The following is a 72,089-nucleotide window of genomic DNA, read 5'->3' as shown; positions in this document are numbered from 1 at the left end:
GACATATATATATATATATATATATATATATATATATATATATATATATATATATATATATATATATATATATATATATATGTCGTACCTAGTAGCCAGAACTCACTTCTCAGCCTACTATTCAAGGCCCGATTTGCCTAATAAGCCAAGTTTTCCTGAATTAATAGATTTACTATAATTTTTTTCTTATGAAATGATAAAGCTACCCTTTTCAGTATGTTTGAGGTCAATTTTTTTTTATTGGAGTTAAAATTAACGTAGATATATGACCGAACCTAACCAACCCTACCTAACCTAACCTAACCTATATATATAGGTAAGGTTAGGTTAGGTAGCCAAAAAAAGCTAGGTTAGGTTAGGTTAGGTAGACGAAAAAACATTAATTCATGAAAACTTGGCTTATTAGGCAAATCGGGCCTTGCATAGTAGGCTGAGAAGTGAGTTCTGGCTACTAGGTACGACATATATATATATATATATATATATATATATGTCGTACCTAGTAGCCAGAACGCACTTCTCAGCCTACTATACAAGGCCCGATTTGCCTAATAAGTCAAGTTTTCATGAATTTATTGTTTTTCGGCTACCTAACCTACCTAACCTAACCTAACCTAACTTTTTCGGCCACCTAACCTAACCTAACCTATAGAGATAGGTTAGGTTAGGTTAGGTTGGGTTGGTTAGGTTCGGTCATATATCTACGTTAATTTTTTCTCAAATAAAAACAAATTGACCTCATACATAATGAAATGGGTAGCTTTATCATTTCACAAGAAAAAAATTTGAGAAAATATATTAATTCAGGAAATCTTGGCTTATTAGGCAAATCGGGCCTTGTATAGTAGGCTGAGAAGTGCGTTCTGGCTACTAGGTACGACATATATATATATATATATATATATATATATATGTCGTACCTAGTAGCCAGAACGCACTTCTCTGCCTACTATGCAAGGCCCGATTTGCTTAATAAGCCAAGTTTTCATGAATTAATTGTTTTTCGACTACCTAACCTACCTAACCTAACCTAACCTAACTTTTTCGGCTACCTAACCTAACCTAACCTATAAAGATAGGTTAGGTTAGGTTAGGTAGGGTTGGTTAGGTTCGGTCATATATCTACGTTAATTTTAACTCCAATAAAAAAAAAATTGACCTCATACATAATGAAATGGGTAGCTTTATCATTTCATAAGAAAAAATTAAAGAAAATATATTAATTCAGGAAAACTTGGCTTATTAGGTAAATCGGGCCTTGCATAGTAGGCCGAGAAGTGCGTTCTGGCTACTAGGTACGACATATATATATATATATATATATATATATATATATATATATATATATATACATAACTGAAAACTCACACCCCAGAAGTGACTCGAACCAATACTCCCACAAGCAACGCAACTGGTATGTACAAGACGCCTTAATCCACTTGACCATCACGACCGGACAAAATGAGGTGATAGCCGAGGCTATTTGAACCACCCCACCGCCGGCACTCGGATAGTAATCTTGGGCATAGCATTTTACCAAATCACCTCATTCTTTGGGGCACACGTGAGGAACACAAATGCGAACAATTTTGTTCGCATTTGTGTTCCTCACGTGTGCCCCAAAGAATGAGGTGATTTGGTAAAATGCTATGCCCAAGATTACTATCCGAGTGCCGGCGGTAGGGTGGTTCAAATAGCCTCGGCTATCACCTCATTTTGTCCGGTCGTGATGGTCAAGTGGATTAAGGCGTCTTGTACATACCAGTTGCGTTGCTTCTGGGAGTATGGGTTCGAGTCACTTCTGGGGTGTGAGTTTTCAGTTGCATATTGTCCTGGGGACCATTCAGGCTTGTTCGCATATATATACACATATATATATATATATATATATATATATATATATATATATATATATATATATATATATATATATATATATATATATATATATATATATATATATATATATATATATATATATATATATATATATATATATATATATATATATATATATGTCGTACCTAGTAGCCAGAACGCACTTTTCATCCTACTATGCAAGGCCTGATTTGCCTAATAAGCCAGGTTTTCATGAATTAATATATTTTCTCTAATTTTTTTCTTATGAAATGATAAAGCTACCCATTTCATTATGTATGAGGTCAATTTTTTTTATTGGAGTTAAAAATAACGTAGATATATGACCGAACCTATCCAACCCTACCTAACCTAACCTAACCTATCTTTATAGGTTAGGTTAGGTTAGGTAGCCGAAATAGTTAGGTTAGGTTAGGTTAGGTAGGTTAGGTAGTCGAAAAACAATTAATTCATGAAAACTTGGCTTATTAGGCAAATCGGGCCTTGAATAGTAGGCATAGAAGTGCGTTCTGGCTATTAGGCACGACATATATATATATATATATATATATATATATATATATATATATATAATATATATATATATATATATATATATATATATATATAATATATATATATATATATATATATATATATATATATATATATATATATATATATATATATATATATATATATATATAAAATATATATATATATATATATATATATAATTATATATATATATATATATATATATATATATAATATATATATATATATATATATATATATATATATATATATATATAATTATATATATATATATATATATATATATATATATATATATATATATATATATATGTCGTACCTAGTAGCCAGAACTCACTTCTCAGCCTACTATTCAAGGCCCGATTTGCCTAATAAGCCAAGTTTTCCTGAATTAATATATTTACTATAATTTTTTTCTTATGAAATGATAAAGCAACCCTTTTCTCTATGTATGAGGTCAATTATTTTTTATTGGAGTTAAAATTAACGTAGATATATGACCGAACCTAACCAACCCTACCTAACCTAACCTAACCTATATTTATAGGTAAGGTTAGGTTAGATAGCCAAAAAAAGCTAGGTTAGGTTAGGTTAGGTAGGTTAGGTAGACGAAAAAACATTAATTCATGAAAACTTGGCTTATTAGGGAAATCGGGCCTTGAATAGTAGGCTGAGAAGTGCGTTCTGGCTATTAGGTACGACATATATATATATATGTCGTACCTAGTAGCCAGAATGCACTTTTTGGCCTACTATGCAAGGCCCAATTTGCCTAATAAGCCAAGTTTTCCTGAATTAATATATTTTCTCTAATTTTTTTCTTATGAAATGATAAAGCTACCCATTTCATTATGTATGAGGTCAATTTTTTTTTATTGGAGTTAAAATTAACGTAGATATATGACTGAACCTAACCAACCCTACCTAACCTAACCTAACCTATCTTTATAGGTTAGGTTAGGTTAGGTAGCAGAAGAAGTTAGGTTAGGTTAGGTTAGGTAGTCGAAAAAACATTAATTCATGAAAACTTGGCTTATTAGGCAAATCGGGCCTTGCATAGTAGGCTGAGAAGTGCGTTCTGGCTATTAGGTACGACATATATATATATATATATATATATATATATATATATATATATATATATATATATATATATATATATATATATATATATATATATATATATATATATATGTTAATTGTACCAGTGACATATTATGTAGGTCTTCATCAGGGGAATGGGTTATATTTTGAAAATGCAAAGATGAGAAGTATTGCCATTTATTTGAATAATAACGCAATTTATCGAATTTTAGACGACTTCGACAATCATTATTCGCATCTTTATTACAAACCTTGAAATCATTAGGCTAAGAGCGTGACTCAATACTTGCTTATGACACCTTTGATAAGGAAAGATCGATATTTGCCTCTGACTTATCTACCATTCAAACAAAAGGCTCCCTTCCCATGGAGCAACTTATGTATGAAGCTTGAATTTGACTCTGGCGTTGTATATAATAGGTTGGTTTTACTGTTTGCTGACAAAACTGGGGTTTTATCCATTGACGGACACAGAAACGTCCTATGTGATGTGCAAGCTAAAACGTAATGAGTTGTCGTGATAATAATATAAACTTAAAACAAACTATTTGCTCAGGTGCATTACCTAGGGTGTTCTAATGCGGAAGAGATTGTACATTTCAATATTTTAACAATGAGGCCTATAATCTTTACAAATAATATTCTACCAACTCACAGTAGGGAGTCTATGGGTCACTGTGTGTGTATATATATATATATTGATGTAGTTAAATATCGAATGTTTTTTTTAACAGTTATGACATGACCCCGGATACATATGGTCATTATTTCGTGGAGTTTATTAAAAAGAACAATATATCAGAAGTGTATAGCATGCGTCACAGACTCCAGAGTGCTTTTAGTCTCGTCTGCTGGCTATATTGCATCATGTTTGTTCACAGAATAAGCCATCTGGGCTTATCTTCTGCCTAGTATTATTTACATAATGTATTTTCTAGAGTAACTTTATAATTAAATGATAAACGGGTCCTTGCCTATGTACGACGATATTTCTTTATGAAACAGCTTTGTATGAAAACATTTCGTAGAGGTCTGACTATTGGTTCTTATCGATGGTGTAGGGAATATTTTTGTTACTTACTTAACCTGAATAACTGACTAAAAAGTGGATCAGGAGGGGTAGGAGAAGGGTGAATATCCTATAAAACCCCAGACAGGTGCCAACCCTCTCCATTACTGCCCTATGTTACCTACAAAATGGAAGGTACCACTCAAAGACAATATCATAGATTGATGTCCATGAAGGACCGGGTGAGTATTGATTGTAGTTCTTGGCATATATTATTTATACTTTTGTAATAATAGTTTTTTATTTGTTAATTTCGTTCTTTTCTTTAGAACAGTCAAGTCCACATTTGCCAAGTTATAATTCTACGAGGGAGTTCTATCGTGAACGAACTGCTGTTTCGTAGTCTAATTGATGACACATCTTGTAGAGGTCACAAGTCTGTGGTTTCAGGGGGCTGAGACAAGTAGTATTTTTACTTTGTGAATTAGTATACTTATTCTAATTCCAGATATAAATAAATATACTTTTTATTTAATCATCATACAATTTAAATCGTACTTACAGAGTATACATTTCACCCCCTCTCTGCAAACGGCCCCCCAGCATAGAAAAGGACCTACCCCCAGCAGATAAGCAGCCTCCACCTCCACCACTTGCCAGTGAGGAGGAAGAGGAGTCAGCTGCCTCTAAAAAAAATAGGGTAGAGGACAATGAAGGACATCTTCTCATCATGGTGGAGACTCCAGCAACTGATATGGTGAGTGTAAAAGGCTTAGAATTCTACTCAGAGGAGGAGGAGGAAGAACTACTTTTATGAACATTTTATGTTATTTTGTAGCCTTTACCTAATAAATATATTAACAAAAATGTTTTTTATTCCTCAAATGGGCCATATTATAGACTGTACTCTTGGGTGATTGTGGTTCCCTTTAACTCTTTTAAAGAGAGGAACGAGTGATCACTCACCCTTATATGGGAGGCAGTTGACTTAAGTGTTTTTTCCCCTGAGACACGACCGGTTGAGCCGGAAGAGATTGACCACACCTGAACAAATACTAGAATGAATTTATATAATATCCACCAACTATGTCATTTTACCACTACAGGCACAGTCTTGGGGAGTACATGAAGCTGTAATTGTTGGTTTAACCAACCATAAAAGCCTTTCTTCCTATATTTATTGGAAGAAAGACTATACATTAATAATAGACTATTATTTCTGCTTTCTCCCCCTATAATAGACTATTATTTCTGAAAAATTATAACGCACCCTTATTAAGTACTATTTTCACATAACTTCAACTGTGGCCATTAAGTGTCAGAGTTCTCACCCCAGGGTGTCGTTCTCCTTGGACAAGGACCCGCCGCCGATCACCTCCACCACATATTGGAGCCATTTGATGGTACATTTTCCTGGGAGCTACAGGCAAACCAATCTCCAAATGCTGGGTGCTACCGGCTGACTCTTCTTCGATTGTAGTGTCAATAACCTCTATCCCACTATTAACACACTTATCACCTACTTAAAAGTTCATTTTGCTGGGGTCTACAGGTAGGACTCCCTCTACTAGAATTGCTTCACAATTATTAGTATTGTTACAATATTATAAAATAAAATAATAAAATAAAATGTTTATTTAGGTAAGGTACATACATACAATAAATTTTTACAAAGATTGGTTGACTTATAGGTAGAGCTAGTACATACAATGCCTAAAGCCACTATTACGCAAAGCGTTTCGGGCATGATAAACTTAAATGACAAGCTTAATACTAATTGAGCATAATGAGTAGAATGAAAACAAGAAATGAAAACATAGCTGAAAAAGCAGCACAAATACAATTATGTCGACAAACAGCGCTCTTTAAAAAAAAAAACAGACATTGGTTGACAATAGAAGGGTAAGGTAGGTTACAGGGAATTTATTAGGTATAGCTTCGTTTTTAGCTTAAACTGGTTGAGAGAGGTACAGTCTTTAACATGGTTGGGAAGGTCATTCCACATTCTGGGCCCCTTGATTTGTAGAGCATTTCTAGTTTGATTAAGTCGTACTCTAGGAATATCAAAACTGTATTTATTTCTGGTGTGGTGCTCATGGGTTCTGTTACAACCTTCTATGAATCTTTTGAGATCAGGATTGGCATTATTGTTTAGCGTTTTATATATGTATAATACACATGAGAGAATGTGCAGTGACTTAATGTCTAACATATTCAGAGATTTGAGTAGGGGTACCGAGTGATGTCTGGGGCCAGAGTTGGAGATTGTCCTAATAGCAGCTTTGTGTTGAGTAATTAGAGGACGTAAGTGATTTTGGGTAGTAGAGCCCCAAGCACAAATACCATAGTTGAGATATGGATAGATAAGGGAGTAATAGAGAGTCACCAGGGCAGGGCGTGGTACATAATATCTGATCTTAGAAAGAATGCCCACAGTTTTTGAAACTTTTTTGGATATATTTAGAATGTGTCCCTGGAAATTCAGCTTGTGGTCAATGAGAATGCCAAGGAATTTGCCATCTAATTTGTTACAAATTTGGGTATTGTTTATTTTGAGATTTATTTGATTGGAGGATTTATTGCCAAACAGAATATAGAAAGTTTTTTCAATGTTAAGGGTGAGTTTGTTGGCAGTTAGCCAAAGATGGACTTTATTTAGCTCAGTATTTACTGTGGCATTTAGAGCAAGTGGGTCAGGACTGGAGTAAATGAAGGTTGTGTCGTCAGCAAACAGAATTGGTTTGAGGTGTTGGGAGGCATTTGGAAGGTCATTAATGTAGATGAGAAAGAGGAAAGGGCCAAGTATGCTGCCCTGAGGAACACCAATGTTGATGGGTAGGGTGGGAAAAATTGTATTATTCACAGAAACATATTGGAGCCTGTCAGTAAGGTAGGATTTGAGGTATTGTAGGGAGTGTCCTCTGACTCCATAATGATGTAATTTAAGAAGAAGGTTTTGGTGGTTGACAGTATCAAAAGCTTTAGCAAGGTCCACAAATAACCCAACAGGGAACTCATTTTTATCAAGAGCTGTATGAATCGAGTTAAGCATACTAACAAGTGCATCGTTAGTGCTTTTTTTGGGTCTGAAGCCATATTGGCAAGGGCTAAGTATATTGAGTTTGGCTAGATATGAGTAAAGCTGCTTGTAGATTAGTTTTTAAAAAATTTTTGACAAGTTTGGCAGGATTGATATAGGTCTGTAGTTGTTAACATCTGTGAGATCACCACATTTGTGGACAGTCGTTACTCTCGCTTTTTCTTAGAATATCTGGAAAGGTTTGGAGTTCAAGTGACTTGTTGAAGAGCAAAGCAATAGCAGGGACTAAAGATCTGGAGGCTTTTTTGTAAATTAAAGTTGGTATCTCCTCAAGGGCACCAGACTTGGTTTTAAGGGAAAGGATTATCTCATTGACGTCAGTGGAATTAATAGGCTTTAGGTACAGAGACTGTGGATAGTTACCTGTAAGATAGTCCTTAATCTAGTCCTTATCATAGTTTCTGTATTATTAGCAGTGTTTCAGCAATATTAGGTCTATTTTTGAATAATGAGCATTGTATCAGAATCATTCGCAGCTGTTTAAAAATTATTTGTTCTTTTTCAGACTTATCAGCACTATTTCACAATTATCAGCAATGTTTGAGGCTTAAGGTATTGTTACAGTAAGTAATATGTATTGTTTCAGAATTTCAGTATTATTTCCAACACTTTCATAATTATTTGTTTTGTTTCTTAATTTTCATCAATGTATCAAAATTATTTGCATTGCCTCAGCATTATTTCAGATTGATTAGCAATATTCCAGAATTATTCGCAATGTTTCCAAATTATTATATATATCAATCAGTATTATAAGCATTGACTTAGAATTACTGGCATTGTTTCAGCATTATTAGCATACTTGAGAATTATTAGCATTGTTTCAATACCATATAAACTGATTAAATATTATTAGCATTGCTTCAGAATCATTATAATTGCTTCATTATAATAAGGATTGTTTTAGTATTATTAGCATTGTTTATGTATTGTTAGCATTCTCTCAGCAATATATGGAGTGTGTACTTAACACCAAGCTGACTACTGATACCGGACCTAACGCCACATTAACTACTGGTGCCTGACCTAACACCACATTGACTACTGGTACCGGACCTAACGCCAAGGTGACTACTGGTACCTGACCTAACGCCAAGGTGACTACTGGTGCCGGACCTAACACCACATTGACTACTGGTACCGGACCTAACGCCAAGGTGACTACTGGTACCTGACCTAACGCCACATTGACTACTGGTACCGGACCTAACGCCAAGGTGACTACTGGTACCTGACCTAACACCAAGGTGACTACTGGTACCTGACCTAACACCACATTGACTACTGGTACCGGACCTAATGCCACATTGACTACTGGTGCCGGACCTAACACCAAGGTGACTACTGGTGCCGGACCTAACGCCACATTGACTACTGGTGCCAGACCTAACGCCACATTGACTACTGGTGCCGGACCTGACACCAAGGTGACTACTGGTACCGGACATAACACCACATTGACTACTGGTACCGGACCTAACACCACATTGACTACTGGTACCTGACCTAACACCACATTGACTACTGGTACCGGACCTAACACCACATTGACTACTGGTGCCGGACCTAACACCACATTGACTACTGGTACCGGACCTGACACCAAGGTGACTACTGGTACCGGACATAACACCACATTGACTACTGGTACCGGACCTAACACCACATTGACTACTGGTACCTGACCTAACACCACATTGACTACTGGTACCGGACCTAACACCACATTGACTACTGGTGCCGGACCTAACACCACATTGACTACTGGTACCGGACCTAACACCACATTGACTACTGGTGCCGGACCTAACACCACATTGACTACTGGTACCGGACCTAACACCACATTGACTACTGGTGCCGGACCTAACACCACATTGACTACTGGTACCGGACCTAACACCACATTGACTACTGGTGCCGGACCTAACACCACATTGACTACTGGTGCCGGACCTAACACCAAGGTAACTACTGGTGCCGGACCTAACGCTACATTGGCTACTGGTACCGGACCTAACGCCACATTGGCTACTGGTACCGGACCTAACACCAAGGTGACTACTGGTACCTGACCTAACACCACATTGACTACTGGTACCGGACCTAACACCAAGGTGACTACTGGTACCGGACCTAACGCTACATTGACTACTGGTACCTGACCTAACACTAAGGTGACTACTGGTACCGGACCTAACGCCACATTGACTACTGGTACCGGACCTAACGCCACATTGACTACTGGTACCGGACCTAACACCACATTGACTACTGGTACTGGACCTAACACCAAGGTGACTACTGGTACCGGACCTAACACCACATTGACTACTGGTGCCGGACCTAACACCAAGGTGACTACTGGTACCGGACCTAACACCACATTGACTACTGGTACTGGACCTAACGCCACATTGACTACTGGTACCGGACCTAACACTAAGGTGACTACTGGTACCGGACCTAACACCACATTGACTACTGGTGCCGGACCTAACACCACATTGACTACTGGTACCGGACCTAACGCCACATTGACTACTGGTACCGGACCTAACGCCACATTGACTACTGGTACCGGACCTAACGCCACATTGACTACTGGTACCGGACCTAACACCACATTGACTACTGGTACCGGACCTAACGCCACATTGACTACTGGTACCGGACCTAACGCCACATTGACTACTGGTACCGGACCTAACGCCACATTGACTACTGGTACCGGACCTAACGCCACATTGACTACTGGTACCGGACCTAACACCAAGGTGACTACTGGTACCTGACATAACACCAAGCTGACTACTGGTACCTGACCTAACACCAAGGTGACAGGACACCACGTGCGGCCAGTGTGAGGTGAAGGTAATGCCGCCAGGGCATGGACGCATTCATTAGACTGGTGGTGCATCAGTGATATGCTCATGACTGTCACACCACAGTTAACCAAGAGTGAAATAATTTACTGGGATGTGAGTGTGGCCGACCAATTATGTTAGTGTTATAACTTATAACTTATAGTGTTCGTACTTGTCACCCGGCCATTGACTCTACGAGTCAGTCGCCAGGCTTAGCAGGACTATTCAGACACCTGCTACGGGTGTAGAGTGGAGAAGGTGAGGCCTGCAGTGGTGCCTTGTTATGACGATACCCTGTGTGGTGACGTCGCCACATGTGTCATATGGGTCGGGATTATAGTAATCACACATTTAGCGTTGTAGTTACCGATGTTTTCAGTGTTTCATTATTCATTTGGTTATTTCAGTAATTTACATGTGAACGGAGTCTGCGTGACTCGTACAAATTTTTCATGTAGACCTGAGTATTTTTTATACTCAGTGTGTAGTCAAGTGATTTCGTGTGTGTGATGACTTCACTGTGTTGTCTTTCACTGCCATAAAACTCGCTGTTGTGTACTTTTGTTACATACGTTTTCTTTAAGAGATCATTACTGGCTATCAGTTCTTGCAATATTATTTGACAAAGTGTTGTGATACTGATTGACAAAGTGTTGTGATACTGATTGACAAAGTGACGATGACTGGTGTGCAGCTGTACACCAGTCATCGTCACATGAAACTGTCGTGTGATAAGAAGGTATTACTGGAGTTATCACGAGTGTTTAGGTTAGTTCATTCTGTGCCTCACCGGTGGTGGGGACAGGTGATCTTAAAGCATACTAACTCTCCTGGAGTCATTCCCACCTGGATTATGCTGATTGTTTAGCTTTGCTAGCGTGATGCTCTCATTTAACGTGTAAACCCTGCTAGTGTAATAGTGTTAAGCTTGGTCAGTAAACCTATGTTAGTATTACGAAAGATTTCCTTTTAACTCCTTCCTAAGTTCTGCCACACGCGTAGATATGTTAGTCTACTTAAGTCCCCTTTGGCATACCTGGGTAGTGCTGCTTCACAGCTCTACACCTTATTTATCATAACATTAGGTGGGAACCCCTTAGTTACTTACGCCCTATAATGTCTTTTATGATTACGATTTACTTTTACTAGATTACGTCCTAGTGACGAGAGATGACGATATTCTGGTGGTGGATATTACCACCTTGTGTAATACTCTCAAATATCGCAACATCGGAGTCGTGACTGTTGTTCTCGCCACGATGCACCACATGCATTGATGGCCTGCAGATCCTGAACCCTTGCTCAGTGTTGCAGGCTGTTGAAATCGTTTCAAGTGTGAAAATCCATTTCATCTCATTCAGTATTATTAGCAATGAATCAGCATGATTAGCATTGATTCAATATTATTAGAATTGCTTAAATATTATTAGCATTCTTTCAGTGCGAGCAATAAGTGAAATCCTCACTAGACTTCTCTTGAAGTCTCAGGATCGCCAAAGGTTTCAATTGAATCACAGGTTAATTGTTTTTCAGCATGTTCTGGTTAAGTGGTTTAGATGTGCGCTTGGAAGTTCCAAGTGAGCAGGTTGGAATCCTCATCACAGCTCCAACTAATTTTCTCATTTTTCTTTAGCATTTTTTAATTGTTTTAATATTATTATCATTCCTTCAGTATTATTAGCATTGTTCCAGTATTATTTGCACTGTTGCAGAACTATTAGCATGGTTTCTGAATTATTGGCATTGTTTTCAGCATTTGTTCCACGTTATCAGTTATTTTTTCATTATTTCATTATCATTATCATTTTTAAGCATTATTAGCGTTGATGCAATATTATTATTATCATTATTTCATTACTCTGATTCAGAAATATTAACATTATTTCAGAATTATCATTATTTTTTATCTTCCATTTTTTCTGAAACTGTTTCATGGTTTCAGTATTACTTGCATTGCTCCAGAATTATTAGTATTGTTTCTACATAACTAAAAATTTATCAGTATATTATAATTTCTTCAGGATTATCAGAGTTTCAGTATAAGTAGTATATTTTCAAAATTATTGTCATTGTTTCTATGTTATCATTATTTCAGTTTTTCCGAACAGTTATTTTTGTTTTAAATTTTTAATATTGTTCCAGAATTATCAGCACTGCTATAGAACTATTAGACAAATTTCTGAATTATTTTTATAGTTCAAATACTATAATTGTTATTAGCATATAGTCAACAAATTTTGCATTGCACCAGTTTCATTTGAGTTTATTTATAATCAACATTGCTTCGGTGTTTTTGAATTGTTTAAGTGTTATTGGAATAGTTTCAGTATTACTTTGATTTTAAATATTCATAAAAGCAGTAAACAGCTAGTATTAAGCACTACAACCCCAAAGAATGAGGTTATTTGATAAAATACCATATTCAAGATTACCAACAGAGTGCCGTCGGGATGGTGGGGAAAATAGCCTCGGCTACCATCATCTTTTGAACGGTCGTGATGGTCGAGAGGTTAAGGTGTCCTGTACACCTTACACCTGTACACCTGGAGGCCTGGTCGACGACCGGGCCGCGGGGACGCTAAGCCCCGGAAGCACCTCAAGATATACACCAGTTGCATAGTGATCCTGGCAGTATGGGTTCGAGTCACTTCTGGGATGTGAGTTTTTGGTTGCATATATGCCTTAGGACCATTCAGGCTTGTTCATATATATACATATATATATATATATATATATATATATATATATATATATATATATATATATATATACATATATATATACATATATTTTGGTAGCAGTCTTTCCTGTAGACATATATTATTAAATATGACCGAAAAAGTAAGGTTAATAATTCTAACACGAATTTTCTCAATCTTTCGTACATTTCGTTTCACTGTTGGAGGTAAATAAAAAATCAATTCTCCAAAATTCATTTTTATTTCTAGTCAGACGCGACACGAGCGCGTTTCGTAAAACTTATTACATTTTCAAAGACTTTAGTTCACAAATACACAACTGAATAGAACTTACGCATCTCCGATTTTATATCTACATTTGAGTGAGGTGGAAGGGGTGATGTGGCATTAACACAAGACAGAACAAGATGTGGTATTAATAGGGTATTAATTTCATCAACACAAGACAGAACAAGAGTATTAATAGGGTATTAATTTCATCAACACAAGACAGAACACGAAACAATGGATATTGAATAGAAGTGTTTGTAGAAAGCCTATTGGTCCATATTTCTTGATGCCTCTATATTGGAGCGGAGTCTTGAGGTGGGTAGAATATAGTTGTGCAATAATTGGCTGTTGATTGCTGGTGTTGACTTCTTGATGTGTAGTGCCTCGCAAACGTCAAGCCGCCTGCTATCGCTGTATCTATCGATGATTTCTGTGTTGTTTACTAGGATTTCTCTAGCGATGGTTTGGTTGTGGGAAGAGATTATATGTTCCCTAATGGAGCCCTGTTGCTTATGCATCGTTAAACGCCTAGAAAGAGATGTTGTTGTCTTGCCTATATACTGGGTTTTTTGGAGCTTACAGTCCCCAAGAGGGCATTTGAAGGCATAGACGACGTTAGTCTCTTTTAAAGCGTTGTGTTTTGTGTCTGGAGAGTTTCCCATGAGTAGGCTGGCCGTTTTTCTGGTTTTATAGTAAATCGTCCGTTGTATCCTCTGATTTTTGTCTGTAGGGATAACGTTTCTATTAACAATATCTTTTAGGACCCTTTCCTCTGTTTTATGAGCTGTGGAAAAGAAGTTCCTGTAAAATAGTCTAATAGGGGGTATAGGTGTTGTGTTAGTTGTCTCTTCAGAGGTTGCATGGCGTTTCACTTTCCTTCTTATGATGTCTTCGACGAAACCATTGGAGAAGCCGTTGTTGACTCTGTAGGGTAAGGCAGGTCCTAGTCAACAGAACTCTGTAGGGTAAGGCAGGTCCTAGTCAACTGAACTCTGTAGGGTAAGGCAGGTCCTAGTCAACAGAACTCTGTAGGGTAAGGCAGGTCCTAGTCAACAACGGCTTCTCCAATGGTTTCGTCAAAGACATCATAAGAGGGAAAGTGAAACGCCATGCAACCTCTGAAGAGACAACTAACACAACACCTATGCCCCCTATTAGACTATTTTACTATTTATATATGTATATATATATATATATATATATATATATATATATATATATATATATATATATATATATATATATATATATATATATATATATATATATATATATATATATGTATACATATATACATATATATATATATATGTCGTACCTAGTAGCCAGGACGCACTTTTTGGCCTACTATGCAATCTATTACCTACTATTGTGACGATAATCTCCTTCAAGAGATTGAGCCTGCTCTTCCCTCCAAAATACGTCGCTACAAATCTATATACAACTACTATGGAAGAAATATCCAACAACGACAACAACATCTCCAAGGTTTGCCAGAGAGCAAAACGTATGCAGCCAGGAACACCTGCTCCGCCTCGAACCACCAAACTACCTGTCTTGTCGCCTGCTCATCGCTGATTGGCTGCAGGTCCAGCTGCAACTGCACTCCACCCACCATACTACTTGATGTCTGGGGCCGCCACGACCTCAGTCCTCAGAATATCCCGTGCTTTCGACAAGTTAACACGTCTCGTTGGTAGACTAAGCCCCAGGCTTACGTGTACTAAGAGAAGTGATAGCTTGAAGCCAATATTCCTGCACCTATTTACTTTGTTTGCCATACACTTGTTATTTGCTCACTTGTCTTAACGTAACTTTTCATTTTGCCATTTGATTATTCTTATTATTTTGATTCATTTTATTATACAAATTTGTATGTCCATTTTATTCATGTTTTGCTTTCTTTAACGTAATTAAAATTTCATTGTTAAAATTTACTTGTATTTTGTGTGTCTTCTCCTTACCTTACCACAGACGAAGTTCCAGATTTTCTATTTTTTTTGGTTAATATGTGACGAGGCCATACCCCTAGCTTTTGAACAGCCGAACACCAACGCGTTACCGTCACAATATATATATATATATATATATATATATATATATATATATATATATATATATATATATATATATATATATATATATATATATATATATATATATATATATATATATATATATATATATATATATATATATATATATATATATATATATATATATATATATATATATATATATATATATATATTGGTGTATACTGGCAGCAGGTTTTCTTTCAAACATGTTTCATTGAATATGACCGCATATTCTGTATTTATTATTTTCTGGTTTAGGGCTTCTATCCCTCTAACTATTTTCTTAGCATCAGGGCTTAATTGAAATAGGAGTTCTCCAAAACTCATTTTCGTACATCTAAGGTGAAGAAAAGAAGTGATTTACTATAGAGTGTATTACACTTATTTGTATAATTTGCACGACGTTTCGAACCTCCATCGTTCATTCTCAAGTGAACAGATCTTAAAATACTAGTTGATTTTATACCCGCATTAGGTCAGGTGATAATACAATGAAGGTGAAAACATGGGGGGATACATAAGGGATAAATGTGAGGTGAAACATAGAGGCTGCATAAGGCTTATTGGCCCATACGAGGCATCTCCTATCTAAATACAAAGATTAATCCAGTGTAATTGGCCTGTTATGTTGGACATTGTCTTCTGTGTTGGCATCGATATGTTCTTGTCTTGTCCCTACTCTCATGGTGGGTAGAGTAAATAGTTCCGTGATTTGGGTGTTCATGGTAGGTCGCTCTATTCTTATGTGAATTGCCTCAAGAATTTGTAATCTTCTTGAATCTTGGGTTTTGTCTATTATGCAAGTATTCTTGTTCAACATTTCTCTTGTTAGAGTAATGTCATGGGCTTGTCTCATGTGATTCCTAGGGGCACCAGATTGAAGATGGCATGTCAAACGCCTCGTCAGCTTGGTCGACGTCATACCTATGTACTTACATTGAAGGTTACATCCTTCGTGGGGGCAAGTGTACATGTATACAACGCTTGACTGCTGTAGAGGGTTCTCCGTCGGCTTCGGGCTGTTTTTGAGAAGGAGTTCGGAAGTCTTCTTGGTTTTGTAGAATATTATCAGGTTTATGTTTTGGTTAGGAGTAGTGCTTTTTACTCCTTTACGGATTATTTCTTTCATTATTCTTTCCTCTTTTATATGTTCACTGTGCATGGTTGATTTGTAATATAATTTTATTGGGGGTGTTGTGGTTTCTGTTCTAGGTTCTGAATTATACCAACGGTCCAAGTGTCTTCTTATAGCAGCGTTTATTTCCGCGTTGCTATATCCGTTGTTCACCAATACCTGAGTTACTCTTTCAAACTCTCTACTCACGTTGCTCCGAACTCCTTCTCAAAAACAGCCCGAAGCCGACGGAGAACCCTCTACAGCAGTCAAGCGTTGTATACATGTACACTTGCCCCCACGAAGGATGTAACCTTCAATGTAAGTACATAGGTATGACGTCGACCAAGCTGACGAGGCGTTTGACATGCCATCTTCAATCTGGTGCCCCTAGGAATCACATGAGACAAGCCCATGACATTACTCTAACAAGAGAAATGTTGAACAAGAATACTTGCATAATAGACAAAACCCAAGACTCAAGAAGATTACAAATTCTTGAGGCAATTCACATAAGAATAGAGCGACCTACCATGAACACCCAAATCACGGAACTATTTACTCTACCCACCATGAGAGTAAGGACAAGACAAGAACATATCGATGCCAACACAGAAGACAATGTCCAACATAACAGGCCAATTACACTGGATTAATCTTTGTGTTTAGATAGGAGATGCCTCGTATGGGCCAATAAGCCTTATGCAGCCTCTATGTTTCACCTCACATTTATCCCTTATGTATCCCCCCATGTTTTCACCTTCATTGTATTATCACCTGACCTAATGCGGGTATAAAATCAACTAGTATTGTAAGATCTGTTCACATGAGAATGAACGATGGAGGTTCGAAACGTCGTGCAAATTATACAAATAAGTGTAATACACTCTATAGTAAATCACTTCTTTTCTTCACCTTAAAAGTACGAAAATGAGTTTTGGAGAACTCCTATTTCAATTAAGCCCTGATGCTAAGAAAATAGTTAGAGGGATAGAAGCCCTAAACCAGAAAATAATAATTACAGAATATGCGGTCATATTCAATGAAACATATATATATATGTATACATATATACATATATATACATATATATGTCGTACCTAGTAGCCAGAACGCACTTTTTGGCCTACTATGCAAGTCCCGATTTGCCTAATAAGCCAAGTTTTCCTGAATTAATATATTTTCTCTAATTTTTTTCTTTTGAAATGATAAAGCTACCCATTTCATTATGTATGAGGTCAACTTTTTTTTATTGGAGTTAAAATTAACATAGATATATTACCGAACCTAACCAACCCTACCTAACCTAACCTAACCTATCTTTATAGGTTAGGTAGCCGAAAAAGTTAGGTTAGGTTAGGTTAGGTAGGTTAGGTAGCCGAAAAACAATTAATTCATGAAAACTTGGCTTATTAGGCAAATCGGGCCTTGCATAGTAGGCTGAGAAGTGCGTTCTGGCTATTAGGTACGACATATATATATATATATATATATATATATATATATATATATATATATATATATATATATATATGCAAACAAGCCTGAATGGTCCCCAGGACTATATACAACTGAAAACTCACACCCCAGAAGTGACTCGAACCCATACTCCCACAACTGGTATGTACAGGGACGCCTTAATCCGCTTGACCATCACGACCGGACATAAGGAAGTGATAGCCGAGGCTATATGAACCACTTCCCCGCCGGCACTCGGATGGTAATCTTGGGCATAGCATTTTATCAAATCACCTCATTCTTTGGGGCACACGTGAGGAACACAAATGCAAACAAGCCTGAATGGTCCCCAGGACTATATACAACTGAAAACTCACACCCCAGAAGTGACTCGAACCCATACTCCCACAACTGGTATGTACAGGGACGCCTTAATCCGCTTGACCATCACGACCGGACATAAGGAAGTGATAGCCGAGGCTATATGAACCACTTCCCCGCCGGCACTCGGATGGTAATCTTGGGCATAGCATTTTATCAAATCACCTCATTCTTTGGGGCACACGTGAGGAACACAAATGCAAACAAGCCTGAATGGTCCCCAGGACTATATACAACTGAAAACTCACACCCCAGAAGTGACTCGAACCCATACTCCCACAACTGGTATGTACAGGGACGCCTTAATCCGCTTGACCATCACGACCGGACATAAGGAAGTGATAGCCGAGGCTATATGAACCACTTCCCCGCCGGCACTCGGATGGTAATCTTGGGCATAGCATTTTATCAAATCACCTCATTCTTTGGGGCACACGTGAGGAACACAAATGCAAACAAGCCTGAATGGTCCCCAGGACTATATACAACTGAAAACTCACACCCCAGAAGTGACTCGAACCCATACTCCCACAACTGGTATGTACAGGGACGCCTTAATCCGCTTGACCATCACGACCGGACATAAGGAAGTGATAGCCGAGGCTATACCCAGCAAACAATTTTAGGTTGCCACAACATATCTGGAAAGTATTTGAAAGTATTGGAAACGTTTGTTTTATCGTATCAGATACGATATTGTGTGTGGACTTAAATAGGTTTCCAAAACTTATAACCAAGACATATGTATCTAACACTAATTTGAGATGTTGTGGCAACTTTACACTCCTAACATGAGTCATTCATAATCCATTCATATACCAATATGAATCTCTTATGAAAGGTTTGAGCCAATAATCTGAACTCTTTTCACATCTTTGTGTTTAAAGTTAAATTTCTTGAAATTAAATTATATTTTATATTATATTATTTTTATTATATTTTATATTATATTATTATTTTCAATTTAAATATTAAAACCAATTTAAGGGTAAAAAAAATCTTATAATTTATATTTCTTTTATTATTTACTAACAATTATAATTATTTACTAACGGAAAGAGGGGAGGCTGTACGGCGGAGAGTGGCGGCTGTGGCGGACAGTGGCGGCGGTGGCGGATAGTGGCGGCGGGCGGACAGTGGCGGCGGCGGGCGGACAGTGGCGGCGGCGGGCGGACAGTGGCGGCGGTGGCGGATAGTAGCGGCGGGCGGACAGTGGCGGCGGCGGGCGGACAGTGGCGGCGGCGGGCGGACAGTGGCGGCGGGCGGACAGTGGCGGCGGTGGCGGATAGTGGCGGCGGGCGGACAGTGGTGGCGGTGGCGGATAGTGGCGGCGGGCGGACAGTGGCGGCGGCCGGACAGTGGCGGCTGTGGCGGATAGTGGCGGCGGGCGGACCGTGGCGGCTTTGGCGGCGGTGGTGGACAGTGGCAGCGGGCGGACAGTGGCGGCGGCGGGCGGACAGTGGCGGGCGGACAGTGGCGGCGGCGGGCGGACAGTGGCGGCGGCGGGCGGACAGTGGAGGCGGCGGGCGGACAATGGTGGCGGCGGGCGGACAGTGGTGGCGGTGGCAGACAGTGGTGGCGGTGGCGGACAGTGGCGGCGGTGGCGGACAGTGACGGCGGTGGCGGACACTGGCGGCTGTGTCTGGCGGTGGTGGCGGGCGGTGGCGGGTGGCGGCGTCTGTGATGAGTGGTGGCGGCTGGCGGTGGTGGGTGGTGGTGGCGGCGGTGGTGGTGGTGGGTGGTGGTGGCGGCGGCGGCTGGTGGTGGTGGGTGGTGGCGGCGGTGGTGGTGGCGGCGGTGGTGGTGGGTGGTGGTGGCGGCGGCGGCTGGTGGTGGTGGGTGGTGGCGGTGGTGGGTGGTGGTGGCGGCGGCGGCTGGTGGTGGTGGGTGGTGGTGGGTGGTGGTGGCGGCGGCGGCTGGTGGTGGTGGGTGGTGGCGGTGGGTGGCGGCGGCGGCTGGTGGTGGTGGGTGGTGGCGGCGGGTGGTGGGTGGTGGCGGCTGTGGTGGGTGGTGGCGGGCGGTGGCGGGCGGTGGCGGGCGGTGGCGGGCGGCGGCGGCTGGTGGTGGTGGGTGGTGGCGGCGGTGGTGGTGGGTGGTGGTGGCGGCGGCGGCTGGTGGTGGTGGGTGGTGGCGGCGGGTGGTGGGTGGCGGCGGCGGCTGGTGGTGGTGGGTGGTGGCGGCGGGTGGTGGGTGGTGGCGGCGGGTGGTGGGTGGTGGCGGCTGTGGTGGGTGGTGGCGGGCGGTGGCGGGCGGTGGCGGGCGGCGGCGGCTGTGGTGGGTGGTGACGATCGGCGGTGGGGGGGGGGCCGGTGGCGGCTGGCGGTGGCGGCTTGTGGTGGCGACTGTGGCAACGGGCGGTGACGGCTGATAGCGGGCGGTGGTGGCGGCTGGTGGCAGGTGGTGGTGGCGGTGGTGGCGGCTGGTGGTAGTGGCAGCTGGTGGCGGTGATGGCGGCTGGTGGTGGTGGCGGCTGGTGGTGGTGGCAGCTGGTGGCGGTGATGGCGGCTGGTGGTGGTGGTGGTGGCGGCTGGTGGTGGTGGCAGCTGGTGGCGGTGGCAGCTGGTGGCGGCTGGTGGTGGTGGTGATCGCGGCTGGTGGCGGGCGGTGGCGGGCGGTGGCGGCTTGTGGCGGCTGGTGGTGGCGGCGGTGGTGGGTGGTGCATGGTGGCGGCTGTGGTGGGTGGTGGCGGCGGGTGGTGAGTGGCGGTGGTGGGTGGCGGTGGCTGGTGGCGGCTGGTGGTGGGTGGTGGCGGCGGGTGGTGAGTGGCGGTGGTGGGTGGCGGTGGCGGGTGGCGGCTGGTGGCGGGTGGTGGCGGGTGGTGGAGGGTGGTGGCGGGTGGCGGCTGGTGGTGGGTGGTGGCGGGTGGCGGCTGGTGGTGGGTGGCGAGTGGCGGCGGGTGGTGGGTGGTGGCGGCGTGTGGTGAGTGGCGGTGGTGGGTGGCGGTGGGTGGTGGTGGGTGGTGGCGGGTGGCGGCTGGTGGTGGGTGGTGGCGGGTGGCGGCTGGTGGTGGGTGGCGGCTGGTGGTGGGTGGCGGGTGGCGGCGGGTGGCGGCTGGTGGTGGGTGGCGGGTGGCGGCGGGTGGTGGGTGGCGGGTGGCGGCGGGTGGCGGGTGGCGGCGGGTGGCGGCTGGCGGCGGGTGGCGGCTGGTGGTGGGTGGCGGCTGGTGGTGGGTGGCGGCTGGTGGTGGGTGGTGGCAGGTGGCGGCTGGTGGCTGGTGGTGGGTGGTGGCGGGTGGCGGCTGGTGGTGGGTGGCGGCGGGTGGCGGCTGGTGGTGGGTGGTGGCGGGTGGCGGCGGGTGGCGGCTGGTGGTGGGTGGCGGGTGGCGGCGGGTGGCGGCTGGTGGCGGCCAGCTGGGACACACCCTTCACCACTGAAGGTCTGAGCTCAACTAACCATATGTCTCTCTCTCCCACCAGAACAGTGTTGCCAGCTCGCGCTCTCAAAATGTTTCCTTCAAAGATTGTATATTATCTTTGAACAACAAGTTTGATTATCAAGGAAATAATGCATATATTATTGTCACATTAATACTGTGCAATATCTTATTACATTCCTGCTAAATAATTATAATTTGAAACAGGACAAAAAATCCAACATATATATAAAAACCAACATTAGAGATCACGAGGCCTAGGCCTCGCCTGTGACCACACATCCTGCCTCCCTGGCCTGCTACACTCACACACCTCACACTCTTAACTCTCTCATAATCACTCTCACTCTCTTACTCTGTCACTCTTACTCTCTGTCACTCTTACTCTCTGTCACTCTTACTCTGTCACTCTTACTCTCTGTCACTCTTACTCTCTGTCACTCTTACTCTGTCACTCTTACTCTCTGTCACTCTTACTCTGTCACTCTTACTCTCTGTCACTCTTACTCTCTGTCACTCTTACTCTGTCACTCTTACTCTCTGTCACTCTTACTCTCTGTCACTCTTACTCTGTCACTCTTACTCTCTGTCACTCTTACTCTCTGTCACTCTTACTCTCTGTCACTCTTACTCTGTCACTCTTACTCTCTGTCACTCTTACTCTCTGTCACTCTTACTCTCTGTCACTCTTACTCTGTCACTCTTACTCTGTCACTCTTACTCTGTCACTCTTACTCTCTGTCACTCTTACTCTCTGTCACTCTTACTCTCTGTCACTCTTACTCTCTGTCACTCTTACTCTGTCACTCTTACTCTGTCACTCTTACACTCTGTCACTCTTACTCTGTCACTCTTACTCTGTCACTCTTACTCTCTGTCACTCTTACTCTGTCACTCTTACTCTCTGTCACTCTTACTCTGTCACTCTTACTCTGTCACTCTTACTCTCTGTCACTCTTACTCTGTCACTCTTACTCTGTCACTCTTACTCTCTGTCACTCTTACTCTCTGTCACTCTTACTCTGTCACTCTTACTCTCTGTCACTCTTACTCTGTCACTCTTACTCTGTCACTCTTACTCTCTGTCACTCTTACTCTCTGTCACTCTTACTCTGTCACTCTTACTCTGTCATTCTTACTCACTCTCTCACTCTTACTCTCAAACTCTTACTCTCAATTACTCTTACTCTCAATCACTCTTACTCCCAATCACTCTTACTCTCAATCACTCTTACTCTCAATCACTCTTACTCTCATTCTTACTCTTACTCACTCTTACTCTCAATCACTCTTATTCTCATTCTTACTCCTACTCCCAATCACTCTTACTCCCAATCACTCTTACTCTCAATCACTCTTACTCCCAATCTTACTCTCAATCACACTTACTCTCAATCACTCTTACTCTCAATCACTCTTACTCTCATTCTTACTCTTACTCTTACTCTCAATCACTCTTATTCTCATTCTTACTCCTACTCCCAATCACTCTTACTCCCAATCACTCTTACTCTCAATCACTCTTACTCCCAATCACTCTTACTCTCAATCACTCTTACTCTCAATCACTTTTACTCTCAATCACTCTTACTCTCAATCACTCTTACTCTCACTAACTCTCAATCACTCTTACTCTCACTCTAACTCTCAATCACTCTTACGCACTATTACTCACTCTTTCTCTCAGTCATCCTTACTCACTCTCATACTCACTCTTACTCTGTCACTCTTACTCTCTGTCACTCTTACTCTGCCACTCTTACTCTCTGTCACTCTTACTCTCTGTCACTCTTACTCTGTCACTCTTACTCTCTGTCACTCTTACTCTGTCACTCTTACTCTCTATCACTCTTACTCTGTCATTCTTACTCTGTCACTCTTACTCACTCTCAGTCACCCTTACCCATTCATACTCACTCTCACTCTTACTCTCATACTCTTACTCTCAATTACTCTTACTCTCAATCACTCTTACTCCCAATCACTCCTACTCCCAATCACTCCTACTCTCAATCACTCCTACTCTCATTCTTACTCTTACTCCCAATCACTCTTACTCTCAATCACTCTTATTCTCATTCTTACTCTTACTCTCACTCTTACTTTTACTCCCAATCACTCTTACTCCCAATCACTCTTACTCTCAATCACTCTTACTCTCAATCACTCTTACTCTCAATCACTCTTACTTTCACTAACTCTCAATCACTCTTACTCTCACTCTAACTCTCAATCACTCTTACTCTCATACTCACCCTTACTCTCAATCACTTTACTCTCACTCTTACTCATTCTGTCACCCTTACTCTCACTTTGTCACTCTTACTCACTCTCAGTCACTCTTACTTATACTCACTCTTACTCACACTTACACACTCTCTGGCACTCTCACTCACCTTCAGTCACTCTTACTCTTACCCACTCTCGCTCACTCTTACTCACTCTAGTTAATAAGAACACGCCAATATAAGACAACAAAACGTTTTCAGATTCTTTCTCACCACTTTCCAGCAACTTTTATAATTTATATAAATTATCTTAGGGAATAATACATAAATTATATATTTAAACATGATATTAGTGTTTAGTGGAATGCATAAGGAGTCAAATTGTGTTAAAAAGAGCGATTTTTAGAAAATTTGAAAAACTACTTTTTTCTGTTCATATTATAACTAAATGGATTTTAAAGGTTTCACTCAGCCAATATATATCATTCACAATTTATTAATGAATTTTACAAAAAAACACCATAAATTTTATATTTAAACATGTAAAAACTATTTGTTTTACATTTGGAAGAAAATAATTGTAGAAAAACAATTTATAATTAAACCTTTGTGTTTGGATTTTTTGAGTAAAAGTTTCTCAAAGGCTCTCCTGCACCATTCTCAATGCAAATCATTCCTACACCTATGGGAAGAGATAGGCGAACGTTGTGTAGATGATTTGTGTTTGCTGGGTATGAACCACTTCCCCGCCGGCACTCGGATGGTAATCTTGGGCATAGCATTTTATCAAATCACCTCATTCTTTGGGGCACACGTGAGGAACACAAATGCAAACAAGCCTGAATGGTCCCCAGGACTATATACAACTGAAAACTCACACCCCAGAAGTGACTCGAACCCATACTCCCACAACTGGTATGTACAGGGACGCCTTAATCCGCTTGACCATCACGACCGGACATAAGGAAGTGATAGCCGAGGCTATATGAACCACTTCCCCGCCGGCACTCGGATGGTAATCTTGGGCATAGCATTTTATCAAATCACCTCATTCTTTGGGGCACACGTGAGGAACACAAATGCAAACAAGCCTGAATGGTCCCCATTCGAGTTTGAGTCACTTCTGGGGTGTGAGTTTTCAGTTATATATATATATATATATATATATATATATATATATATATATATATATATATATATATATATATATATATATATATGTATGTATACATATATATATATATATATATATATATATATATATAAATATATATATATATATATATATATATATATATATATATATATATAAATATATATATATATATATATATATATATATATATATATATATATATATATATATATATATATTCAACTTTAGAACACTTTCCCACTAGGAGATTCGAACCCTAGCCAGCAAAGAAGCCTTACAACAACTGGCATAACTGGTACGCCTTTAACCCACTGCACCAAACTCAGACCCCTAAAAGAGATGGTAATTTCGGGGTATTTAAATCCCCTAAAGATCACCACCTCCCAAGGGTAACTAGAGCTAGTGAGGGGTTACTCCCGTTCTTTCATCAAATTCCTGTTAATATGTGAGAACTCTGTGTCTATGCTTATAGACACATCATAGACATATATATATATATATATATATATATATATATATATATATATATATATATATATATATATATATATATATATATATATATATATATATATATATATATATATATATATATATATATATGTCGTACCTAATAGCCAGAACGCACTTCTCAGCCTACTATTCAAGGCCCGATTTGCCTAATAAGCCAAGTTTTCATGAATTAATGTTTTTTCGTCTACCTAACCTACCTAACCTAACCTAACCTAGCTTTTTTTGGCTACCTAACCTAACCTTACCTATATATATAGGTTAGGTTAGGTTAGGTAGGGTTGGTTAGGTTCGGTCATAAATCTACGTTAATTTTAACTCCAATAAAAAAAAATTGACCTCATACATAGAGAAAAGGGCTGCTTTATCATTTCATAAGAAAAAAATTTTAGTAAATATATTAATTCAGGAAAACTTGGCTTATTAGGCAAATCGGGCCTTGAATAGTAGGCTGAGAAGTGAGTTCTGGCTACTAGGTACGACATATATATATATATATATATATATATATATATATATATATATATATATATATATATATATATATATATATATATATATATATATTGAAGGTGAAAAACATGGGGGGATACATAAGGGATAAACATATGGCTGCAGAAGGCTTATTGGCCCATACGAGGCATCTCCTATCTAAACACAAAGATTAATCCAGTGTAAGTGGCCTGTTATGTTGGACATTGTCTTCTGTGTTGGCATCGATATTTTCTTGTCTTGTCCTTACTCTCATGGTGGGTAGAGTAAATAGTTCCGTGATTTGGGTGTTCATGGTAGGTCGCTCTATTCTTATGTGAATCTATTCACAGCATAAGAATAGAGCGACCTACCATGAACACCCAAATCACGGAACTATTTACTCTACCCACCATGAGAGTAAGGACAAGACAAGAAAACATATATATATATATGTATATATATATATATATATATATATATATATATATATATATATATATATATATATATATATATATATATATATATATATATATATATATATATATCATGCAATTTTAAACTTTCTAGTTATTCTATCAATTAATAATTAGGTCAGTGTTATTTTCTTGTTTCAATAAGGGATCATTAAAAAAAATGTGGAATAATTATTTATTATTTCTGACATGTATTTCGCAAATATATATAATGAAAACCGTGCCAAAGTAACATCTCAAAATCAGAAATAACATTATAAATCATAATTTTGTATTTTTTTGGGTATTTTTATAATGAATGGAGATGTGTGAGACAAATATAGCAAATTTCCCAAATTAGTTAGAACTGTGATAACTAGTTAAGGAAATTCCTCAAATTCCATTGGTGAACAGAATGTTTGTTTATTATTTTATTTCCTGTTCAGCTTACAAAAGAGTAAACTAGAGTTTTTAAGAATTTTGTTCATTATATTCTAAAGTAATATATGTGATAATTTAAGAAAAAACTCACACAGCAACATTATATATATAGTTACACATAACTCCACGACTGGTAACAGTACCACCATCTGGAGAGTTACACATAACTCCACCACTGGTAACAGTGTGACCATCTGGAGAGTTACACATAACGCCACCACTGGTAACAGTGTGACCATCTGGAGAGTTACACATAACTCCACCACTGGTAACAGTGTGACCATCTGGAGAGTTACACATAACTCCACCACTGGTAACAGTGTGACCATCTGGAGAGTTACACATAACTCCACCACTGGTAACAGTGTGACCATCTGGAGAGTTACACATAACTCCACCACTGGTAACAGTGCCACCATCTGGAGTTACACATAACTCTACCACTGGTAACTGTCATAATCTGGAGAGTTACACATAACTCCACCACTGGTAACAGTGCCACCATCTGGAGAGTTACACCTAACTCTACCACTGGTAACTGTCATAATCTGGAGAGTTACACATAACTCCACCACTGGTAACAGTGCCACCATCTGGAGAGTTACACCTAACTCTACCACTGGTAACTGTCACCATCTGGAGAGTTACACATAACTCCACCACTGGTAACAGTGCCACCATCTGGAGAGTTACACATAACTCCACCACTGGTAACAGTGTGATCATCTGGAGAGTTACACATAACTCCACCACTGGTAACAGTGCCACCATCTGGAGAGTTACACATAACTCCACCACTGGTAACAGTGTCACCATCTGGAGAGTTACACATAACTCCACCACTGGTAACAGTGCCACCATCTGGAGAGTTACACATAACTCCACCACTGGTAACAGTGCCACCATCTGGCAAGATATATATGTTCATAACTCTACTTATATATAAGTTTACATCAAATATAATCAAACAGTCAAGTGATAAGCAAACAAGCAAAATATTACCAGATTCTATAATAGGTCCGTTGTATCCAGCACCACCATGTAATACAATGATGGAAAGTTTCACATTACAGACAGTTTTGCCTAAATATTTCTTTGGTGAAATTTATATTTAACATATTCAAAACCTAAGGTAAACCTACTTATCACTTGATGGTTGTTGATGATCCAGATTAATCCTGGTTTATTGAATAATATAACTGCGTTCAATTAATCTAACTACCCTACGAGAGGATCTACAACATCTCTTGCCTAAACTGAGGGCAGGTTGTCATGTTGCTAATACTCTTTAAATAATACATATAAATGATTGATAATGTACAAGCCTGCGTCATAATTACTGTCAAGTTTTTGTAGACAGATTCTGTAAATTTTCAAGGAGTTGAATTCAAATCTGTATTTGGTTACCTATGATCAGCTCAAGTTTTCTCGTAATCTAATTTTATTCAGATAAAAGCCTACCTGTTCAGTTTTGTTTATGTCTGTAATAATATGAATGCAGGAAGGCTAGTCCAATTACCCGGGTTGTCTTTGTGGGGGAGTGGAGCAGCTGACAAACACTATGAGTGTAGTGGAGGCCATCTCCAGGAGCCCTTCAACCTGCCTCACATAATGTGGCTGCTCAACCTCTAGTCTGTCCTCCTCAAATTTTGCTGCCACCTCTTTATGTGAAACGTGAATTGATGAAAAAGAATCAAGATCATGAATAAAGAAAGTCTAGCTTTTGTTTTCATAGAACATAAATGTTCATGTTAAAGTGATGCTAAATTGTATGCAGGAATTTATGATGGTTCTGAGAAAGGACGACCAGTAGGAAAGAGTAATGAGTGAGACGGAGAGGAATGCAAGGCAAGCCTTCAAATCAGAAGTGAATAAATTTCCTGGAACCGCCGAATTTCAGAATTCGTCCACTTTGTTGAAGAACTGATAAAGAGTATTAAGTCTGGAACATGGATATTGAGGAACTGATAAAGAGTATTAAGTCTGGAACATGGATATTGAGGAACTGATAAAGAGTACTAAGTCTGGAACATGGATGTTGAAGAACTGATAAAGAGTATTAAGTCTGGAACATGGATGTTGAAGAACTGATAAAGAGTATTAAGTCTGGAACATGGATGTTGAAGAACTGATAAAGAGTATTAAGTCTGGAACATGGATGTTGAAGAACTGATAAAGAGTACTAAGTCTGGAACATGGATGTTGAAGAACTGATAAAGAGTATTAAGTCTAGAACATGGATGTTGAAGAACTGATAAAGAGTATTAAGTCTGGAACATGGATGTTGAAGAACTGATAAATAGTACTAAGTCTAGAACATGGATGTTGAAGAACTGATAAAGAGTATTAAGTCTGGAACATGGATGTTGAAGAACTGATAAAGAGTACTAAGTCTGGAACATGGATGTTGAAGAACTGATAAAAAGTATTAAGTCTGGAACATGGATGTTGAAGAACTGATAAAAAGTATTAAGTCTGGAACATGGATGTTGAAGAACTGATAAAGAGTATTAAGTCTGGAACATGGATGTTGAAGAACTGATAAAGAATATCAAGTCTGGGAGCATTGATGTCAGTATAATTGTATATTCTCAGATCGCATCTGAATTATTTCCCTGAGAACTGTTGTTGACTAGAGTGAGGAACAAGGGGCCAGGTTCCACCAAGATATTCCTACTATGTAAGGAAGGTACCAGAGACGACGGAACACTAACATGTTAGCCCGCTGACCTTACCACTACAAAACACAAACCAAAATCATTGAAGACAACTTTTCTTACACATTAATGTATATTGCTGTTGAGAATTTTAACCTAAAGACAAGGTTTTATCAGATACTGGAATAGGTGAAAAATCTAAGCTGATTGAGCGAAATCTTTGCAATATTTTAGTTCAGCGCAGCGATGTAATTTAGATTCAGAGCAGAAAAATAAACTCTGACAATAAAAAACATATTTCAAAATGCAGGCTTGTGCAATTTCATAAATGCAACAGGAACTATATTAAGTCATTTCTTGAATTATATGTGTCATTATAATAAGTTAACTAAAACATGATCAATATTAACATTTTAAATTGGGTCGGGAAACATATTGACCAAAATATATTGGCTGATATTACTAATCTTTTTTGACCCATATAAATAATATATAGAAATCAGATCCTGTGAAAAATAAAAAAAAGGTATATTGAATAACATGTTAAACACATTGTTAAATATCAGTGATAAACACATTGTTAAATATCAGTGATAAACACATTGTTTAATATCAGTGATAAACACATTGTTAAATATCAGTGATAAACACATTGTTAAATATCAGTGATAAACACATTGTTAAATATTAGTGATAAACACATTGTTAAATATCAGTGATAAACACATATCGTCCTTAGCTCTATAATCACCAGCAGATTACAGAGATAACTGATGTCAAGTGGCCATGGACCACACAACTCATTAACTGTAGATATCTGATGCTAACTGGCCATGAACACACAACAGATCAACCAGGGCTAGCTGATACCAACTGACCATGACAGCCTATCCTCCTGTTTTGGTTGTACTTATAATAACGATTAGGACCATATATTTTTTTTTTGCAAGGATATTCCTTCGCGGGCCCTAAGCCTTTGGCTGGCCCACTAAATGTTGCTTGTTTCTGTGTTACTTGGGCGGAGTATGAGTATTTATGACTCATATGGTTGCTTCAGTAAGATTTTGCCATATGTGTTTAACAACTTCTTCTGCTCTGTTGAATTAAGTTGAAATCTTAATGGGTTTGTAACTGTGCACTGTGTTAGATAATGTTCCAGTGGTCTGTTGGGCATTTCTCCACAGTGCATTAGGCCAACATGGATTTCGAGCGGGAAGATCGTGCCTCTCACAGCTACTTGAGCACTACGACAAAGTCACTGAGGCATTAGAAGAGAAACAGAATGCTGATGTGATATACACGGACTTCGCAAAGGCTTTCGATAAATGTGACCATGGCGTGATAGCACACAAAATGAAGTCAATGGGAATAACCGGTAAAGTAGGTCGCTGGATACTCAGTTTTCTGTCAAACAGGACTCAGCGAGTAACTGTCAACCATATAAAATCTAGTCCAAGTGCAGTGAAAAGCTCTGTACCTCAGGGTACAGTCCTTGCACCGCTGCTTTTCCTTATTCTCATATCAGATATAGACAAAAATACAAGTCACAGCTTCGTATCATCCTTTGCAGATGACACAAAAATCAGTATGAAAATTACCTCGGCTGAGGACATTGAAAAACTTCAAGCTGATATTAACAAAGTTTTCGACTGGGCATCAGAAAATAACATGATGTTTAACAGTGATAAATTCCAGGTACTCAGGTACGGTAAAAATGAGGACCTTAAACATAATACAGAGTACAAAACACAATCAAATGTACCCATAGTAGGAAAACAGCATGTAAAGGATTTGGGAATAATAATGTCTGACGACCTAACGTTTAAGGAGCATAACTAAGCAAATATTGCGACAGCCAGAAAAATGATAGGATGGATTACGAGAACTTTCAAATCCAGGGATCCCATCACAATGGTTGTACTCTTCAAGTCACTTGTGTTGTCCCGTCTTGAGTACTGCTCAGTACTCACTTCCCCCTTCAGAGCAGGAGAGATTGCTGAAATAGAGGGAATACAGAGAACATATACGGCACGCATAGATGCAATAAAGCACCTAAATTATTGGGATCGTCTCAAAGCCCTCCAAATGTACTCACTAGAAAGAAGACGAGAGAGATATCAAATAATATACACCTGGAAGATACTGGAGGGCCAAGTACCAAATCTACACAGTAAAATAACAACGTACTGGAGTGAACGACATGGAAGAAAATGTAGAATAGAACCAATGAAGAGCAGAGGTGCCATAGGCACAATCAGAGAACACTGTATAAACATCAGAGGTCCGCGGTTGTTCAACGTCCTCCCAGCAAGCATAAGAAATATTGCCGGAACAACCGTGGACATTTTCAAGAGGAAACTAGATTTATTCCTCCAAGGAGTGCCGGACCAACCGGGCTGTGGTGGGTATGTGGGCCTGCGGGCCGCTCCAAGCAACAGCCTGGTGGACCAAACTCTCACAAGTCGAGCCTGGCCTCGGGCCGGGCTTGGGGAGTAGAAGAACTCCCAGAACCCCATCAACCAGGTATCAACCAGGTATACAAACGAACAACGCAATTATAAAGTGGAAATTTCTACTAATTTGGCCAAACCGGAATAGGTTTTCTATTTATGTTGCAAAGACAAGCTAAGCTACCCTAACCTAACCTACACAGGCCTAATACACGCTACCTGAGGCATAATATAGTACATATGTGTTCTATACTAGGCCTTGGAATATTTAAGTTTGTTTTTCAGCGTCATTTTTTTCGGAATATATAGAGTGAATAGTACCAAATTCTATTGTCCAATTGCTTAGTACGTCAGTATTTGTACTATTTCGCACATAGTTACACCCACTACTATCTAAACAGGAGGATGGGTTGACCATGAACACACAGCTCAACAACCAGGACTAGCTGAGGCCAACTAACCTCGCACACACAGCTCAACAACCAGGGCAAGCTGAGGCCAACTTACCATGAACACAGCTCAACAATCATGTTTAGCTGAGGCAAGCTAACCATGAACACAGCTCAACAATCATGGTTAGCTGAGGCCAGCTAATCTGGCCTCAGCTAACCATGGCTATCTGAGCTAAAGTTGCTATCTGAGCTAAAGTTGGCTATCTGAGGCCAACTGATTTCAATCATTTGGCCTCAGATAGCCCTGGTTGTTGAGCTGTGTGTTCATGGTTAGCTGGTCTCAGCTAACCATGATTGTTGAGCTGTGTTCATGGTAAATTGGCCTCAGATAGCCCTGGTTGTTAAGCTGTGTGTTTATGGTTAGCTGAGGCCAGCTAACCATGAACACAGCTCAACAATCATGGTTAGCTGAGACCAGCTAACCATGAACACACAGCTCAACAACCAGGGCTATCTGAGGCCAACTTACCATGAACACAGCTCTACAATCATGGTTAGCTGAGGCAAGCTAACCATGTACACACAGCTTAATAACCATGGCTAGCTGAGGCCAACTAACCGTGACCACACAGCTCAACAAGTAGAGAGCTCAGATGACAATATTTACATTACTCGTCAACAAGTAATGACTTTTCAAATAAGGACAGACCATACAGCTCTTTCTTTTAACCAATTTACAATACTGAGAACAGTTCATATTATGTTACAAGATCATGGGAATTCATTCACGGCAATGTTAAAACAGAATATTTACTCACAAGAACAAGTTAAGTTGCATCTTAGTAATCACAGGGGAACAACCTAATCATGCTAATATCAAGACATACAAACACAAAATATTATTTAAGTTATAAATATGCTAACTATGATACTCAAGCTACAGTGAAAAATTACTCTAAGTAAACCATTTATTACATTAAATTAAAAGCACTCTAGTGCTAAGTCGAAGTCCATATATACCAATAAAAAACCTTCCAAGTGTTAAGACTTGGTACAAGTATAGTTATACACAAGCACACCAGTGTTAAGACTCGTACAGGAATAGTTATACACAAGCACACCAGTGTTAAGACTGGTACAGGAATAGTTATACACAAGCACACCAGTGATAAGACTGGTACAGGTATAGTTATACACAAGCACACCAGTGATAAGACTGGTACAGGTATAGTTATACACAAGCACACCAGTGTTAAGACTGGTGCAGGAATAGTTATACACAAGCACACCAGTGATAAGACTGGTACAGGAATAGTTATACACAAGCACACCAGTGTTAAGACTCGTACAGGAATAGTTATACACAAGCACACCAGTGATAAGACTGGTACAGGTATAGTTATACACAAGCACACCAGTGTTAAGACTGGTACAGGTATAGTTATACACAAGCACACCAGTGATAAGACTGGTACAGGAATAGTTATACACAAGCACACCAGTGATAAGACTGGTACAGGAATAGTTATACACAAGCACACCAGTGATAAGACTGGTACAGGAATAGTTATACACAAGCACACCAGTGATAAGACTGGTACAGGTATAGTTATACACAAGCACACCAGTGATAAAACTGGTACAGGAATAGTTATACACAAACACACCAGTGATAAGACTGGTACAGGAATAGTTATACACAAGCACACCAGTGATAAGACTGGTACAGGAATAGTTATACACTAGAACACCAGTGTTAAGACTGGTACATGAATAGTTATACACAAGCACACTAGTGGGGGGGGGGGGCATATTACGGAAAAATGTGATAAATGAAAAATGATTCGATTTCAATCAAACTTTTTTGACTAGTTATATATAAAATTTGGTTCAACTTGCTCATCTCTCAGCATTATAGCATAAATAGGAAGGGAGAAAAAATATTCAATTTTGTGTCAAAAAATTTCCAAAATGGTCAAAAATTAACATCAAGTGTCAAATGCCAGCTAGTGTGAGTCAGGGGATATGGTGTCAAGTTCCAGCTACTGTGAGTCAGGGGATATGGTGTCAAGTGCCAGCTACTGTAAGTCAGGGGATATGGTGTCAAGTGCCAGCTACTGTGAGTCAGGGGATATGGTGTCAAGTGCCAGCTACTGTGAGTCAGAGGATATGGTGTCAAGTGCCAGCTACTGTGAGTCAGAGGATATGGTGTCAAGTGCCAGCTACTGTGAGTCAGGGGATATAGTGTCAAGTGCCAGCTACTGTGAGTCAGGGGATATGGTGTCAAGTGCCAGCTACTGTGAGTCAGGGGCTATGGTGACAAGTGCCAGCTACTATGAGTCAGGGGATATGGTGACAAGTGCCAGCTACTGTGAGTCAAGGGGATATGGTGTCAAGTGCCAGCTACTGTGAGTCAAGGGGATATGGTGTCAAGTGCCAGCTACTGTGAGTCAGGGGATATGGTGTCAAGTGCCAGCTACTGTGAGTCAGGGGATATGGTGTCAAGTGCCAGCTACTGTGAGTCAGGGGATATGGTGTCAAGTGCCAGCTACTGTGAGTCAGGGGATATGGTGTCAAGTGCCAGCTATTGTGAGTCAGGGGATATGGTGTCAAGTGCCAGCTACTGTGAGTCAATTGATATGGTGACAAGTGCCAGCTACTGTGAGTCAGGGGATATGGTGTCAAGTGCCAGCTACTGTGAGTCCGGGGATATAGTAACAAGTGCCAGCTACTGTAAGTCAGGGGATATGGTGTCAAGTGCCTGCTACTGTGAGTCAGGGGATATGGTGTCAAGTGCTAGCTACTGTGAGTCAGGGAATATGGTGACAAGTGCCAGCTACTGTGAGTCAGAGGACATGGTGTCAAGTGCCCGATCCTCTGAGTCAGAGGACAGGGTGTCAAGTGCCCGGTCCTCTGAGTGAGAGGGCAGGGTGTCAAGTGTCAGGTCCTCTGAGTGAGAGGGCAGGGTGTCAAGTGCCCGGTCCTCTGAGTGAGAGGGCAGGGTGTCAAGTGCCCGGTCCTCTGAGTGAGAGGGCAGGGTGTCAAGTGTCAGGTCCTCTGAGTGAGAGGGCAGGGTGTCAAGTGCTGCTGGCAGAGAGACAGCATACCGGAGAGGATAAGCCAAGGGGTTGTGGGCCAAGACAGGAGGGTGAGACAGGTGTGGACAGGAGCCCACCAAGTGATGGTCTGGGAGAGGTGAGGGTGTGGCCAGGTGGCGGAAGTAGTCAGACACTGTGCGGCGCCACATGGAAGGTGTTCCTTGTCGACGGTGGTGAGACAGTTGACTGAGGCGCCCAGGCCGACGGCGTATGTCACCAACATGGACGCCCCACATGGCGTATGCTGCAGCCTGGGCTCTGGCCACACTGTCCACGGAGGAGTAGATGCTGCTCTGGGTGAACGGGTGGCGGTACCGGGCAGGTACGCGGCCAGCATGTAGACCAAGGTAAGCGGCCATGAGACCCAGGTCCTGAAGGCATATTGCTGTGGAGGTCACTACATGTGTGGGTCCCTCCTTGTCAGAGTCACGCTCAGCCGAGTGGTGTTGTGTTTGTTGGTCATCGCCGTCATCCAGCACAGCATAGTTCATGTCGTCCTCCAACTCCTCCAGCGCCTTCCTCAGTGCGGCCACTTCCTCCTCTCCTTCACAATACTGACAAGAGAGAGAAAAGCCTGTTAGAAGACAGTAAGCAAAAGGATTATTATTAGTGTGTGTGTGTGTGTGTGTGTGTACTCACCTAGTTGTGCTTGCGGGGGTTGAGCTTTAGCTCTTTGGTCCCGCCTCTCAACCGTCAATCAACAGGTGTACAGATTCCTGAGCCTATTGGGCTCTATCATATCTACACTTGAATCTGTGTATGGAGTCAGCCTCCACCCCATCACTCCCTAATGTATTCCATTTGTCAACCACTCTGACACTAAAAAAGTTCTTTCTAATATCTCTGTGGCTCATTTGGGCACTCAGTTTCCACCTATGTCCCTTAGTGCATGTGCCCCTTGTGTTAAATAGACTGTCTTTATCTACCCTATCAATTCCCTTGAGAATCTTGAATGAGGTGATCATGTCCCTCCCCTAACTCTTCTTTCTTCCAGCGAAGTGAGGTTTAATTCCCATAGTCTCTCTTCGTAGCTCATACCTCTTAGCTTGGGTACTAGTCTGGTGGCAAACCTTTGAACCTTTTCCAATTTAGTCTTATCCTTGACTAGATATGGACTCCATGCTGAGGCTGCATACTCCAAGATTAGCCTAACATATGTGATATACAAAGTTCTGAATGATTTCTTACACAAGTTTCTGAATGCCGTTCTTATGTTGGCCAGCCTGGCATATGCCGCTGATGTTATCCTCTTGATATGGGCTGCAGGAGACAGGTCTGGCGTGATATCAACCCCCAAGTCTTTTTCTTTCTCTGACTCTTGAAGTATTTCATCTCCCAGATGGTACCTTGTATCTGGCCTCCTTCTCCCTAAATCTATCTTCATTACATTACATTTGCTTGGGTTAAACACTAACAACCATTTGCTTGACCATTCCTTCAGCTTGTCTAGGTCTTCTTGAAGCCTCAAGCAGTCCTCCACTGTCTTAATCCTTCTCATAATTTTGGCATCGTCCGCAAACATTGAGAGAAATGAATCTATACCCTCCGGGAGATCATTTACATATATCCGAAACAAGATAGGACCGAGTACAGAGCCCTGTAGGACTCCACTGGTGACTTCACGCCAATCTTAGGTCTCACCCTTCACCGTAACTCTCTGCTTCCTATTGCTCAGGTACTCCCTTATCCACTGGAGCACCTTACCAGCTACACCTGCCTGTCTCTCCAGCTTATGTACCAGCCTCTTATGCGGTACTGTGTCAAAGGCTTTCCGACAATCCAAGAAAATGCAGTCCGCCCAGCCTTCTCTTTCTTGCTTAATCTTTGCCACCTGGTCGTAGAATTCTATTAAGCCAGTCAGGCAAGATTTATCCTCCCTGAATCCATGTTGGCGATTTGTCACGAAGTCCCTTCTCTCCAGATGTGTTACCAGGTTTTTTCTCACGATCTTCTCCATCACCTTGCATGGTATACAAGTCAAGGACACTGGCCTGTAGTTCAGTGCCTCTTGCCTGTCGCTCTTTTTTTACATTGGGACCACGTTAGCCGTCTTCCATATTTCTGGTAGGTCTCCTGTCTCCAGTGACTTACTATACACTATGGAGAGTGGCAAGCAAAGTGCCTCTGCACACTCTTTCAGTACCCATGGCGAGATCCCGTCTGGACCAACAGCCTTTCTAACATCCAGGTCCAGCAGGTGTCTCTTGACCTCCTTTCTCGTAATTTCGAACTCTTCCAACACCGCCTGGTTTACCTCCCTTTCTCCTAGCACAGTGACCTCACCTTGTTCTATTGTGAAGACCTCCTGGAACCTCTTGTTGAGTTCTTCACACACCTCTTTGTCATTCTCTGTATACCTGTCCTCGCCTGTTCTAAGTTTCAAAACCTGTTCTTTCACTGTTGCTTTCCTTCTGATGTGACTGTGGAGTAGCTTTGGTTCGGTCTTGGCTTTGTTTGCTATATCATTTTCATAACTTTTCTCTGCTTCTCTTCTCACCCTGACATACTCATTCCTGGTTCTCTGGTATCTCTCTCGGCTTTCTGGTGTTCTTTTATTCCGGAAGTTCCTCCACGCCCGTTTGTTCAGTTTCTTTGCTTCCATACATGCCCTATTATACCATGGATTCTTCTGTTGCTTCTCTGTTTTTTCGTGTCGGGCCGGGACAAACCTGCTTACAGCCTCCTGACACTTTTGGGTGACATAGTCCATCATGTCTTGTACGGACTTGGTTCTGAGTTCTGTGTCCCATTGTATATTCCTTAGGAATTTGTTCATCTCCTCATAGTTTCCCTTTCGGTACACCAGCCCTTTGTTTCCCAGTTCTTTTTTGGGGGAAATAATTCCTAGCTCAACAAGGTACTCAAAGCTCAATACACTATGATCACTCATTTCCAAAGGGGCTTCCAACTTAACTTCCTTTATATCCGACTCATTTAGGGTAAATATCAGATCAAGCAAAGCTAGTTCGTCCTCTCCTCTCATTCTTGTCGGTCCCCTGACGTGTTGACTTAGAAAGTTTCTTGTTGCCACGTCCAGCAGCTTAGCTCTCCATGTGTCAGGTCCACCATGTGAGTCTCTGTTCCCCCAATCTATCTTCCCTTGGTTGAAATCTCAAATAATTAATAGTCCAGATCCATTCCTGCTAGCAACAGAAGCTGCTCTCTCTATTATGTTAATGGTGGCCATGTTGTTTCTATCATATTCCTGTCTAGGTCTTCTGTCATTTGGTGGTGGATTATATATGACTTCAACTTTAATTTTTTGCCCTCCAGTCGTTATGGTACCTGCTATGTAGTCACTGAAACCCTCACAACCCTGAATAAGCATCTTCTCAAAATCCCAGCCTTTTCTTACCAGCAGAGCTACACCACCACCACCTCTTCCTTCCCTCTCTTTCCTCATAGAAAATGAATTTCCGCGTGTGTGTGTGTGTACTCACCTAGTTGTACTCACCTAGTTGTGCTTGCGGGGGTTGAGCTCTGGCTCTTTGGTCCCACCTCTCAACCGTCAATCAACAGGTGTACAGGTTCCTGAGCCTACTGAGCTCTACTTGAAACTGTGTATGGAGTCAGCCTCCACCACATTGCTTCCTAATGCATTCCATTTGTCAACCACTCTGACACTAAAAAAGTTATTTCAATATCTCTGTGGCTCATTTGGGCACTCTGTTTCCACCTGTGTCCCCTAGTGCGTGTGCCCCTTGTGTTAAATAGCCTTTCTTTATCAACCCTGTCGATTCCCTTGAGAATCTTGAATGTGGTGATCATGTCCCCTCCTAACTTTTCTGTCTTCCAACGAAGTGAGGTTCAATTCCCGTAGTCTCTCCTCGTAGCTCATACCTCTCAGCTCGGGTACTAGTCTGGTGGCAAACCTTTGAACCTTTTCCAGTTTAGTCTTATGCTTGACTAGATATGGACTCCATGCTGGAGCTGCATTCTCCAGGAGTGGTCTGACATATGTGGTATATAATGTTCTGAAAGATTCCTTACACAAGTTTCTAAAGGCCGTTCTTATGTTAGCCAACCTGGCATATGCTGCTGATGTTATCCTCTTGATATGAGCTTCAGGGAACAGGTCTGGCGTGATATCAACTCCCAGGTCTTTCTCTCTCTTTCTGACTCTTGAAGTATTTCATTTCCCAAGTAATACCTTGTATCTGGTCTCCTGCTTCCTACCCCTATCTCTCATCCCCTCCTCTCATTCTTGTCGGTCCCTTGACATGTTGACTTAGAAAGTTTCTTGTTGCCACATCCAGCAGCTTAGCTCTCCATGTGGGTCTCTGTTCCCCCAATCTATCTTTCCATGGTTGAAGTCTCCCATGATTAGTAGCCTGGATCTGTTCCTGCTAGCCACAGAAGCTGCTCTCTCTATTATATTGATGGTGGCCAAGTTGTTTCTATCATATTCCTGTCTGGGTCTTCTGTCATTCGGTGGGGGGTTATATATGACTACTACTATAATTTTCTGTCCTCCAGTTGCTATGGTGCCTGATATGTAGTCACTGAAAGCTTCACAGTTCTGAATTACCATCTGTTCGAAACTCCAACCTTCTCTTAGTAGCATAGCTACACCTCCTCCTCTTCTCCCTTCCCTCTCTTTCGTCACTACATAATAGCTCTGTGGAAACACTGCATTTGTTATGGTGTTTGTTAGCTTTGTTTCTGTTAGTGCTATTATGTCTGGGTTTTCTTCTAGTGCCCATTCTCCGAGTTCACTTGTTTTATTTGTAATTCCATCTATGTTAGTGTACATTGCCTTGAAGCTCACTTTCTTCTGTTCATTTTCTTGTCCCTTTCTTGGCGAGCATTCTGCTGGTGTGGGAAGCTTTTCCGTGGGTGAGAAGATCTGTGAGGTGGTTTGCAGGGTCTCAGAGGAGTTTGGAGTGAGGGGTGGGGGTTTCAGCGAAGGGGGGACAGGTAGGGTGTGGGTTAAGGAGATAGGGGGGACATGGAGGATACGGGGTGAGGGGGGAGGAGGGAGAGGGAGGGTGTGGGATGAAGGGGGAGGGGGGACAGGGGAGGAAAGGTGGGAGGGGGGGACATGATGGGAATGGGGAAGGGGTGACAGGGTAAGAATGGGGTGTGGGGGGAGGGAGGGTTGGGTGGGGGCAGGTAGGGTGAGGGGAAGGGAGGGTTGGGTGAGGGCAGGTAGGGTGAGGGGAAGGGAGGGTTTGAATGCAGAGGGGGGGTGGTGGAGTTGCCTTCCCCTCTGGTGTTGCTGGGATGCTGGTTTTGGGTTCGCCTCTTGTCTCTAGGACTGTTGTGTCGGGGGCTGTGATTTCCTGGTTAGCTCCTCTCTCCCTGCGCTTCCTCCTTGCCTCTGCTGCCCTGGCTTTCTCCTCCTTCGTCCTGTCCCTCTGCAGGAATACTTTTTTGTATCCCTCCACATGCTGCAATCGACTCTTCCTTTCGAGAATATCCTCCTTCGTGGTTTTGTTTGTAAACACCACCTTTACCAGTCGGTTTCTGTCCTTGTTGTACCAGCCCAACCTGAAAACCTTCTCAATGTTTCGTTCAGCCCCTTCCATCTGTAACCCCTTCAGTAGCCCCTGTACTGCCTCTCTATCCTTGCTATTCCATTCTTGCCTGTTGGATCCTTCCTGTTCTTTGATGCCTATGACTACCACTGATCTTTTTCTCTCCAGCAGCTGAGTGGTTCACCTTGCTGCTTCCTGTGAGGTGGCTGCTTGCATGGCTACCTCCCTCACTGTGTCAATAGCTTCTGAGCTCTTTTTCAATATGTCTGCAAATGTTTCAGGTACAGAGGCATTTCCTTCCAATGTAACATTCCCACCTTCCCTTTGGATGATAATCTGATGCTCGGTCTCTTTATTTTTCTCTGTGAGGGATTTGATCTCCTCCCTTGCTGATGTCAGCTCACTTTGCAGGTTGTTAATTGTAATCCTCATTTCCTGCATCTCCTTCCTGAATTCCTCCAGAACTTGGGTTAACATGTCCTTCGTTTGGTCACTCTGGCTGTTCCCTGTGTCCCTGTTGCGTCCACCTGCCATTTTGCCCCTTGTCAAGAGAGAGAGAGCAAGAATTGTCCTAGTGTGAGAGTGGGTGTGATGGGATGGGGGGGAGTGTTTTGGGAGAGTGGGAGTGGTGGGGGGGGGAGTGTGTTGGGAGAGTGAGATGGGGGGTTAAGAGGTGGGTGAAGTGTAGTCTTCAGATTTCAGTGAGGGGGGGGGGTAAGGGGGTCGGGGGTTATTAGCGGCTTATCTGGGTTCCCAGTGAGCTCACAGTTGCTGTCCCTGTTACCTGTCTACCACGATTGTATTATTACAATTGTTTTATTGAATGGAATGCAATAGTGTCTATGATATGATATTATATAAACCTTGCACACTGTTGGAGACTTATGAGAGACACTTAGCAGCCAGTCTTCAGGTCTCCACGTGGGTCCCGGCTGATGCGACTGATGCTGCCTCAAGAAGTCGATCTTCACTAACTATCTTCTCTAATTTCACTAAGATAATTCACCACGAGATGTGACCAATGTGTTCCATTACAATGCCACTGTTCAATTTACACTGTCCCGATTCTCACGGCACGATACACCCGCTCCCTTGACCCTATTGTTCCCTCAATTAACGCGGACCGATGACCCTACACGTCTGCTCACGATCAAAGCTGACCCAAGACAAGATTGTGTGTGTGTGTGTGTGTGTGTGTGTGTGTATGTGTGTGTGTGTGTGTGTGTGTGTGTGTGTGTGTGTGTGTGTGTGTGTGTGTGTGTGTGTGTGTGTGTGTGTGTGTGTGTGTGTGTGTGTGTGTGTGTGTGTGTGTGTGTGTGTGTGTGTGTGTGTGTGTGTGTGTGTGTACTCACCTATTTGTGCTTGCAGGGGTTGAGCTTTGGCTCTTTGGTCCCGCCTCTCAACTGTCAATCAACTGGTGTACAGATTCCTGAGCCTACTGGGATCTATCATATCGACATTTGAAACTATGTATGGAGTCAGCCTCCACCACATCACTGCCTAATGCATTCCATCTGTTAACTACTCTGACACTGAAAAAGTTCCTTCTAATGTCTCTGTGGCTCATGTGGGTACTCAGTTTCCACCTGTGTTCCCTTGTTCGCGTCCCAACAGTGTTGAATAGATTATCCTTGTTTACCCGGTCGATTCCCCTGAAGATTTTGTAGGTTGTGATCATGTCTCCCGTTACTCTTCTGTCTTCCAGTGTCGTAAGGTGTATTTCCCGCAGCCTTTCCTCGTAACTCATGCCTCTTAGTTCAGGGACTAGTCTAGTGGCATACCTTTGGACTTTTTCCAGCTTCGTATTGTGCTTGACAAGATACGGGCTCCATGCTGGGGCCACATACTCCAGGATTGGTCTTACATATGTGGTGTACAAAATTCTGAATGATTCTTTACACAGGTTCCTGAATGCTCTTCTGATGTTAGCCAGCCTCGCATATGCCGCAGACGTTATTCTTTTTATGTGGGCTTCAGGAGACAGGTTTGGTGTGATATCAACTCCTAGATCTTTCTCTCTGTCTGCTTCATTAAGTACTTCATCTCCTATTCTGTATCATGTGTCTGGCCTCCTGTTTCCACTGCCTAGTTTCATTACTTTGAAATTACTCGGGTTGAACTTCAACATCCATTTGTTGGACCATTCACTCAGTCTGTCTAGGTCATCTTGTAGCCTCCTACTATCGTCCTTAGTTTCAATCCTCATAATTTTTGCATCATCGGCAAACATTGAAGAGAAGCGATTCTATCCCCTTTGGGAGATCATTTACATATATCAGAAACAGTATAGGTCCAAGGACTGACCCCTGCGGGACTCCACTCGTAACGTCTCGCCAATCTGAGACCTCACTCCTCACACTGACTCGTTGTCTCCTGTTGCTTAGGTACTCCTGTATCAAACGGAGTACCTTCCCTTTCACTCCAGCCTGCATCTCCAGCTTTTTCACTAGCCTCTTGTGTGGCACTGTATCAAAGGCTTTCTGACAATCCAAATATATGCAGTCTGCCCACCCTTCTCTTTCTTGCCTTATTTTTGTTGCCTGGTCGTAGAATTCAAGTAACCCTGTGAGGCAGGACCTGCCATCCCTGAATCCATGTTGGTGCTGTGTTACAAAGTGTGTATGTGTGTGTACTCACCTAGTTGTGTCTGCAGGATCGAGCATTGACTCTTGGATCCCGCCTTTCGAGCATCGGTTGTTTACAGCAATGACTCTTGTCCCATTTCCCAATCATACCTGGTTTTAAAATTATGAATAGTATTTGTTTCCACAACCTGTTCCTGAAGTGCATTCCATTTTCCCACTACTCTCACGCTAAAAGAAAACTTCCTAACATCTCTGTGACTCATCTGAGTTTCAAGCTTCCATCCATGTCCCCTCGTTCTGTTACTATTCCGTGTGAACATTATGTCTATGTCCACTCTGTCAATCCCTCTGAGTATCTTATACGTTCCTATCATTTCCCCCTCTCCCTTCTTCTTTCTAGTGTCGTAAGGCACAGTTCCCTCAGGCGCTCCTCATACCCCATCCCTCGTAGCTCTGGGACGAGTCTCGTTGCAAACCTCTGAAGCTTTTCCAGTTTCATTATATGCTTCTTCAGATGGGGACTCTATGATGAGGCGGCATACTCTAAGACAGGCCTTACGTAGGCAGTGTAAAGCGCCCTAAATGCCTCCTTACTTAGGTTTCTGAATGATGTTCTAACTTTTGCCAGTGTAGAGTACGCTGCTGTCGTTATCCTATTTATATGTGCTTCAGGAGATAGATTAGGTGTTACGTCCACCCCCAGGTCTCTTTCACGCGTCGTTACAGGTAGGCTGTTCCCCTTCATTGTGTACTGTCCCTTTGGTCTCCTATCTCCTAGTCCCATTTCCATAACTTTACATTTGCTCGTGTTGAATTCCAGTAGCCATTTCTCTGACCATCTCTGCAACCTGTTCAGGTCGTCTTGGAGGATCCTGCAATCCTCATCTGTCACAACTCTTCTCATCAACTTTGCGTCATCCGCAAACATCGACATGTAGGACTCTACGCCTGTAAACATGTCGTTAACATATACAAGAAATAGAATTGGTCCCAGCACCGATCCTTGTGGTACTCCACTTGTTACTGTTCGCCGGTCCGACTTCTCGCCCCTTACCGTAACTCTTTGGCTCCTTCCTGTTAGGTAGTTCCTTATCCATACTAGGACCTTTCCCCCAACCCCCGCCTGCCTCTCGAGCTTGAACAGCAGTCTCATGTGCGGTACTGTATCAAAGGCTTTTTGGCAGTCCAGAAATATGCAGTCTGCCCAACCATCTCTGTCCTGTCTTATCCTCGTTATTTTATCATAGAATTCCAGAAGGATTGTTAGGCACGATTTCCCTGTCCAGAACCCGTGTTGATGTTTGTTCACAAACCTAATGTTCTCCAGGTGTGCAACTAGTCGTAGCCTAATTATTCTTTCCAGTATTTTACAGGGGATGCTTGTCAGTGATACAGGTCTATAGTTAAGTGCCTCCTCCCTATCACCTTTCTTGAAGATCGGCACGACATTTGGCTTCTTCCAGCAACTGGGCAATTCTCCTGACATAAGTGACTCATTAAAGATCATTGCCAGAGGCACTCTGAGGGCCTGTGCTGCATCTTTTAGTATCCACGGTGATACTTTGTCTGGTCCAACTGCTTTAGTTGCATCTAGAGTTGTCAACTGTTTCATTACCTCCTCTGCTGTCACATCTATATCTGAAAGTCTTTCATCTAGGGTAACCCCTTCCAACAATGGGAGCTGCTCAGGCTCGGTAGTGAACACTCCATGGAAACTGGCATTCAGTGCCTCGCAGATTTCCTTGTCACTTTCAGTATATGCCCCTTCTGTCTTCCTTAGTCTTGTCACTTGGTCGTTCACCGACATTTTTCTTCTTATATGACTGTGTAGTAACTTAGGTTGTTTTTTCGCTTTGATTGCAATATCGTTCTCATAGTCCCTTTCCGATGTTCGTCTTATGTTAATGTAATCGTTCCTAGCTCTGTTGTATCTGATCCTGTTGTCCTCTGTTCTTTGTCTTCTGTACTTCCTCCACTCCCGCCTGCTGGCCATTTTTGCTTCCTGACACTGTCTATTAAACCATGGGTTATTATATTCCTTCTTATTTTTTCCCTTTACCGTTGGTATTAATCTCTCTTCGGCCTCCTGGCATTTCTGTATGACTAGGTCCATCATATCTTGGGCTGTTTTTCCTCTAATTTCTTCCTCCCACTGCACTTCACCCAGATAGTCCCTTATCCTCTTATAGTCTCCTTTCCTGTAGTCAGCTCTCCTTTCCCAGATCTCTTGTCCCATGGTCATAAGTTTGAATTCCATCATGTAGTCAAAGACTAGGACACAATGGTCACTGGCCCCTAGAGGCATTTTATGCTCTAAATTCTCGATATCTTCTACGTTCTGGGTGAAAATCAAGTCTAATAGGCTCGGTGCATCTACTTCCCTTGTGTCTTCCTTCACATGTTGTGTCAGGAAATTCCTGTCTATAACATCTACTAATTTTGCTCCCCACGTTTCGTCCCCTCCATGGGGATTCCTTGATTCCCAATTTATCTCTCCATGATTTAGGTCCCCCATGATCAGCAGCTTCGCTCTCATTCTGTGGGCTAGTGTTGCTGCCTTCTGCAGTTCATCTATACATGCTTTGTTGTTGTCATCATACTCCTGCCTGGGTCTTCTACTGTTTGGTGGGGGATTGTAGATTACCAAGATCACAATCTTCCTCCCATCTACTGTCAGAGTTCCATGTATGAAGCTTGTGCACTCATTGGTAACTCGATTTTCCAGGTCTTCAAACTTACATTTCCGCTTTATTAGGAGTGCTACTCCCTTTCCCTGTCTCTGTGTCCTCTGTGTGTGTGTGTGTGTGTGTGTGTGTACTCACCTAGTTGTGTTTGCGGGAGTTGAGCTCTGGCTCTTTGGTCCCGCCTCTCAACTGTCAATCAACTGGTGTACAGATTCCTGAGCCTACTGGGCTCTATCATATCTACATTTGAAACTGTGTATGGAGTCAGCCTCCACCACATCACTGCCTAATGCATTCCATCCGTTAACTACTCTGACACTGAAAAAGTTCCTTCTAACGTCTCTGTGGCTCATGTGGGTACTCAGTTTCCACCCGTGTCCCCATGTACGCGTCCCACCAGTGGTGAATAGTTTATCCTTGTTTACCCGGTCGATTCCTCTGAGGATTTTGTAGGTTGTGATCATGTCTCCCGTTACTCCTCTGTCTTCCAGTGTCGTAAGGTGCATTTCCTGCAGCCTTTCCTCGTAACTCATGCCTCTTAGTTCTGGGACTAGTCTAGTGGCATACCTTTGGACTTTTTCCAGCTTCGTCTTGTGCTTGACAAGATACGGACTCCATGCATGGGCCGCATACTCCAGGATTCGTCTTACATATGTGGTGTACAAGATTCTGAATGATTCCTTACACAGGTTCCTGAACGCTGTTCTGATGTTAGCCAGCCTCGCATATGCCGCAGGCGTTATTCTTTTTACGTGGGCTTCAGGAGACAGGTTTGGTGTGATATCAACTCCTAGATCTTTCTCTCTGTCCGTTTCATTAAGTACTTCATCTCCTATTCTGTATCCTGTGTCTGGCCTCCTGTTTCCACTGCCTAGTTTCATTACTTTGCATTTACTCGGGTTGAACTTCAACAGCCATTTGTTGGACCATTCACTCAGTCTGTCTAGGTCATCTTGTAGCCTCCTACTGTCGTCCTTAGTTTCAATCCTCATAATTTTTGCATCATCGGCAAACATTGAAGAGAAGCGATTCTATTCCCTTTGGGAGATCATTTACATATATCAGAAACAGTATAGGTCCAAGGACTGACCCCTGCGGGACTCCACCCGTAAAGTCTCGCCAATCTGAGACCTCACTCCTCACACTGACTCGTTGTCTCCCGTTGCTTAGGTACTCCTGTATCCAACGGAGTACCTTCCCTTTCACTCCAGCCTGCATCTCCAGCTTTTTCACTAGCCTCTTGTGTGGCATTGTATCAAAGGCTTTCTGACAATCCAAATATATGCAGTCTGCCCACCCTTCTCTTTCTTGCCTTATTTTTGTTGCCTGGTCGTAGAATTCAAGTAACCCTGTGAGGCAGGACCTGCCATCCCTGAATCCATGTAGGTGCTGTGTTACAAAATGTGTGTTATACAAAATACAAGTGTGTGTTTATGTGTGTGAGTGTATGGAGACGGTTATGTGTGTGCGAGTGAGTGTGAGTTTCTGAGTGACAAATAGTGCGGAGTATCATGTTATATCCACCTGAATATTAGACAAAACTTTGCCTGGTAATATCTCCCGTCACTGGGTCGTCAGCCTTGCTCAAATGTGTGAACCATCTTCTAGAGAAATGACTGCTGTGGTCCCCTATAAATATTGAGTATGTGAGTGTTAGTAGACTGTAGGGTCTCGATTCCCAGAGCCAGTACCAAATGACTGCTGTGGTCCCCTATAAACATTGAGTATGTTAGTGTTAGTAGGGTGTAGGGGTCTCGATATCCAGAGCCGGTACCAAATGACTGCTGTGGTCCCCTATAAACATTGAGTATGTTAGTGTTAGTAGGGTGTAGGGGTCTCGATACCCAGAGCCGGTACCAAATGACTGCTGTGGTCCCCCTATAATCATTGAGTATGTTAGTGTTAGTAGGCTGTAGGGTCTCGATACCCAGAGCCGGTACCAAATGACTGCTGTGGTCCCCTATAATCATTGAGTATGTTAGTGTTAGTAGACTGTAAGGTCTCGATACCCAGAGCCGGTACCAAATGACTGCTGTGGTCCCCTATAAACATTGAGTATGTTAGTGTTAGTAGGGTGTAGGGTCTCGATACCCAGAGCCGGTTCCAAATAATCAGCAAAGTGACAATAATGGCAGAATAAATAGGGGGGTGGGGGCAGGTCTTAGGGAAATGCTGACGAAAAGACTCTGGTACTAATATATATTCAATAAACTTGCTTACCAATACACAATGAGCTTGCCCTTGCGTTAATCAAGAGTGTAACGATAAATCTACTCAACCCGTACACAGCAGGAATCGTTCCCATCACTCTGGTATGAGGAGATACTCGGTCTCTACCCACTTGCTTGGGACAATGTGAACTAAGCCGGACACTATGGAACACTGACACGTTCGGCATATGTTACTTGCAGTAAAGGGATGTTGATTTCCGGTCCACACGGGACACTCGGGGCAGTGCACATCAATACACATCAAATGCACAATTACAAATCATTGCGCCAAAATGTACACAGCATAAATCATTGAGTTTTAAATAATAAATGAGTCAGTTACCCGTCACTGAGACGTTATACATAAACTAATTAAACGCACGTCACCGAGATGATAATTATAAATGAGTTAAGAACACGTCACTAAGACACAAATCATAAATTAATTAAACACACATGATTAATACAATCATAAGTGAATTAAACTCACACCACCGAGACAATAATAATGAATTAAATAATAACATTTTTGAGGCATTATTCACAAATGAACTAAACACAACACTGAGACAATAATGCAATAATTAAATATCACACGACGCCGAGACGTCAACACAACAATGATAATTCAGTAACAAAGTTGGGAGTGTGTATGTAACCAATATAGAGGTGAGAGGTATGTGCAGCACGGTGAACTCACATTACCACACTCACACCCTCCAGTTTACTTCACACGTCTTGCAGGTATTTGATGACATATTTGTCAATCGGGTTGCTGATCACAGGGTTAGCACAATGAAAGAATATTAATTATAAGTATAGAGATTGTACATACAGCAGGCTGGCCTGATATGCTCTCACTCTCTCAATACTCATACAGCATGGACAGCCCTGATGATCCTTGGCAGCTGGTATGACAACTGCAACATCACTAAGGCGTGACAAGTTGATGACATATTCATGCCGATACACAAAGCACGTGGCTGGCCATGCGAACAGGCGTAGTACAGGTGTACAGTCACACCAGCCACATGTGGTGACACAACACGGTGGTACAGGTGTACAGTCACGCCAGCCACATGTGGTGACACAACACGGTGGTACAGGTGTACAGTCACGCCAGCCACATGTGGTGACACAACACGGTGGTACAGGTGTACAGTCACGCCAGCCACATGTGGTGACACAGCACAGTGGTACAGGTGTACAGTCACGCCAGCCACATGTGGTGACACAACACAGTGGTACAGGTGTACAGTCACACCAGCCACATGTGGTGACACAACACGGTGGTACAGGTGTACAGTCACACCAGCCACATGTGGTGACACAACACAGTGGTACAGGTGTACAGTCACACCAGCCACATGTGGTGACACAACACGGTGGTACAGGTGTACAGTCACGCCAGCCACATGTGGTGACACAGCACAGTGGTACAGGTGTACAGTCACGCCAGCCACATGTGGTGACACAACACGGTGGTACAGGTGTACAGTCACGCCAGCCACATGTGGTGACACAACACGGTGGTACAGGTGTACAGTCACGCCAGCCACATGTGGTGACACAACACGGTGGTACAGGTGTACAGTCACGCCAGCCACATGTGGTGACACAGCACAGTGGTACAGGTGTACAGTCACGCCAGCCACATGTGGTGACACAGCACAGTGGTACAGGTGTACAGTCACGCCAGCCACATGTGGTGACACAACACGGTGGTACAGGTGTACAGTCACGCCAGCCACATGTGGTGACACAGCACAGTGGTACAGGTGTACAGTCACGCCAGCCACATGTGGTGACAGGTGTGTGACACAGCACAGTGGTACAGGTGTACAGTCACGCCAGCCACATGTAGTGACAGGTGTGTGACACAGCACAGTGGTACAGGTGTACAGTCACGCCAGCCACATGTGGTGACACAACACGGTGGTACAGGTGTACAGTCACGCCAGCCACATGTGGTGACACAACACGGTGGTACAGGTGTACAGTCACGCCAGCCACATGTAGTGACAGGTGTGTGACACAGCACAGTGGTACAGGTGTACAGTCACGCCAGCCACATGTGGTGACACAGCACAGTGGTACAGGTGTACAGTCACGCCAGCCACATGTGGTGACAGGTGTGTGACACAGCACAGTGGTACAGGTGTACAGTCACGCCAGCCACATGTGGTGACACAGCACGGTGGTACAGGTGTACAGTCACGCCAGCCACATGTGGTGACACAGCACAGTGGTACAGGTGAACAGTCACGCCAGCCACATGTGGTGACAGGTGTGTGACACAGCACAGTGGTACAGGTGTACAGTCACGCCAGCCACATGTGGTGACACAGCACAGTGGTACAGGTGTACAGTCACGCCAGCCACATGTGGTGACACAGCACAGTGGTACAAGTGTACAGTCACGCCAGCCACATGTGGTGACAGGTGTGTGACACAGCACAGTGGTACAGGTGTACAGTCACGCCAGCCACATGTGGTGACAGGTGTATGACACAGCACAGTGGTACAGGTGTATAATCACAGGATCACACATGAGGCTAGATTTACAATAACCCTGACTTTATATGGTATCTGGTTAGGACACAGTGTGGTGGAACAGACGGACACAAAGTTAGGACACAGTGTGGTGGAACAGATGGACACAAAGTTAGGACACAGTGTGGTGGAACAGCTGGACACAAAGTTAGGACACAGTGTGGTGGAACAGCTGGACACAAAGTTAGGACACAGTGTGGTGGAACAGATGGACACAAATATCTTTAGACCTTCCACTTTCCTTCTAAAGCGTCAGTAAAAACGTTAAAGACCATGTCGGATACATCACCATTCAGTTTCTGACTGTGCTAGGGAGCCATACGAGGAACCATCGAACTTTTAACAATATCAAATAAGTGATTACCATATTTATATTTACAGGTAAAATGTGTGCTATGTCCTGTTATAAGATTTAGGCTTATGTGTGTATATTAGTATGAATAAATACATGTCGTGTATGTACATTTATGAACATACATCTGAACATACGCATATTTTCAAAGCTATTCATAAGGAACACCACCTTTAACACATCAATACAAACTGATCGACAAAGCTATTCCAGTGTGGCACCTCATCTAATTTGTACAGAAAAAGCGCAACTTCTCCGGGTCACTACATGGATATGGCTACTAAAGTTGAACTCTGAAAAGTGCAAAGCAATGAAATTAGGTGAATGGAGCAGGAGACCAATCACAAGGTACCAACTTGGAGGTGAAATCCTGCTAGAGTCAAATACAAAAAACGATCTGGGGGTCGATATCACACCGAACTTGTCCCTAGAGGCCCACATCAAAAGGATATCATCAGCAACATATACTGGATTTGCCAAAATAGGAACTGCCTTTAGAACCTATTGAAAGGAATCATTCAGAACCTTGTATACCACTTGTATCAGACTAATCCTGGAGTATGCATCTCCAGCCTGTAATCCGTACCTTTGTAAATACAAGACAATGTTAGAGAAAAGTCAGAGGTATACCACCAGATTAGTCCCAGAACTGACAGGTATGAGCTGCGAGGAAAGGCTAGGGGAGCGAAACCTCAAGTCCCTGGAAGACAGAGGAGTAAGGGGAGACATGAACACCACCAACAAAATTCTCAGGGGAACTGACAGAGTGGATAAAGACAAACTGTTTAGCATAGGGGGGAACACGAATAAGGGGACACAGGTAGAAACATAGTGCCCAAATCAGCCAAGGAGACATTATAAATAATTTTGTCAATGTCAGAGTTGTTAACAAATGGAATGCGTTAGGTAGTAATGTGGTTGAGGCAGACTCCATACACAGTTTCAAATGTATATTTGATACAGCCCAATAGGCTCAAGAAAATCTACTCCAGCTGATTGAAAATTTAGAGGCGGGAACAAAGAGCCAAAGCTCATCGCCACAAGCACAACTAGGTGAGTACAACTACAGCTAAACTACAAGAGGTAGAAACTTTTTACTTGGATTTTTGTGCTTCTTGAATGCTTCTTAACAACGTCAGGGATGAGAAAACAAATTCAGATTTTTTTGCGGGGGTGCACTACAAGGTAGTTAGCTATTAACAGGAAGGTAAGACAGCTGTGAAATCCCATTCTCACACAGTTGGTCAAACTGAATTCCTATTGATGCTTAGAAATAAAGTTTATGGGTTGGAAATGTACTATGAACTATCTTTTAACCAGTCTCTGTAATAGGTTACAGAGAATGCAAGTTAGCAATACCGGTATCTAGTTCAGTGGTTCCTATCTTCCCCCTTTCTTGTACGTAGGTACCACCTTTGCCATTTTCCAAATATCAGGAAGTTCGGCCATATCAAGTGATGAGATGAAGACTATAGTATGCAATATGCTAAACATAATGCTAAAGTTGCCACTTTCAGGATCCATGGTGAGATCAACACGCGACCTGTGGCTTCCATAACATCCAGCTCCTCTTAGTGTTTCTTTTCGTTCTCTGATATCACTTATATATCATTAGTGCTTCTTTCTGGTAGTGCCTGTTCCATTAGAAATCTTACATAAGAATTGTGCCTGCCCGAAACGCTGCGCGTACTAGTGGCTTTACAAGATTGTAATTACTATACTATGTATCCTCACAATTCTAATGTACCTCCTTGTATATTTAAAAATAAATAAAAAAATAAATAAATTTAGGGACAGCTCTAGTTCTATCATGAAAACTCATGGAAACGTTTAATGAGTTTTTTCGCTGTTATGACCAAGCATACACCAGTATGATCATATTGAGGCTGGTGTATGATTGTGCTCAAACTATTAGTGATATCTTGGCTGATTAGCCAAGTATCACGAATGTTGTAATTATTAGTGAATCTTCTTTCACACAATATTATTCTTAATTTATGTATTGTCAATGTGTGACATACATAACCAATTCTATGATAATTCTGTATCAAAGATGTATGCCATGTAATTGTGGATATATATTAGTTGTCTAGTGTATAGCAGTAGCCTAATGTCATGTAGCTTGAAAAATCTCCTTGTATGCTTATTGTATGTAATGCTTCATAAATGCTGTATAGATAACATTATGTGGACCATGATGGAGAATGTATACATTTAGGTTCCAGATGTATTACCCACATGTATACTGTGTAATTTCCATTTCAGTGTTGTTCTTTGTATTTCCTCTTCTCATGACATTTACTGAAATTATGGCAATGTGAAATGTATACCACCTAGACAAGCTTTTGATACACATGTTGTATATATCTACTTTATTTTGTATTCTTGTATACACATGTATTAACGGTTGACCGACGTCTTAAATCCTCCCTAACTTCCCCCTCCATTCCTCAACCCTCCCCTCTTTGATGTACCGACTCTCGCCAGTGTTACCATGTCGTACCGATACAAATTCTTTGTGTACTTATTTTTGTGTCATGATACATTCTCTAATGTATTGAATTCTTATCTTGTGTAAATTATGTAAGGTTGTGTCCTATAATCTTTACTTTGTTGTATATTAAATTAGAGTTCATGATCGAGTTATGTCTGTAATGAGCTTGAGATTATTTGAAAGTTGAGGGTCAGTTGACTCATGGAGTTGGATACAGTGTCGCCTCCCGGCGAGCTTGGCTCAAGACGACTACTCCTTGACCATTCCAGGCGAGCGCATCTGTGGCGTTCCGGTCCGAGATTTGGGACCTTATTTGTGTATTGTAACTGTTAGATTAATTATCATGTAACACTATATATTACCATGGATATTTTCTACTGTTGTTCATCATGTATACCAGGTGGTAGAGGTTTTTATATGTCTTTGTGAGGTGATATTCTGAGGAACTTAAGTAATGCCATGGTGCTTTATGAGATATTGTTTCTCCATACCTCATGTGTTACTGGTTGTGCCACCACCACCACACTGTATTGGTATTAGCAGCATATAGGCGCTAGTGTTCTACTGTGCCAGGCAAAGTTCTTGGTACCAGCTAGTGTTGATTGATGCAGTTTCCATACATTTTTGTATGATCATGCCCAGCTGATGAGAAGCTGGATAAAGTAATTGTGTGTGAGTTAGTAGCTGTTTATTATTATAATGGTTTGTGGATTTATATTAATGCCAGTAAACTAGAATATTTTTTACTAGCCTTTCACTCCCGTAGAACATTGATTGATATTTGGCCAGGCTATGTGTTCCAGTGATGCTGAAGGTTCTTGTCCCTCATTACATTAATATGAGGTTCTTGTCCATGTCTCTTAACAGTGAAATAGGGGCACTATACATGAGCTCATAACATTCACAAACTTCCTTATTACTCTTTGTATGGACTCCTCTTTTGTGTTGTCTGATCACTTATTATTTACCGACAACTTACCTCAATTCGCTATTTGGTAATTTAGGATGATCTTAGCCTTGGATGTTATATGCTTATCATATTGCTTCTTTGCTGTGTATTTGTTCCTGCCTCTTGTATATACGTTATGGTTCTCCCTCGGTTCTGTGCCCCATGAATATCTTGCATGCTCTTTTACTTTAACTTTTTCCCTCCAAACATTGTCTGTTAAATTCAGAATTTTTTTGTATCTTAGCTCATTTATCCAAATATGGGTAGTATAAATTAAGTTACTTTACATTGGATTATTATCAAGTTTTATACCATTTTTTCTCCTAGTTCTATATCCCAGGGTATTGTTACTAAGAATTGTCTAACCTTCTGATACTCGCCTGTATGAAAAACTAGTCTACCCTTTCGTCTTCTTTTCATTTTACTACAACTTTCATAAGAACTGCACATTCAAAGACCAGTTCACAATGGTCACTTACTCAATGTTCTCAACGACCAATTTGCTCCTGGTAAGGTCTAGATCCACTCATGTTGATTGGTCTCCCATTCACCTCCATGTTTCCTCTCTAATATGTTCTCTTAGGAAATTTCTCTAAGCAACTTCTACCTGTTTTGGTAGAAGTTATTTCTTCTCTCTTCTCCACGTTTCTTCACACTCTTTCTGATACATCGATTTTAGTCAATTTGTTTATTATTGACACCTCGCAATACTAGAAGCTTTGCCATCAATCTATTCGATAATTCGGCCTCACTTTGTATGATATTTATCCAAGCTCTGTTTGCTTTCTTATATTCTTGTCTGGGGTCATCTATGTTACTCTGGTCATCTATGTTACATCTATACATTACACTGTTATGTAAATTTCTACCAAAACAATTTTTTTCCTTTCACTGAAGTCATTTGTGCAAAATATTCCTCATTATTGGTATCTTTCTAAAAATTTGTATTTTCAAACCTTTATCTTCTTGATACCTGGTATTGTCTGTGGAATATTACCATAGTGATTTTTCCAGTTACAATGTAATTACTATTGCTCTTATATGAGGTTAATTTCAACAGTCTTTTTCTCAAATTTTTAGCTGGTCATTGATATTCTATTCTCATTATGGGTATCTGCCTGGTTATGGGGGTTACTTGATAGGTTCGTGTGTAGAAGGTAAGAAAAAGGTTGGAGGATTGGTCGCTAGAGATATCCTGGGAGTGGAGGTCACTGAGGTAGTGGTGGTGGTTAGTGCGCGTTATTGACAATGGGATTGAGTGGGGGTTGAGGGTTTGGAGCACACAATGGATATTGTTACGATTAACACTGCAATCCATTCTCGCTCGTGCATTTTCCGGATATAATAGAAATTGTTCAACCTACTTGTACAATGGGCCAGTGATAATTTTAGTTCAAGCAGGAAATGTACAAGTTGCACAGTTTATTAGAAATTTTACTTTAAAGATTTTTTAGATGGTCACTGTTACGGACCCGAGCCCAGCGTCCTAGCACGGAGCGGTGACGACCACGCCATCTGTGAATCAGCTCCCGAAACCCCCTCCAAATGGACGACGCCATCTAGTGAGGACGAGATATACCGGCCACAGGGGCTGGTTTCCTGTCTTGATCAGCTAGTAATGTAGCCGCTGCTGACCTCTGGTGAGGTGACGCTTAGACAGCAACTCCATCTATGGAGTGGATAGGTGGACGTTTGTGTCTAAGCCTGTGAGTGAGATGCCCTAGAGTGTCCCTAGTACTGATGACGTGTCTGATTACAGAGTCGACCTGGGACTGCTGGATTGGAGGAATGGGCAGTCTACCCAAGGCAGCCGTAGTATCTCCACGCATTTGCTGCAGAAGATGTGAGTCACCCCCCGGATGAACACTGTTGTGTTAGCCTGCCTGTGAGGTAGCAGAACCAGGGATTGTCGTACCCAGGGCTGACTGGTGGAGAAAACTAGCCACTGGGGTGTTGTGGTGAGGAGAGTGATCTGTGGAATCACACGAGGCTCCTGCCTAGGGCTCGCAACCCTGGTATCGGTCGTGGAGTGGCCTACGCAGCGTAGCTGATTGGAACCTGCCAGCTACAGGCTGGATTTGTGGTTGAAGGCCTCCACGACGGTGCACCCAGTGGGACTGTGATTTGGCTGGCCTGTGGCCGGGGTAGACTCGTCTAGAGAATCTGAGGATTCATCGTGAGGCCACGAGAAGAGGACCAGGGCTACTCATCGTGAGCACCGTGGAGCATCCTGTGTCTTCGGAGGAAGACGAGTTATTGTAAATGAGAAGTGTTGTAATAGTAACCCCGCGTGTGACTGTGATATATTTATTTATGGTGGTGGTAGCAATATATATTTAATTTTGCGTATTTGTATCCATTCCCCTTTAATTTACTTGCGTTACGGAACACACCCCTTGAAAGCCACTACTAACTTGGGGCCGGATACCCAAACTCTAATAACATCAGAGAAAGAACCCAGTTGCAACCCAATAGGGCCGTAACAGTCACTTTCTGACATTTTCTAATATGACAGTTTGCAAATGGACTCTAGATATTTTCGTGCCAATCAACATGGGACCAATAGTCAGGTGACCAGCAAAAGAGAGCTACGAGACGTCTTGTTGGGAATTGACATGTGAGATTTAAATTTATTTAGTTTACATTAATTAATATAGAAATTTATATTTTACGTTAATTTATATTTTCGATAGCAAATTGTTTGATGTTAAAAGTGGACACTATGGTTTAAAAATCTCACAAATTGCTTTCCATACACATTCTGGGGGGGGGGGTTGATGGTTTATTTATGTAGTTTATATAAATAAAAATGTAAATGTTCGTTTGTTCAAAATCTCTAATCTACGAAGGTTCTTCACCGATTGCTTTGAAATTTTCACACAACATTCCATTCATATACGAGTGTGTTTTTATATTCCTACTATATAGTTGTCACGTCTGTGACAGGTAAAAACATGCTTTTCGGGAAAAATTGTTTCCATGTAAGGGAAATCTCCAAAACCTCTTTACCGATTGTTTTGAAATTTGGACAGAACGTTGCATTTGAATACGCCCATGTTTTTATGTACCTACTACATACATGCTATACCTGTGGCAGGTAAAAACACTTTTTTTTGGAAAACCAGCTCCATCTGTTGCATGTAAAAGCAACACACACTATACCAAATATGTTACGATTCCATTTCAATGTTTCCAATTGCACTAATAAATTAAATTTTCATAGATTTTGATTTATTTTCATTTTGATTTAATTATTTTGTGTGACATTGCATGGCATTGGGCTGAGTTCTTTACCATATCATTCATTTTGTGAGTACAATTAATTCTTTTATTTTTTTTATTTTATTAATTTAGTTTTTTAACTGTTCGTCTTATTTTTCAGTGATAGGAACATCAGATCATTTGGGAATGCATTGAACGAGGGAGTGGGGAATGGTGGGGAGGACGAGGGGACGGGATTGGGGGGATGGTGGGGAGGACGAGGGGACGGGAGTGGGGAATGGCTGGGAAAATGAAGGGACGGGCGAGGGGGAATGTTGGGGAGGATGAGGGGAAAGGGGAGGGGTTGCTGTCGCTAAGCAAAGCATGTGTTTTCCAGAGAAACAACAACGCATGGCCGGGTACAACTAGTCATCAATATAAATTATTGGTTAGTAGACATTCACTACAGTATTAGAGTACATATATTATTACCGAAAGTGGGATAATAGAAACAAATTAACCCTTTTCTAGGATTAATTTTTTATTGTAAAACAGCAGCAATATTATCTGCCTAATGTATTAAATGTTAGTAAATGATGTTAGGTTTTCTGACATAATTCCCGAGAGGGCTAAACACGAGTCGAAGTCCAAAATTTAGACCTGATGAACACCGATACTCATCCTCAGATTTATTAGATTAATTTGATGTTAATATTTAGTATTCACACATTTGTGCATCAGTTCATACAGGATGGATGTCTCGTACTAGAGTTGCAGGGGTTGGAGTTCTTTGACGATTTGATTTCTCTGTTAACTCTTGGGAGGCGAAATTTCTAGCCTAATTATATTTTATTTAACCCCAGAGGTTATCTTGAGATGATTTCGGGGCTTTAGTGTCCCCGCGGCCCAGTCCTCAACCAGGCCTCCACCCCCCAGAAAGCGGCCCGTGACAGCTGACTAACACCCAGGTACCTATTTTACTGCTAGGTTACAGGGGCATAGGGTGAAAGAAACTCGGCCCATTGTTTCTTGCCGGCGCCTGGGATCGAACCCAGGACCACAGGATCACAAGTCCAGCGTGCTGTCCGCTCGGCCGACCAGAGGACTGAATGTGAATACTATAGTCAAGTATGATTCTGGGACTGCAATGGTAACAGTGACATTAGTTGTGTTAACTTGAAGCTTGTTCATTTAACTGGTTACTGATATATAAACACTGAGGCCCATGAAATATATCTTGATTAAATAATAAATGTATCAACATCAGTTGTTGGATTTATATAGTCAGTCATGCTCCCTTGTGCTTATTTGCTGGAGTTTATTTTTTTTTACAGATTTAATTTAATATGGTTATTAGATTCAGAGGATTGAATATTCAATCAATAGAGTCAATTATGCTTCTGAGACTGCAGTAGGTTCAGTAACATTAGTCGCAGGTGACTTGTAGCTGTTTAGGCTACTGTTCACTGATTTGCCACTAAGGCCTCATGAACTCATCTTCAGGTTTAAATGATGATATTAAGATCAACCTCTGTTATAGTCAGCTGTAATCTCAATAGTATAATACTACTGGAGTTGTATAATCAACTGATAAATTTAAATTTCTGTTGGTATTGAACAAATCCACAATGGCCATGACGAGGGCTGACCCTTGATGGATGGATGAGGTCGAGGGTGTGTTCTATTGGTACTGTTTGTCTGCAGACATTTGTCTCCTCAGGCTATATACTTGGCCTGTGAGTAATTTGCCTCCTGCTGAAACATGTTTATGCGCTGATATTTAGTAGGGCTACTGATGAATTGGTGGTTGTAGTCCGCACCTACAAAAATTACGAAGTCGGTGAGGTGATCAGACTTAATTTTATCAGCCAATTTTATTCCTCTATTTCTCAGGAATTTTGCAGTAGCTCCCAGAGCTTGTACATGTAGGTCTATTGGAATTGTGTCCACCACAATGACTGGTACCTGACAGACGTAGCTGCCTAATCGTACCGATGGCTGTACCACCTGGTAGACTTGAGGTCCTGTATCAACTAGGAACCCCGAAATATTTAAGGTCACCTATTTTGCAGGCTTTAATTGTAGATCATCTGCCACATTTCTAGTGACAAATGTTGTTTGGGACTCTTGGTCAAACAACCTACAGGGATGGACCCTGGCCCTCTTCTCATGGATGGTGAGTTGAGCTATACCTTACTTGGCATACACATACTTGGGTAAGTTGACCCTGGCAAAGTCGAAGTATTCTTGGTCTTTGTCGGTAGGACACTGATTTTCTGTGGCACCTTGCAGTACTGTACTGTGGTGGGAATATCAATTTTCACCTTGGGATTTGGAGACTTTGTTTTGGTGTCTCCGCACAATGCTGCAAGATGCTGACCCTTGTTACACTTATTACAGATGGGTAATTGGGCCTCACAGTCTAGGAAGTTGTGTTTCCTGAGGCACCTCGGGCAATTTTGCAACTCTTTGAGTCGCTTAACAAGGGTGTCTCTATCAGGAAATTTGGTGCAGTGGTACATTTAATGTTTCTCTTGGCAGAACAAACATTTTCCATAGCTCACAGCACCCTTTGGAGTCATCGTCTTGGATGATATATTGACTATAGGCTTGGAGGGGTCCCACTGCATATATGCCCACTCTGCTTTGGTTCCACTTTGGTGAGGAAATAGATTGTTTAAATTTAGATGGAGTACTTATTGTACTCTTTGTTTGATTATTATTACTTGGGTCCTGAATGGACTTCGTCGGTTTAGACTTGTCAGTTGAAGAACAGTTTGCTGGTGCCATTGTCTCATGGGCTCTCATGCAGTTCACTGTCATCCTTAATCCATTAAACATTTCATCCAGATGTGAGGATGTCTGGTCGATAATGAGAACAGATGGAGGCTAAAATTTCTTTGGGGAATTTACTCTAAATCTCTAATTTTAACACCCGTTCTGCCCTAGGAACCTCTGCCTTGGCAGCAAGAACTTTGACTAGTGACTCCACTTGAAGTCTAAATTCTTGTATAGCTTCAGCTGTTCTTTCTGGTGTTGGTATTGCTGTACGTTTATAATAGAGGTTAGCTATATCAATCTCTTGGTTACTATAGTTGATCTCTAACAACTGTATAGCAGTATTGTAGTCGTCATCATTTGGAATCAGATGAACAATAACTTGTCTTTGTTTCAACCCTTAAGGATACTTCGCAAATAAAGGAATTTCTTTGTTTTGTTAATAAAACTTTTAGAGTTCACTAACGAACGTGTTCCAGCAACATTCGAAATTTTCCTCTTCTCTGCCATGAAATTGAGGTAGATCAATGGCAGTAAGAAGAACTTCATTGAATGGTTCAGATGTATTAGCTCCACTTGTTGTTAGAACATTTTGAGAGACAGAGTTTATATTTAGTTTTTTTACGAACTGTATTAATTTATCAAGGTGAACTTGGACATCCTTTACATATTGTTCCGTTTAGGCATGGAAGTTTGTCGGGTTCAGCATTTTGTTGAACGAGGCTTTGAAGATAATTATTCCCAGCCTCGGTAGTTCTTTATATTTTCTGTTACCCACCTCTATATGGTTTTCAAATACTTTAGGTATCACATTTGTCGGGTCAATTGATCACACTTGTTCAGTTGTCTAGTCACATGTCCGTTGTGACTCACATATGATCAGTGGTACAACATACTCTTACTAGATATTTCGTGTGTTGTACTGGCTGCTGAATTCTGTTTTTAGGCCCCATAATTTTGTAGTGAAAGTAACAGGGGTATTAATTCATAAATTGTGAGCAAGCACCAATTGTAGTAGCCTAGGGTAAAATTTGTAATTTACTAGGCTATAATCCTACCTTTTCTAGAGGTTAACACTTAAAATTAGTATACATTATATATAAATCATACACAAATGATTTGAGTGATAATCCATTGTCAATACTGGAAGGACCATCAGGTTAGCTCATCAACATCCAACTCGTTCTCGCAAATTTAATAAGTCAATATTGACTTATTAAATATGTGCATAGGTGACATACTTAACATAATAGATACCCTTAAAAAGATTCATAGAAAACACCGACCTTACCTAACCTACTTAGTATGTTAAGATAAGCATCTTATTGCTTCGTAATTACAATTATTTCCTAACCTATAATAGGTATAGGTTAAGTAATAATTGTAATTACGAAGCAATAAGATGCTTATCTTAAGATACTAACAAGGTTAGGTAAGGTCGGTGTTTTCTATGAATCTTTTTAAGGGTATCTATTATATTTAGTATATCACCTATGCACGTAGTTAATAAGTCAATATTGACTTTACGAATTTGCGAGAACGGGTTGCAACATCACCTCTGGTTGGTGTAGACACTAATTAACCACTCAAAGGTGCAATGATTATTGGTAAACAATTATAAAACAGGTAAATTATAAATTCACAACTCAACTCGAGCTAGTATAAATCAAACCCAAAATAGGGTCTGCACCATTAATTAATGGTGCTAGGTTATTCAATGTAGTACAACTAGACTATGGTACTAAATTTGACTAGAATGAACAATTATTATTTCAAGTAGTCATGGTAATATGATACTAGTGCAATATATATTAAATTTGGATTACTTATATGTTAAATAATTCTTTATTCAATAGAAATTATATACACAATTGGTGATGTTAGTCTCTTATTAACCTCTAGTATTATCTAGAAGTATTAAGTCTGTTATTAGTCACCTTTCACGAAATTAAGCACCACAAATTTAGTGTATATAAACTTGCGAAGGCGTAGCCGTAATTTGTCTGGTGTTAATTTAAGCGCTGTCACTCCGCAGATATAAACACCACGAAACTGGTGGGTGTCCTCCACAAAGCCTCTGAGAGGCTCTGAGCTTCCTAGGGTTGTATGCCGCCGGTCTTGTGACTGACAATATTTATAATATTGTTAATTACACTAGTTTATTTAATTTGATGGACCAGCGTAGTATTTCTGGTTCATCCAGTTCGAAGGACTATTAATGTAGGGAAGTGACCTGTGAGATTTATATTTATTTAGTTGATATAAATTGTTATAGTAATTTATATTTTACGTTTTAATTTATATTTTTGATAGCAAATTATTTGATGTTTAAAGTAGACTGTATGGTTTTAAATACTCACAAATCACTTTCCTTACACATTGTTGGGGAGTTCTTGGTTTATTTATGTAGTTATCAATATAAATTATTGGTTAGTAGACATTCACTACAGTATTAGACTACATATATTATTAACTAAAATGGGGAGGTTTTATCTGTATATAGTGGGAGTTCACCAGTTACGAACAAGGATGATCACACCAAATAATCCTCCTGGTTGAGGCTAGCATTAACATTTGTACTAGTGTACTAGGTAACTAGTGTTAATTCTTCTTCCTCTTTAATTACACCTGTCAAAGGGCACTTACAAATAATATCAGTACCCCTAAATATGGCAGCTATATCAGGGGAAATATAGCATATAGTACTGGTGGTACTTCTCTTTTCTACCACCAAGAACTGACTTGCTTAAAAGTAATTAAAACTAGAGACCCTTGTAGAGAGTATATATTTGCCTGTTTCAAGGTCAAGTGTAGCGAGGCTGTCCTGACTGTGGGAGCAGTCTACAGAATTTCTAACACTGATGTGACTGAATTTAACTCTAACCTTAGAAATCTAATACTAGAGAACAGATTGAACAAAAACACTTAATTATTTCTGGGGACTTTAACGTTGACCTCTGTGAGCCTGATAACCCTCCTGCTGCTAGTTTCCTCAACTGTATGAATTCCTGCTTCCTCATACCCTTAATCACTAGAACTACTAGAATCACAGATAGTACTGCCACAGCTCTTGATCACAGCTGGACCAACATAACCTCTCCGCTTACTTCAGGGATAATCACTGATAGCACTACAAACCATTACCCCACATTTCTCCTAACCAACATTTACAAACCACCTCTAGATACAAGGAAGATAAGCTTTAGGCTGCACAATGAAACTTCTATAGGCAATTTTATAGCTGCTGCTGCTAATATCAACTGGGAGTCCGAATTAGGTACCATAGGGGACATCAACCTTGCAATGCAATCATTTCTTCAAAAAACTCTCAGCCATTATAACACCCAGGGGGCCTCGGGGCCTAGGGGCCTCGTAGCCTGGTGGATAGCGCGCAGGAGTCGTAATTCTGTGGCGCGGGTTCGATTCCCGCACGAGGCAGAAACAAATGGGCAAAGTTTCTTTCACCCTGAATGCCCCTGTTACCTAGCAGTAAATAGGTACCTGGGTGTTAGTCAGCTGTCACGGGCTGCTTCCTGGGGGTGGAGGCCTGGTCGCGGACCGGGCCGCGGGGACACTAAAGCCCCGAAATCATCTCAAGATAACCCACTGTCCTTTGCTACGAAACAAGTCACAACTAAAAGACTAAACAATTCTTGGCTTACAAAGGGGATACCTAAATCTATTAATAAAAACATGACCTTGAGAAGAAATATAGGTTAGGTATTGTCTCCAAAGAACTTTCAAAGAATTACTCATCATTACTATCTAAAATAATTAGAAGAGCCAAAATTAAATACAACGAAGATAAATTTACTCAAACAAAGGGCAACATTAAGAAAACATGGAGCACAATTTCACAAATATTGGGATAAAAAAAGATTTTAAATAACAAACCAATAATCCTGTCCAATAACGACGGTCTGCTTTCAGCCACTGATACTGCTATTAAATTCCATAGGTTCTTCTCATCCATTGGGTCATCCCTTGCTATTATATTCCATCTTCCAGTACTAATGTTCAGGACTATCTTACAGGTAAGTACCCACAGTCTCTGTACCTAACGCCCGCTAATTCCACTGATGTAAATGAGGTAATCCTTTCCCTTGAGACCAAGTCTAGTGCCCTTGCGGAGATACCAACTCTAATCTATAAAAAAGCCTCCAGATCCTTAGCCCCCGCCACTGCATTGCTCTACAACAAGTCACTTGAACTCCAAACTTTTCCAGATATTCTAAAAAAAAACGAGAGTAACCCGAGTCCATAAATGTGGTGATCTCACTGATGTCAACAACTTCAGACCTTTATCAATTCTGCCAAACTTGTCAAAAATATTTGAACAACTAATCTACAAGCAGCTTTACTCTTATCTAGCCAAACACAATATACTAAGCTTTTGTCAATATGGCTTCAGACCCAAAAAAAACACTAACGATATATTTATTAGTATGATTAACTTGATATATGTAGCTCTTGATAAAAATGAGTTCCCTGTTGGGATATTTGTGGACCTGCGTAAGGCTTTTGACACTGTCAACCACCAAAGCCTTCTTAAATTACATCATTATGGAGTCAGCGGTAACTCCCTGCAATACCTTCAGTCCTACCTTACTGACAGGCTCCAGTATGTTTCTGTGAATAATTCAATTTCTCCGACACTACCTATAAACATCGGTGTTCCTCAGGGCAGCATACCTGGCCCTCTCCTCTTTCTCATCTACATTAATGACCTTCCAAAAGCATCTTAACACTTCAAACCAATCTTATTTGCTGATGACTCAACTTTCAATTTCTCCAGTCCTGACCCTCTTGCTCTAAACGTTACTGTGAATACTGAACTAAATAAAGTCCATCTTTGGCTAACTACTAACAAACTCACCCTTAATATTGACATAACTTTCTATATTTGTTTGGTAATAAATGAAATTGAATTTAAGAATAAACAATATACAAATCAGTAGTAAGGTTGATGGTAAATTCCTTGGTGTCCTCAACGATAACAAGCTGAATTTCCAGGGACACATTCTAAATATAGCAAAAAAAGTTTCTAAAACTGTTGGCATTCTTTCTAAGATCAGATATTATGTTCCTCGCCCTGCCCTGGTGACGCTCTATTACTCTCTTATCTATCCTTATCTCAACTATGGTATTTGTGCTTGGGGATCTACTACCCCGGTAGTAAACTACTACTACTTGGGAGCCGGTCGGCCGAGCGGACAGCACACTAGACTTGTGATCTTGTGGTCCCAGAATCGATCCTGGGCGCCGGCGAGAAACAATGGGCAGAGTTTCTTTCACCCAATGCCCCTGCTACCTAGCAGTAAAATAGGTACCTGGGTGTTAGTCAGCTGTCACGGGCTACTTCCTGGGGGTGGAGGCCTGGTCGAGGACCGGGCCGCGGGGACACTAAAGCCCCGAAATCATCTCAAGATAACCCAAAATCATTTACGTCCTCTAATTACCCAACACAAAGAGGCTATAAGAACAATATCTAACTCTGGCCCCAGACAGCACTCGGTACCCTTACTCAAATCTCTGAATATGTTAGATATTAAGTCACTGCACATCCTCTCTTGTGTACTCTATATATTTAAAACTTTGTATTGTAATATCAATCCTGACCTTCAACGCTTCCTAGAAGGTTGCAACAGAACTCATGGGCACCACACCAGAAACAAATATCTTTTTGATATTCCAAGAGTAAGACTTAATCAAACTAGGAATGCTCTACAAATCAAGGGACCCAGAATGTGGAATGACCTTCTCAGTCATGTCAAAGATTGTACCTCTCTCAACCAGTTTAAAACTAAGTACTACATAATTAACTCCATGTAACCTATCTTACTTCTAAATGTCAACCCATGTCTTACTATTTAAAAAAAAGGGCTGTTTGTTGACCAACTTGTATATTGGCTAATTTACTACCATGTTTCCCCCGTTTTTTTATATTTTATTATTTTTTTCTTTCAACGCAATTTATACTTTAAGCTCAATTACTATTAAGTTTTAGTCTAAGAGGGTTTTTTCCACCTCACCTTGCCCGAAACGCTATGTGTACTAGTGGCTTTAGGTATTGTATGTACTACCTCTATCTTTAAATCTAACAGAATGTTTGTACTGTAACCCTGCAGCTATGTATGTACTTTCCCTAAATAAATTATTATTATTTTTATTATTATTATATTGATTGAATAGGAGTTAAATAATATTTACACTGTTGGGTGGCTTGCTATGTGTCCTGACCAGAATATATCCTAAATCTAATATTACTGGCCAATAGTAAGCTAGATAGTATGGGAATTGGAGAAGACCCTTCTTTTATTGTAGACGAAGTTAGAGTTGATAAAGGGAGCACTATTAGTCCCATAACACTGGTCCAAGTGTAAATTACAGTTGTTCTGCTCCAGCAAGACTCGTGTTAAAAATTACTGGCAACTCTTCTGGCCCTCTCCCACTGATATGTTGCTTGTTTTACCCAGATGTCAAGAAGTAGTTAAGGGACCCACATTTACTCTATTTTGGTACTAATAATTAAGTTGAGTCAAGGGAAATGTTTTTATGATATTTACAGTCCAGAGATTGCTGTATTAAGAATGATCATTGCGTTCGGATTAAGAATCCCAATAATATATCTCGTGAATTTAATAACGACGTGGCAATGATATCCCCAGTTTTACACTGGAGGAAATTTCCATTATGCTCTCGTTTTCTATGAGTTAATTTTAATTTTTTTAGGGTTAATTTGTTATTACAAAGCAACAGCAATATTATTTGCCTGTTGTATTAAATGTCAGTAAATGGTGTCGGGTCTTCTGACAAGTCTCATTAGCTGGATGTTGGCTTAATTTTAGTTGAGGGAAGGTGTGCCAGGCCTTGCCTGGCATCCCTCCAGAGTTTTAGAAGAATTTTTTAAAATTTTATGTCCACAATTTGTTGATAACAGGGTCATTCTGAAGTTCTGAGGAGAAGCCTAATGATTCTCAAATAGGTGAAATTCATCGATTTTCCAGAATGTTGCAGAGTTGAAGCAATGGGAGGCGGCTAACGTGTGGTGGATGGAGTGACGGCCATCCAACGAGCTGTGCAGGACCAACGTGTGGCTTGGGGGGGGGGGGGGTTATCTTGAGGTTATCTTGAGATGATTTCGGGGCTTTTTAGTGTCCCCGCGGCCCGGTCCTCGACCAGGCCTCCAACCCCAGGAAGCAGCCCGTGACAGCTGACTAACACCCAGGTACCTATTTTACTGCTAGGTAACAGGGGCATAGGGTGAAAGAAACTCTGCCTATTGTTTCTCGCCGGCGCCCGGGATCGAACCCGGGACCACAGGATCACAAGTCCAGTGTGCTGTCCGCTCGGCCAACCGGCTCCCATGTAGTTATGGGGAGGCATAACTACACATCAGTTTTCTCAAGGAGTGCTACAGAACTATGGACAGTCCTGGTCTGCAAGGATCCGTTGTGAAATCTTCAAGGTAAGAACAATGCAGTGAAGCAGTCGCCATGTGAGAGACCTTTGACATTCTTGTATAGTGAAGTTTCGCAGTGCAGTGGCCCAGTTATAGTAAGTAGCAACAGAGACACTTGCAGTAACATTTTTAGCGGGACTCAAAATTGTTTGCCACCCCGTAGAGAGGGCCATAGATTTATAACTTATGCGTTTCCCAGTTCTTTGAGCTGATGAGTTAACTGTTAAAGTAAATGTAAAGTTGATGACGACAACCTCAGTAACTTCTGTTTTCCGAGTAGATTTTCGATTTATTTGCTTTTTGACACTCTTGCATGCATTCTACAGGTATAGAAAAAAGTAATGTGCAGTAGAGAATAATTTTGACTATAAATGGGGCATTAGCAGTCTGGGTGTGCTGACACCCATTAGGAGGTTTTGTTTAAACTTTTCAGTGATTCCAGTTCGAAAATTTGGTATTTATTTTATTTCATTAAATGTTATATATTAAACTGTATTTATGTGTCCTCTCTGTTATTATTGATGACCTGGATTTCTACTGAATACTATTATCCAAGAATCACTCTTGGACATGCGTGGGATGTGAGGCACAGAACTATTACCATACACCAGGAAACTGTAGATTAATAACTCTGAAGGTGTTTGTCTATACTTGACAAGAGTCTGTAGTACTAAAGTAGTGAGGCTGCACAGTACTACTGCTGGCATATTGCCTTGGCTGAGAGTTTGATTAATTGTAATGGAGTATCTTACTGGGTATCTTAGCTTCGCCAGTTATTTGATGAACTCCTGGTTCAAGCTTGACGACAAACGGCCGTCTGGACCATCTCGAGCGATTTTAAGTTTTGATACTGCCGTTTTGCGTTCCGATTCAGGAGTCCGGATTGTTATGACGCCTGGCGCACATATCACCTTGGGTGACAGGATTATTGATAGATTTTGAACCTTTTCTGGCTGGTTCTACCGGCGGGGTGACAGTGTCCACCGCCGGCTGACCCGAGAGGTGCTGGGGGTCAACGGACCTTGGTAGGCTCCTGGTGTGCCCTCAGCCGTGATGGGCCCCTGGTGTGCCTTCAGCCGTGGTGCACTCCTGGTGTGCCCTCAGCCGTGGTGGGCTCCTGGTGTGCCCTTAGCCGTGGTGGGCTCCTGGTGTGCCCTCAGCCGTGGTGGGCTCCTGGTGTGCCCTCAGCCGTGGTGGGCTCCTGGTGTGCCCTCAGCCGTGGTGGGCTCCTGGTGTGCCCTTAGCCGTGGTGGGCTCCTGGTGTGCCCTTAGCCGTGGTGGACTCCTGGTGTGCCTTCAGCCGTGGTGCACTCCTGGTGTGCCCTCAGCCGTGGTGGGCTCCTGGTGTGCCCTCAGCCGTGGTGGGCTCCTGGTGTGCCCTCAGCCGTGGTGGGCTCCTGGTGTGCCCTCAGCCGTGGTGGGCTCCTGGTGTGCCCTTAGCCGTGGTGGGCTCCTGGTGTGAGTAGTAGGGATGACATGCCACAGACGATTTTTTTTTCTGGGAGAAAAATCCCCTGTGGACTGTACAGTCCACAGACGATTTTTTTTTTCAGGTCAAATATCGTGTGTAGCATGTCGGGGTTTTCAGGTGAATTTGGGGAGTCACAGATTTGGGATTAAGGATTTTTTATGAGTGAGTAATTTCCGAGATTTTAGAAGTATGGAATTCTTATGAGAAAAATAATTTCCGAGACTTAGATGTTTTGTTAAGGAAAACAGACAACTTATCCATAACATTTAGTTTTATATCCATTTACGGCTATTTCACCTGTAAAGACCAAAATTAGTCAGAGACAGTTTTAAGCTCATATTTCATCAGAGTCCAATTATCAACAGAAATTCGCCAGAGTCTACTTTGAGAGCAAAATTCATCAGAGACAGTTTTAAGCTCATATTTCATCAGAGTCCAATTATCAACAGAAATTCGCCAGAGTCTACTTTGTGAGTAAAATTAGTCAGAGACAGTTTTAAGCTCATATTTCATCAGAGTCCAATTATCAACAGAAATTCGCCAGAGTCTACTTTGAGAGCAAAATTCGTCAGAGACAGTTTTAAGCTCATATTTCATCAGAGTCCAATTATCAACAGAAATTCGCCAGAGTCTACTTTGTGAGTAAAATTAGTCAGACAGTTTTAAGCTCATATTTCATCAGAGTCCAATTATCAACAGAAATTCGCCATAGTCTACTTTGAGAGCAGATTTCATCAGTGTCCTGTAATATGTGAAAATTTGAGAGTCCATTTTAAACCCAATTTTCGCCAGAGTCCAATTTATGCTCAAATTCGCCAGAGTCTACTTTGATAGCAAAATTCATCAGAGTCCAGTTCATGATCGAAATTAATCAGAGTCCAATTAAAGACCCAAATTTGACAGAGACCACATTTTCGCTACTAGCAGTCCAATCCCCCTGAAATTTTAAACAGTCATATTTCAGACGTAGTAAATAAGATCAAGTCAGTAACTGAGCTCCAGCTCTTGTCCCCCCTGTATTTGCATATTTTCTCTATATTCAGATGTGTTCTTCACATTTTTTTCCATGTTTTCTGTGTTCATTCCATGTTCTACAAATGTTTACAGTATGCTCAGTTCAAATTTTTTCTGCCGTTTCCCCCGTATGTTCACTATGTTCTTTGTCATATTTTCATGTGCATCATATGTTCTCTGTATAACTTTCATACTCAGTATTCATGTTCTCAATGTTCTTAGCTTGTTCTTCACATGTTCAGTGTTCATTCTTTGTATTCCCTATGTTCCTTATCATGTCTTCATATTCTCTATAAGTTCTTATTCCCTGCATGTTCACTCTATTCATCAACTTTTTCTTACATATTTTCTGTGTTCACCGTATGTTCACTGTGTTCATTCCCCAACATAACCTCAATTTTTTTATGTTCTTTGTTTCTTTAAACCAATTTGTTTTCTTCCATTCACTAACTAGTTCTTCGCCAAATATTATACAGCAATACAGTTCCCTCAACAATTTTAGTCTCCCAGTTTCATTTTCAAAACTATGTCAAAGTAATTCTCGTTGTCAACTTAATAGTTCTACCAGCCATGTTCTTAAACAAATCTACACTTTATTCAGTTCCAAATTTACAAAGACAAACCTTTCTCGTAACTTCTTAACTAAAAATCTTTCGCCAATCAACTAAAACATAGTCACTTTCGTCATTTTTCAACTAAACTTATCCATAGTCAACAGAAAATAACCGTGTTCATCATGTTTCATTGTCATTTCTTATCTAAAAATTATCCGCCAATTATCAGAAAAGTCATGTTCATCATGTTTTGTCTTTTGCTCAACTAAAAGTATTCATCGGTCAACTAAAAATAGTTACTTCATCATGTTTCCTTGTCATTTCTTAACTGAAATATCACTTCTCTCATCTGAAAATTGTCAGGATTAATCTCATTTAACACCGTTCTTAACTAAAACAACCTTTCGCTTAGCTAAAAATTGTCAAAGGAATCTTTTCAGCACTGTTCATAACTAACTTTATCCATCGTCAAGTAAGAAAATATAGTCAAAGATATCTATCATCGTCGTTCTTAACTGACATTTATACTTTGTGGAGCACTAAAATAGTCACTGTCATCATATTTTTTTCTTGTCT

The sequence above is a fragment of the Procambarus clarkii genome, chromosome 66, assembly GCF_040958095.1.
Source record: "Procambarus clarkii isolate CNS0578487 chromosome 66, FALCON_Pclarkii_2.0, whole genome shotgun sequence".
NCBI lineage: Eukaryota > Metazoa > Arthropoda > Malacostraca > Decapoda > Cambaridae > Procambarus > Procambarus clarkii.
This window is presented reverse-complemented; position numbering follows the sequence as displayed.